The 58,512-nt window shown below is 41.1% G+C and overlaps 5 protein-coding genes across 6 annotated transcripts; 2 read left to right on the top strand and 3 right to left on the bottom strand.

The window, feature by feature from the left end:
- Positions 1 to 9,465: 9,465 nt before the first annotated feature.
- LOC144533166 (E3 ubiquitin-protein ligase pellino homolog 2) lies at positions 9,466 to 24,374 on the bottom strand. Its single transcript, XM_078274366.1, has 7 exons — positions 24,003 to 24,374; positions 15,472 to 15,601; positions 14,915 to 15,016; positions 14,193 to 14,390; positions 13,896 to 14,081; positions 13,599 to 13,804; positions 9,466 to 13,409 (listed from the first exon to the last, which is right to left on the bottom strand). The coding sequence occupies exons 1-7, from the start codon at positions 24,080 to 24,082 to the stop codon at positions 13,025 to 13,027; spliced, it is 1,287 nt and encodes a 428-aa protein (XP_078130492.1). The 5' UTR covers positions 24,083 to 24,374; the 3' UTR covers positions 9,466 to 13,024.
- A 12,182-nt stretch (positions 24,375 to 36,556) lies between these two features.
- Positions 36,557 to 39,093, bottom strand: arf6a (ADP-ribosylation factor 6a). The gene is made up of 2 exons (XM_078274454.1): positions 38,945 to 39,093; positions 36,557 to 38,813 (listed from the first exon to the last, which is right to left on the bottom strand). The coding sequence occupies exon 2, from the start codon at positions 38,288 to 38,290 to the stop codon at positions 37,763 to 37,765; it is 528 nt and encodes a 175-aa protein (XP_078130580.1). The 5' UTR covers positions 38,291 to 38,813; positions 38,945 to 39,093; the 3' UTR covers positions 36,557 to 37,762.
- Positions 39,094 to 41,224: 2,131 nt separating this feature from the next.
- Positions 41,225 to 51,595, top strand: prpf39 (PRP39 pre-mRNA processing factor 39 homolog (yeast)). Of its 2 annotated transcripts, none has more exons than XM_078274548.1 (15): positions 41,225 to 41,346; positions 42,648 to 43,094; positions 43,715 to 43,914; positions 44,038 to 44,163; positions 44,480 to 44,598; positions 44,769 to 44,936; positions 45,174 to 45,354; positions 45,771 to 45,878; positions 46,006 to 46,170; positions 46,606 to 46,732; positions 47,521 to 47,789; positions 48,272 to 48,456; positions 48,560 to 48,634; positions 48,855 to 48,966; positions 50,896 to 51,595. In XM_078274548.1, exons 1-15 carry the CDS (start codon positions 41,334 to 41,336, stop codon positions 50,983 to 50,985), a joined length of 2,385 nt encoding a protein of 794 aa, XP_078130674.1. In that variant the 5' UTR covers positions 41,225 to 41,333; the 3' UTR covers positions 50,986 to 51,595. The 2 variants fall into 2 exon arrangements, with proteins under 2 accessions (XP_078130674.1, XP_078130672.1); XM_078274546.1 differs by having other exon boundaries at positions 41,226 to 41,346; positions 48,560 to 48,643.
- A 551-nt stretch (positions 51,596 to 52,146) lies between these two features.
- Positions 52,147 to 54,188, top strand: faua (FAU ubiquitin like and ribosomal protein S30 fusion a). The gene is made up of 5 exons (XM_078274778.1): positions 52,147 to 52,238; positions 52,706 to 52,787; positions 52,954 to 53,098; positions 53,728 to 53,783; positions 53,955 to 54,188. The coding sequence occupies exons 2-5, from the start codon at positions 52,713 to 52,715 to the stop codon at positions 54,078 to 54,080; spliced, it is 402 nt and encodes a 133-aa protein (XP_078130904.1). The 5' UTR covers positions 52,147 to 52,238; positions 52,706 to 52,712; the 3' UTR covers positions 54,081 to 54,188.
- Positions 54,189 to 55,179: 991 nt separating this feature from the next.
- fkbp3 (FKBP prolyl isomerase 3) lies at positions 55,180 to 58,138 on the bottom strand. The gene is made up of 7 exons (XM_078274777.1): positions 57,983 to 58,138; positions 57,470 to 57,571; positions 57,216 to 57,317; positions 56,965 to 57,100; positions 56,613 to 56,680; positions 56,404 to 56,501; positions 55,180 to 55,520 (listed from the first exon to the last, which is right to left on the bottom strand). Exons 1-7 carry the CDS (start codon positions 58,136 to 58,138, stop codon positions 55,466 to 55,468), a joined length of 717 nt encoding a protein of 238 aa, XP_078130903.1. The 3' UTR covers positions 55,180 to 55,465.
- Positions 58,139 to 58,512: the final 374 nt, after the last annotated feature.

Raw genomic sequence — 58,512 nt, 5'->3', positions numbered from 1 at the left:
CTCCCAATCCGATTGGTCGATACGGCCAGCCATGTAAATGAAATGCAAAGCACAGAGACCCTGACTTCCCTTTGCCAATTTGTGGGGCCCTTTCTCTCCTCCTCCGCCGATGGCTTCCTTCTTTTATCAGTCTGTCTTCCTCTCAACGTGACGCCTTTCTTCCTCAGTATCACAGCCTGCCGCCTTCAACCTCTGATTCTTCCTCTCTCTCTCTGGAAGATAATGATTTGCCTTTTTTTCCTGCAAGAGCTGAACTCTGCACTTCTCTAATGTTCAGCTCGCAGGATTTAATCCACGTTTTTTTCTTTTTTTTCCCTGGGAAACTCCAGTGGTGATTTGCATGTGTGTTGCTCTATTGGTGTATGTGTGTGTGTGTGTGTGTGTGTGTGTGTGTGTGTGTGTGTGTGTGTGTGCGTGTGCAGAAGCATATGGGTCTCCTCACGCTCTTTGCATAACGCTGTAATTGAGGCCATTATAGCATGTTTTCTCGTTTCTTTAAATGCATTAGGGTAACCTGCACAGGTCTGGCTTAATAAACTTCTCTACACATTATTTGTTTATATCAAAAATACTCTTTCTTCATTTGCACATTTAATTTGATGTCCATGATGGAGACCCTCCTCCAGCCCCGCAGGAGGTGGAGGGTCTGTTGACACTAAACTCTTCCCAGGGGGTAGAGTACCAGTAATGGGGGCTCTGGCTGCGTAAAGCCCTGGCTGTGAGATTTAGGTTGCTGTTTATTTTATTTATTTATTTTTTATAGTCTAATCAGCTCCAGCAGTGTTTCATGTTTTTTTTTTCTTCTCTTTCTTAACAGGATGGGACGGGGGTGACAGGCTGATAGATGGGGCAGGACTGATGACAGTTTTAAGTGCAGACAAATGCCACAGTCTGTCCCAGATTAAAAAATGTCCACTACCACTGTAATCCTTGTAGTGCTGCCAAATTGGTATTCCCTCCGTTCCCTGAACGGAGCAGCACTGAATGAGCAGAGACTGGGACAGGAAGAGAATAAACAAGTGAATATGTAGGCCCGACCTCGCTGAACTCCCCGACCCTGATTTGTATGGTTGGAGTGGCCTGAATATCTCTCTAAATTCCTCTGCAGGAATACAGTTTATGCCAAGAGTTATAACTAGAAATTAGTTTCAGGAATGTGTTGTGTTGGTGCTCACAAAAGGAGAAAAAAAATTCATCAGACTCATACATTGTTGATCTATTTATTTATTCCTATATACATTATTTTAATGTTTTTATTGCATATTCTTCATGTTTTGTGCTTTGCAAGTTTTTACCTACTGACTGTTGGACCGCTGGTATGTGATGTGTGTGGTATACTGGGTTGCGTTGCCGAGTATGTGAACTGTACATGCGAACTGTGAACTGTGTGAATGTGAACTGTGTTATGTTGTTGGGTGTATGAACTATACACACACTGGTGTTCTGCACAAATGAAGATTCTAACGGATAAATAAAGTTCATTAAATGGAGAGCAGTGGATTCTGAAAACTAATAATTATAAGTAAGTAATAAATAAAGAGCAAAGATGAATAAGAGTAAATGATCAGATAGGTGCAAATGTAAGATAGGAACAAAGTGGAGAGCAGAGGGGAGATCGGGGAGAAGTGTTCCAGTGGTCAGCAGCTATTCTCTTAGACTGTTCATCATGCAAACACTGCCACCCGCAGGCTGCTCTTTCAAACACAACTGCTTCATAACGCACATTCACATGCACACAAAAAACACACACAGGTTCAAACACATACATGCACGGACAAAATCTCTATCAACATATATACAGAAATATATATATAAACAGAAAATATATATAAAAACAGAAAATATATATAAAAACAGAAAATATATATAAAAACAGAAAATTCTGTTTGTCTCTAAGGGAATCTCACTTCAGAAGTGTATCCCCAGACATGTTTGCCTGATTTTGGTGGCAACGGTTGCAATGACAAATGTAATTTAACATAAATTGTAATAACAAGCCAAAATAATCCACACATAATCCACACTGAATCTTCCCCCCAACTAGTTGAAGTTCTTATTGTAACATCCAGGACACATTAAGCCCTCACTGGATTGCCCCCTACCAACAGTGCCGGTTGTGTTTTAGTTACAATTAGCGCTAGACTGACAAATCAGCCAGACCAATATTAGCATGTTGCAGATATATTGGTATCAGTATATATATATGTTGGCCAATAATCTAACAAGAAATTGCAGTACAGAAATGCCAAACTAGGTTTGCTGTACTTTAAAAAAAAAAAAAAAAAACATTACAGACGTGTTTGTCCTTGGAGTAGTACATCAAATATGTATCCATTTTAAAATGTTACGAGATTATAGGCAGGTTATATACATCATCACAGTTTCTACATAAAGTCGAGCCGTATCTGTTGAAGTTACAGGACATTTTCACGGAAGACATTTTAAGATGTCTAAGTAAGAAATTCAGGTGTACATAATGAAAAAACAGTAATGACGGCTGACCTCCATATTACAGACTGGCTCACGGTAACAGCTTACTGGGACACCTAGAACAGAGCCGTCATTCGTTATTAGCAACACCTTTGCTTTTCCTACAATGACAAGTCAAAATATTTGTTATAAAAAAACAAATAAAAAAAAACAGCAATGTGTCTTTCCAGCAACAGTACTCTGGATAATCTGAAGAACTCACTGTGAATAGCTTTCGTTGACATCTCACAACCTGGGCACTTCAAACCCAAACTATTTGCATGGCTAGACGAGAAGTAAATGAGCAAATATGCTTTTTGAGGGAACCGGTCCTTTAACTAATGCCAATTCAACCTATGCTGTGTAGTGTACACCTGGATGTGTGTGTGTGTGTGTGTGTGTGTGTGTGTGTGTGTGTGTGTGTGTGTGTGTGTGTGTGTGTGTGTGTACGCAGGAATGCACCATGATGGGCAATGTGTGGGAAGCTCCTCTACAGCTTCCTGACAAGAGGGAGGAGGCCTACCATAACACACATCAGACACACACAAACACACACTCACACACCCTCCCCATCAGCCTTTCCTTCCTCGTTCCCCCATCAACCCTCTCTTCGTTTGCTCTCCCCTCCTCCTCCCCAAACAGTCCTGCCAAGCTGACAGTTTCAAGCTCCGTGGAAAATGAGTCTCGCTCACATTACAATCGCGCAGGACAGATTCCATTAGCACTATCTGAAATTGAGCACGGGGAGCAGAGCACGGGGAGCAGAGCACGGGGAGCAGAGCACGGGGAGCAGAGCACGGGAGGCAGCGGCGCGTGGCCTTATCAGAGGGAGAGGGTGAGTTCCGTCGACGTCACTAATCCACCGGGCGGGATTGAGCACGCACGCACGCATACACATACACACACACACACACACACACACACACACACACACACACACACACAGTGAAAGACAACTTGGGGAAGACACAAGATGCACACATACTCAGGAACAAACAGATAGATACCTACCAACACAAAATGAAATTAAAGGCTCCTAAACACACACATAAACAGATGCCACAACCTCAACTCTCACATTGTACAATGTAGTGAAAAGGACCAAAATTTGCATTAAGCTAAAGGACATGATGAAACTGGTGGAAAACAGGCGTGCTTTTGTGTGTGTGTGTGTGTGTGTGTGTGTGTGTGTGTGTGTGTGTGTGTGTGTGTGTGTGTGTGTGTGTGTGCGTGCGTGCATGCGTGCCTTCGTGCCTTCGTGAGTCTTTTCCTGAGGAGTGCTGGCAGGTCTGTTCAGTGCTGCTGCTGGTGGGATTTGTAACATGTCAGTCCATCGGTTTGAGATGAAACTGAGCCTCTCTCAAACTTGCTGTGTGATCTCTACAGTACCTCCCTGCTTGTGTGCACTCGGTCCCTCTCACTCTCTGCTCACACACACAAACATCCTTGCATGCATACAAACATATTGTACATGACATATAATATGTGCCCATATACACACACACACACACGTATGCTGCCCCCCCCCCCCACACACACACACACACACAGTGTCCTCATCCTCATAGTTATTAACCCTTGACACATAAATCCAAGGGTATTTGGGCGTGTGATATTAGCTGTGTGTGTGTGTGGGAGGGAGGATGGGGTTAATCTTTATGTAGTGGGGATCTTTCGCACAAGATCACTCAATTTAAATAGAGCGGGGACACTTTGATGTTTCCAGCCCTCCCTCCTTTTTTCCCGCTCTCCCTCTCTCTCTTTCACCCCTCTAATTTGCTTCATGTTGCCCCCCTCTGTGCCCCAGTGATAAGGTGTAATGAGAAATGTTTTCAAAATGGCTCTCACCTACCATGCGATGCTAATTGGGCGTGTGCTTGATACAGCCATTAGAGGAGAGTGTTCATCCCTGACTGTTGAACGGTGCTGAGGAGAGGGAAAAAGACAAGAGGAACACTTAGTTTTCCAACCACGAGTGGATAGCAAAGAGTAGAATAAAAGTGACACATGCTTGCATCAACCGAGCGCCACTGAAAGCCCCTGCCCCCTCAAAGACACAAAGTAATGAGAGGAAATACCATCTTCATTAGTTGTCATTTACAGGGAATTACGGCGATGCCTCCTCGGGCTGTTATTGGTCACGCTGAGAGCGAGCGGCGAGAGTCAGGGAGGAAAAGAAGGAACTTTGGGAAGATGTGGGAACAGAAGAGTGTTTGGCCTATATTCATTCAGCAGCAGAGCACTTCTCTCATCAAAATGGGGAACGTAAAAAAAAAAAAAGACACATTTCTCGGTTTCGAACAGCAAAACACAAAATAAATCAAACAGGAACAGAAATTGAAAGACAAAGTAGCGAGTAGAGTTTCAAACACAAAATATAAACAAACAGGAAGAGGAGCAAACATGAAATCAAAGCTCCAGACTTTAGACTTGATGAAATGGGAATCACAAACAACACAATAAAGGTGAGTCACATTAATTAGGATGAATGCAAAATATCTGCACTGTTCTGACGACATAACAGAGATCCAAACACGCCAAATCAACATGCGTATAGGATGACAGGCCTCATAACAGCTATTAGCAATGCTAGCTAGCTAGTTAAATACACATTTAAGCTAGCTATTCATTTGGTCTAATTAGTTCTTTGCGGTTCACTAGTTTCAGAAGCAAAACCTGCTAAAGTGTATTAGGAAAAACAATACAAAGTTATACTGAAATATTCATGCCGAAACACCAAAATATTCTTTTACTTACCGCAGTTCTTTAGTATCATTATTATAAAGAAAAAATGGCGAAAATTCCGTTCGGTTCAAACGTGAAGCAGGTGGGCGGGGCTTTCCACTGCGTCGTTTACTACGCACATTTTCACCAGCTTTTCCTCAATCTGTTGTAACAACTTTCAGTTATTTATATGGTCAAACTGTGTTATCATTTTGAATTCCTGCTGTCGAAATGTATGTCTCCAAGCAAATGTTTAAACTAAAAACTACATTTTAGTTATTGAAGGTTTTGTTTTACACATTTGAATTGCTTTGTCTGATGTAAAGCATTACACTGGAGCACAGGCCATTGCATTTAACTCGATTTTGATTATTTTAGGCTACATGTTATTTTGCATATTTTGCATGAACTTGTGATATCGCAAGACTCCAGCTGCCGTGCAACCAGACTGTATGCATGCTAGATAAGCATCCCCTCTCGTCCTTCCTCAAATCACCTACTGGATATAATCAATCTAATCTGTAAAAGAAATGTTAAAAAAAAATAATAACAGTTTACTCAAACCAAAAATACATTTCTCACTTATCTCTATTATCTAGCTTTGCAGATAGGGCCTACCAGCAGTTATTTTTCTTTGTCTTTTTTTTAAATATATATTTATACCACTTCAATACAATGGAATCTGTGGTGCTCACAACCAGGATGGTAAACAACATTTTTTAGAAATACTGACATCATGAGGTCAGCTCCACCCAATGCAAAAGAAAATTGACCAAACACCACAAAGAAAGTAACATTTTTATTTATTATTATTATTATTTATTATTATTATTATTATTATTATTATTATTATTTATTATTTAACAATTGTTAACTGTTAACAATTAGTAAAATTGTTAACATTTTGTAAACATTTTAGTAAAATTCCCCACATGAAGGCCTAATGTTGCCTTTACTACACTGTCAGGAATAGAATCCTGGTGGAGAAATACTGAATCCTTTAATTAATAACCTAAGCATATTCAAGTGTAAACATATATAGCCTAATTACTGGAATTTTTTACCGTTGAATGTAAAGTGAGGAAATTGCCTCAGCATCACCTCGTTCTACTAATGCTTTATAAGAAATTAAAGGTGAACTGTTGCAATGATTTATATATAAAACGAGAGGGATTTGGTGGTTGGAGTTGGAAACTGAAGTAGCATCCTCAGCAGTCAGGGAGTATATTCCTGAAGGCTTATGTGTGCTATATATGTATGACAGGTGTTGAAACAGATTCCCTCATCTGTCGTATCCACATCCAGTCACATCCAGCTTGGGCCTTCCCTTCCTTAACACTGAGGCGTGACGACAGCCTCCATGGCGGCAGAGTAGGAGACCACTTGGTGAGACACAAGAGTCTGGATTACCAACCTACTGCCACAACATCACCTCCCTAACAGGATAACACAGCACAATAAATGCCATAAAATAATCAAACTTATTACAACTCTTAACCCCTGTTTAATACATTCTGCTCAGCTTACGTGTGCTGGCATTCTCTGCTAGTCGAGCCACAAAAGAGAATAGTCTTATAAGACTGGAGAACACAGGACAGCAGCTTGTGATGCCTTAATATTGGCTTTAATTGGATTTGTAAATGATGTGGCTAAATTAACACTTTCTTTGGCTCGGTGACTTAGTGAAATGTGTAGAAGGAAAGAAAAAAGAAGTGAAAGTCTTAAAGTTAATTAATCGTCTGTGGCCTCAGCTTAATTAAAGTTTCCCAGTGTTTGTAGTTAATGGGTGATTGATGGAACAATGGCATGAACGCCCCCTGCTACCTCCAGAGTGAGTCTGTAGGGACGACGATTTCTGAGTCGTTGATTAACACTCACTCGCTCACACACACACACACACACACACACATGCACACGCGCGCACGCACACACACCAACTCAGATGCCTTCACATCACATCCTTACTTGTACAAGCTTATTCACTGTGTTTGTGCATGCACGCACACAGACATAAGGATGTAAACACACACATGTACGTACCCACACACAGTCCCCTTCAAACTTCCCATCCACAGATACCCATTACATCCCATTGGGGGTTTCACATTAATTAGCTAGGATCAAAACCTACAAATCCCTCCACCGAGAATTGAACTGTATTGCTAAACCCTGCCTTCATCATCTATGCTAGGTCCCATGACACACACACGCACACACGCACACACACACACACTCACTCACTCTCACACACGCACACACACGCACACACACGCACACACACACACACACACACACACACACACACACACATTGAGCATGGGCGAATATACCTGCAAGGGAGCCTCAGGGCAAGAAAGAGCTGCTGGGCCCCTATTTACCCCTATTCCTCCCCTCCCTGAGCAGTATGTACAGTATTTCCTATGATGGGATACTTCATGTCTATGGTAATCTGATTAAAAAACAAATAAATTTATGAACATGTAGAATTTAGGAACAATATAATCTTAAATTATATAGATATTACAGCTGGATTTTGTCTCTTCAAGACAGGGATTTAAGTTTAGGTCAGTTCCTCGCTTTACCTGGTTGGCAATTCAGCCTTGAAATCAAAACAGAATCACGCTTACAACATCAGGCACTTCCTTTAGCTCTTACTGTAAAATTCAACCGTCAAGTCTCCCCTGCATCCAACCATCATCATGTTCTCTCGTCTTTACTTAAAGCACAGTACAGATGAATTTTTGGCAGATATCAGTCACTATATTTACAATTGGAATATTTTGTCAGTGACATGTTCTTCTAGCCTAGAAATCTAGACGCACCCTAGCGGCAGCAAATGTAATTTGCAGCCAGGGGGGGTCTAGCAACTCTCCGTTGGCTTGCGAGCTGGAAAAACCAAACTCTGGTCAGGCCAATCACATTGTGTATAGAGTCGGTAGGCGGGCTTATGGCTGCTGCTGCTGCTGGGAACTGCTGTCTTCTGGAAGACTTGGAGTTTAGCTTTTCTTTGAGAAAAGAACAAAGAACGGCACTGAAATCATTCTTAAAAAATGAAGATGTGTTCGGAGTTTTGCCGACCGGATACGGCAAAAGTTTAATCCATCAACTAGCTCCGCTACCTTCTTCATTGCTCTGGTTGGTTGTAGCGCTATCTTATTGCGTGCAGAGGGAATTTGAAAGACAACCGTTTATCCCGCCCCTTGGATTGAGCTCCGTCAATGGTGAGTTCCCAGACCCAACATCTTGATGTGGGTCTGGCTTGTCAGACTAATGTTCTTCCCCATTAAAACATATATCTGAGTGAGAACCAGGCTAAAGTAACAAGGACATTTGCCCTCATTAAAGCCTCAAGGACATGCTGCAAAACAACTTTTTAACTGTTACTTAAGTTCCGTGCTTGAAATGTGAAGGCCTCCCAAAACAACCATATTGTTTACTAATTCCTAAACCTTTTTACACTGTGAAATATAAAATAAAATAATTCAAGTTTACCTTTTTTGAGTTCACTGAAAACCGGAAAAAGGTTTTAATTATTATAGCGTTTTCGCAAACTGTATAATAAACCAAATGTGTTAATGAGTAAGGATGTGTATCACTTATTACAACTTACTATATGAAAATTACAGAATATCTTAACATGTACCAGAATGTGTTCATACTATTTCTTCTATGGTTTCAGATTTTGGTTCTTTCTATCCCATGCTTTAGAAGAAGAAACTAAATGTATTGTGGCACTGAGATACCCATGAAATAGGCTTCATAATCTTTGGAGAGAAAAAAGGAAGCCTCTTCCCTATGGTTCAAGAGTGAAATAATTTCTGAACAAACTTCTGAATAACGCCTCTCTCAGCAGGTCTTCCGGAGGCTTTCAGCAGACATCCTGAATTCTTTTCAAAGAAACTTTTCAAATTGCTATTTTAAATCAAGCGTGTCCGTAATTTTGCAGACATTTGCAGCATCTTATCACATTTGCGTGGTGATGAACATGACTGCCAAAACTGCTCATTAAAACAGTTGATTATTTTAAAGAGGTGATGCAACTTAGAGCAACCTCATCATAGTATGTGTGTGTGTGTGTGTGTGTGTGTGTGTGTGTGTGTGTGTGCGCCCCCGGCTGTCAGCTTTAGAGCTGGTAGAGAGCGCCCTCTGCTGGTGGCAGCACATGTGAAGTGCCCCTCAATGAACTGTATTCTATGTAATAAACACATTATTGATCACACCCTAAAGACGAAATAATCCAAAGTTACAAAACAGCCACAAGAGCAAAGACAATTCAACTTTTTAACAGTTTATTGACATGTGTATAGCGATTGTCTGTGCAGCGGACGATTACAGAAGAATATGATATAAAATAATACAAAATAGCTGTACATAACACCGATGTATTAAAAGGAATGCATTATTAACTGTGAGGTTTTACGCTGTATATTACGTGTCAGCTACTCACTCACCTACAGTAAGATGAGTTCATAAGTTGAGGAGGTTGAGGTTTTGCCATCTGGAGTGAAGGTCAAGCATAAAAAAAAAAAAAAATTAGGGAACTGCTAATGATGTTACTGGCGGTCTCTAACAATCTAAAATACTGTATCTTCGCAGATATTAAAATCTAAAAAAAACAAAACAAGGGAGAGGAAATTGCATATGGACACCTATAACCCAAAGAGCTAAAATAAATATATCAGGTTAGAAACTAAAAGCCAATGAGGGTGCTGCAGCGGTTCTTCCATCCACATGCCAATGGTGTTACACTATTTGTTGTATATATTCAAAAGCAAGATTTGCAGGATTTGGCGTGCTTAGTAAAGGGCAACTGATCGAGACGTTTTCATTGCCGGTTTGTGCCTTGACCCCTTTTATTAAGACCCGTATGTGACTGATCCTAGACCTGTGGTGATCTACCCTACAGTATGCCCTCTACAATTTCGAGTTTACATTAGGTGATTACTTTCACATCTGGTTTATGTGTTTTGCAGTTGTGAAACGTTTTGACTGAAAGTGTCTTCTACCAGGCTTCCTTCAGGCCTCGCCAGCTGTGAATCTGAAATCACTAATCCTGAGCTACAGTAATGATCAACAATATGTCTATTAACCACCGCACCATAGGGAGTTTAAATCTTGTATTTGGACTTCAAACGGCATTTGAAAACCAGCAAAATGGCTTTCAATAGCTTTGAATGCTCCGTGATCATCGGTCTGAATACAAAATGAAAACAAGTGTCGATGTGGACAATCTTTCTGCAGTAAATTGGTTTGGTGGAAAATATTAGCATAGAAGTACAAAGTGGGATTCAATAGTCTCATTCACAAACGTCACGCATCTATCAAGTATGAGGATTTTTTATTTATTTATTTTTTTAGTCTCTCTCTGTCTCTCTCTCTCTCTCTCTCTCTATTTTTTTCTTTTTTCTTTTGGAGAGGTCTTCCAAAACAAAAAAAAAAAAAAAAACTGGAAACGCTGCAGTTTTAACAGCTGAAGACTCGGAAGACATCTTGGTCTGCGACAAACGCTCTCAGCACAAAAGTTTTTCGAGTATGTGTACGTGTAGTGTACATACTGTATGTGTACGTTCAGCACATGCAAGCTAACCACAATGTCCATGTGAGTGTGTATTATCAATTATACTGTACGTCTTCCACACTTGAGGCTATTTTGAAATTATCTGACTTTATCGAGCTAGTTCACCGAGCTACACCATAATATTCAGTTACAAAAATAGTATCACAATATAGACCATTCAATATGAGCACCAGGGAAGGCTAAACATAGCCTGAGTATTTGGCTACATTCATTGTCTGGGCAATGTTTTATTTCTTTTTTTTTTCTTCTTTTTTTTACGGTAGCAGTGTGTTAAGTGTGTGTTTGTTTGGACACAGTGTTGGCAATGTTGTCTCACTCACAAGCTCTCCTAGATCTACCACACGAGAATATTCGGAAACATACAGAACTTGTTTACACTGAGTAACAATTAGTTAACTTAAAACCAATTATCAGTTAGAAAAATAGTTGCTTTTTTAAACACAGAACATCTAAAAGAATTCCTCCCGCTTCCCCCAAATAAATCCCTCCCCATTTTCTAACAAAATAGTTTTCTTTGAAACAAAAACAAAAAAAGTTATCTTTTGAGGTTATGCAAGGTCAAACCTTTTTGACACTCCACCATACAAACATGGACCCTGTTTCACATGATTCAGTAACCAGAAGTGTGTTCAAATTAACACAACAGGAGCGACAAAACATGTCCTTTTATGACAGCTGATGTATTCCTCTGCAGCCTAAACGTGCTAATCTCTGTTAGCATGCTTAGGCTATTAATGCATCTAAAATGAGTATTTAAATAAAGGTTGTGTGTTTAATCACCGATTCAGTTGCTCATCTTTAAATTTTAGTGCTTTGGTTACATCACACACACACAGACACACACACACTCACACACAACACCACAATGAAATAAATCCTGATATTGAACACGCCTCTGGTTGAGCCCTTAACCTGGAAACCATTTCAGCCACGTTCAAAGCGACCGCCGACCTATCACTTGGCTAAACATAGCGATACATCTAGCTTATATATGGGAGTGCTATTATTGCTGCAGAGTTATATAGTGGATTTTACCCAGTTTCACTCCCAGCCCGTGCTTATCCTCGGTCTGCTTGATAATCAGCATGAGATCTGGCCTTAAGAGGTGAATTCTTTGTGGTGCGATCGTACAGGGTGTAGTGTTCCCTTCAGAGATAATCAGAGAGTCTGCAGGTTTTCATTCCAACCCAATACTACACAATGGGGTCTCATTTATGGGGTCTCTGTCTGCATAGATTTCACACTAAAAATGATGCATGAAGACAAAAGATGAAAACTGCATATACTCATTTTATGATGGTTCATAATTTCCCCTTCATGAATCGCTGGGAACCTGAAAAGCTAGATCGAAGCACACGCCTCTGATCTCACCTTGTAAAGCACATTTACCATAAGTAGTTAATATGGCCGGCTGAGAATACAGCTATGAATACAAATCAGCTGGTCAGTCAGGGAAGGAAGACAGGAAAGTGAGCGTGCAAATCTAGAAAGAGACTTGGTTTGAAATAAAGGCGAAGGTGGTTTTTGCAGAAGCTGAGACCAGGTGGGTTATGTTGTTTGATAAGTGGCGAGCATTTCACAACAATTACAGTAACAATGTTTTAGAAATTAAGAAGTGGTCGGATGTCAGGCCGAGAAGTGCAAGAGGCGGCGTTTCACCGAGTTAAGGACACGCAGGCGCTGCAGACGTGTAATACGCTGCGGAGGAACTGAGTAAAAAGGCTATTCCTTTTTTTGTGTGCAAAAAGCTACTTGTCATTTTATACATGGCTTCTGAAAGAGACAAATAAAAGGTGTTTAGATCGGTTTGTTTTCGGTAGACATCGTTTAAAATTTGTGGAAGGTTGAGTCATTTGATAATGGAGTAAAAATAATTGTTTAAAAAGGGTCAAGCAGCATCGTTTAAGCTCCTGTCTATATACAATTTTACTTGAAGGTTAGGTAATCAGTGAAAGTGTAGTGTTTGGTTGGAATGAAAAACAGCGCAATCTTGCCTGACAGAGGGTTAGAGTTTAGAGTAAATACTGTCCACATGACAGGGTTGATTATTCTGTTATGTTATTTTTGCACCTATTCACCAGATCTTATACCAATCAACAAGAACTGAAGGATAAAGAACGGGAAGGATTCAGCTTTGAGCTACATTCAGTAACAACGTTGGACAGTGACAGTGAACACTGACCAACGTCTGCAACATGAATGAAGCACAGGCGTCTTTCTGTTACTGTGATAGTGGTTGATGAGGAGTGGCGACTAGTCGATGGGGCCCTGGAAGATGAGCCGCGTCCAGCCGGGGGTGCTGAGGGCAGAGGAGCAGAAGGGGCACACAGGTCTGAAGGCGTGCGTCCCGTGAGGAAGCGGGGCCTCAGCCCAGTACCTGGCTGTCCTCTCTGAGCAGACGTGGCCGCACGGCACAAAAGCGTGAGTGGGAGCTCCAGCGTCCACGTACACAGCAGGCTCGCAGCCCAGCCACAGGGGCACGTAGGGACCCACGCTCCTGCACAGGGGACATTCTCGGCGGGTTGTGGAACCCTCGCCCTCTCCCGGCACCTCCACTCCCTCAGATCTCTGGCCCCAGTCGTGGCGTCCATGGACATGGCCACAAGCGAGGTAGACCCAAGGCTGACGCTCTTCAAGGCTGAAGAAAGACATCAGCAGAGTGTCAGTACTTCAACTCCTGGCGCTAAAAATTCATTTTTTAAACTAATGAACGCTGCCGTTGTAGAGGCAGTAATATGTTCTTTATAAGCAGGCTACTGGAGATGAAACGAGGTGAACATCCTGATAGAAAATGATGAGTATTTTTGAAACAGATTGTGGCTCCCACCTGTGGCTGCGCGGCAGGCTGGGGAAGGCCAGCGTGCTGAGGCCTACAGGACACTGGGGCCGGGACGCATTGAGCTCCTGGCGAAGTGCTTCCAGGTGACGCAGGGTGGGAGCACGCATGAGCCCCTCGCCTGTACGCCACAGCAGGGTGGCACCGCACAGGTCAACCAGGGAACCGTCACGTAGTGCGCTGCTCTCACCCTCGGCCTGCAGAGACACACACAGACACATTGCTTACAGTCAAACCAAAAACAAACCTCACGGTATTGTGGGCACGGTAACCAAACTGGTGACTCACCAGTTTGCCCCGGCTGGGTCCAGAGCGTGTCTCCCGCAGGGCGTAAACATCCCCACAGACAGAGATCTCCCTCCAAAGACCCTGCTTGGGGTCCTCTGGGAACCCCTCCGGGTGCATCACTAGCACCCCGTTGGTGGTCAGGCCGTCCATGTGCCCATCAGGGTTTTTCCATTTCGTTGCTTTCTCCTGTGGTGGCAAAGACATGAGATTAATGAGGTTCATAAGTATTTTTTTTATTTTTTTTTATTTTAATACTGATTCCAAAACTATATACTATACTATACTATATCTACTCACCCCTAAGAAGATATTTTTGGAAGAGTCAAAGCCAGCGGCGTAGATACGTGCAGTGTAAGGTGGGTTGCGTTCACACACCACTCTGCAGGCAAAACGTGAGATGGTGCTGGGAGCAATGGAGGGGTCCTCCCCCTCCTTCCCCCCTCCGGAGGTGTCTGTCACCACAAAGTCAATGGGACTTTCTGTGGAGCGTCCAATCTGCAGGGTACAGCATGGAGAGGTGGTCACTGGATACCATTTATCAAAACAAATGCCTTTCAAAGTGATATTCAAAAGTAATATTGCTATATATATATATATATATTGCTATATATATATTGCTATATATATATATATATATATATCTACACAGTTATTAATAGTTTTAGATTCACACTAGCTTAAATGTGGGGTTTGGGATTTTTCCACAACCTAAAGAATTTTGATTCCCCCATGATTGTGGCTTTTATTACCGTGGGTGAAAGCCACGTCATCATTTGTTGCAAATCAAAAACATCTGTGATGCTATTATTATAGAGCAGAACTTTGTGTATAAAAATAGACTTTCTTGGAGATTTTCAAGTCATAGTCACAATAGAACCAAAATAATCTACCTACTGTAGAAATTCCTTTGATGGCATTACATAACAGCATATTTTGATCCCAAATCTAGGATTATTTGCGTTTCTAACACGGGCCATTATTTAAAGCAGGATGTTTTCTTGATTTTCCTTGGCGGTTACCTGGAACATGTCGGTATTGTTGTCATGGCAGTACTCCACCACCACTGTCTGGTTACGGGACAGAGTAAAAGAGATGCTGTGCTGCCCCCTGCTGTGGACAGCCTGCAACAACAAGGGCCACAAGCAAAATGCGTTGATCTTCTGGAAAAGTCTTTCATTTACTTGATAGAAAATACGGCAGACTGAGTTACTCACAAATCCATAAGATGTACCCACATTAATAAGTGTAAAATAACAGTGTCATACTTTAATGTTACGTGTGATAGCAGCATGTGACGTTGGCCTGATAGTGATAAAAATCTTTATCTTCATTTTACTTCATCACCATTTTAAAGTCATCATACAATCATGCATCCGTATGTAGGCACACACACACACACACACACACACACACAGGATAAATAGCCCACGTACGTCATGTCGTCATGCTTAGTCATCCTTCTAGCTCATTTATGAAAGACAACAGGGAGTCACAGGAAGGAAACTAATGTTACACACTGATAAAACGTGCGTATACACACACACACACACACACACACACACACACACACACACACCTTGCTGTCCTGTGGTGTGTTGAGGATGTGCACAGCGCTGGGTTTGACACCGTTGGCCTTGGCCCTCCGATACAGAGCGAAGCGGCTCTTTCTACGCCCACGGTCTCCGCTTGGAAGAGAGCCATTGTACCTGGAAAAAAATGAATACAAAAAATGTGAACACGGACACAAGCACATCACGTTCAGCTAATCTAGATCAGACTAGAATACAACTCAGACTCAAAGACGACAAGCTTGCACATAGGGATGTAATGATTACCGGTTTAACGGTAAACCACTGTAAAAAAATGTTGATAACAATTACCGTTTTCATTTAAAATATCATTATTCATTACTGAAGTTGCCGTGTAGCTTACAGTAAAGTTGGAAATTCAGGGTGGGAAATTAACTTTTTTGCCCACCAGCCATGCCCAATTTTACCAGCCATTTATATTTTTTACCAGCCACTTTTTCCGGAATTCAAATTTATAAAAGAAAGTGCACTAGCATATTTTGAATTGCTTCAATACATAATTTTTTTTATTATTAATACATATTTTATTAATATAGGCAAATAAAAAGTGATGTGAAAAAAAGCCTGCGAGACCATGGTAAAATTGTATTTGGTTAGTTTGGTCATATTCTACAGTAATTGTAGGCCTACATGTTCAATGAACAAAAAACATATTGACTCATCTGTCACTATCAGTAACGTAGCATTATACAGTCCCTCCAGGATTTCGCGGCCTTTTTTGGAGAATGTTGCGGCCCAAAATGCCTGATTTCGCAGGAGCTTTTGTAAAAAATTGTGATAAAAGTTGCGATGTCTTTTGTATTTTTGTTGCAATGAAGTTGCGGGAGACAGTGAAATTAGCTTTTTTTGTATAGTTCTTTAAAAATAAAAAGGAAACTTGTTTTGGGGAGAATAAAACTACTCTGGGCTGAGATTTCCTAGTGACCTTACCAAAAAGGCTCAGGATGCTGCAAATGTTGGTATAATATGAAAATGGCTGGTGGATTTAAGACAAAAAATTATAATTTATTGAATCAATCAAATTTGAACATTTCTGTCAGTGGCTTGCTGATCTTTACTTTGTTAGTTAATTTCCTATCCTGGCCTGCGACACTTCATACACATTCATACGGTTTGATAAAGTAGCCTAGTTATTGGACTTTAACTTATCATTGCACTTACAATAACGATCGTAGCTGTCCTCAATTAGGTCATCGTGTAAGTCTCATCTCCATTTTTTCCTGCATCCACTGTGTGTGGGTGTTTGTGTGTGGGGATGTGTGGGTGTGGGTGTGGGGGTGTGTGGGTGTGTGTGGAACTGAGCAGCAGAGAGCCAACAGGATTAAAACAGCAGCAGCTTTCAGCGGCTGAAAAATCATTACAGCGTACATTGATGTTTAATACAGGTTGGCAGGACGGTCTGAAATGTTGTGCATGGTCTTTCGCTGTACTTTTTGTCAATGCGCCACTTGTTCGCAAAGTAGGCTACCTTCTCTTTTTCTTTACGTCGCCCTCAACAGTTTGTACATTCATAGCTAATGCCGACTCCGTGGCGGGCCTCTTAACACCGAGGATATGTCGCCACATGTTTTTAACCGATAATTTTCATTTGGTCTGTGCCTCAGCTCAGCTACATGGTGTCACGGACAATTGCTGAAAACTAGAGATGGTCCGATACCATTTTTTGCTTCCCGATACCGATTCCGATACCTGAACTTGCGTATCGGCCGATACCGAGTACCGATCCGATACTAGTGTGTCATATATTTTATTATGTTTTAAGAACTGTATACTACTATCCCTGTATGGATGTGATATGATTTCTATCTTTGTTGTCGGTCTGGCTCAGGTTAAACTCTTTGTGAAACATGAATGCCACAGAACTTTCTTTTATTATGCAGTTTGACAGTCAGTTATAATGGAAAAAGAACATAAATAAACTACTTTAACGTATTTTTTCTTTAGGGCTTTATTACGTGGTATCGGATCGGTGCATAAACTCCAGTACTTCCCGATACCGATACCAGCGTTTTAGGCAGTATCGGAGCCGATACCGATACTGTTACTAGCATAACTGATAGATATGCAGATTGTTTAATATTACTTGTGCAGCCACGTGTTGATATTCAGGTTGTGTTAGGGCAATTTGCCAGCAAGGTGCAATCACCAGTAAATAGACTAGCGCTGTGGAGCCACGTGCTTAGCTATTAAAGGTGTATTACACAGTTTACTCCGTTATGGATATGTGTGCTGTAATAGATGTGGCTTATTCTCAGTTTGTGTTACTGAGCAATATGTTAAATTTATGTTAATTATTACAGATAAATAAATAAATTAGTATTGTTTCTTGTTATATACTGGTAGCTATAACATTTAGTTTTGGTAAATAATGTTCATAGTGCTTATATTTCAGAGCCACATCCAACTTCACATGTAACGTCAAATACAACTTCATAGTTAACTTCACGTTGGAGTTAAGTCAGACATCTCTGGTTCAAGTTCTTACCGGACACCCTACAGCGGGCCAGTGTTTCAGTAGCCTGTTTTCAATCGTTTTTACAAGCCTATTGCCTATATTTTTGTGATATAATAAACACTGTTACACTTGTTGAATTTATTTCAGCTTGGGTAGGCCTATCAGTAGGCCTGCACGATTCGGGGCAAAATATGAATCACGATTTTTTAGCTTAGAATTGATATCACGATTTTCTGCCACGATTTTTTTCTCATGAAGTGTAATGTTTATAGCACACATGAACCATGACAAAACAAAACTAATTGGCAGTACCAAACATAGATAGATTAGACCTTCTTTTTTTTTGGCACCTATAGCACATTGCGCATCACCACAAGCCTGTAAACATAGAGGCTTCAATGAAGAGAAGGGAGAGCTTTGCAGCGCTTTTTATACAGTCCATGTTTAAAACTCACAGAAGAAAGTAGTAGCGTTTGTGATGCAGTCGGCTCGTAAAATTAAATGAGAGTCAAAGTCATAAAAAAAAAAATATATATATATATATATATATATATATTAAGTTATTTAAAAATTAAATCGTGGACAGGGTGAATCGAGATCGCGATTTTATAACGATTAATCGTGCAGGCCTACCTATCAGTGCTTTCTGAACATATTGAACACACTTACCAAATACCTTACCTTAAAAATAACGCGATAATACCGAAAACCGTGATAATTTTGGTCACTATAACCGTGAGGTTAAATTTTCATACCGTTACATCCCCTACTTGCACATTTCATTCAGTTCATTCCAGTTCATCTAGCTTCATTGAGAAAGCCTAATGATGGGAAGAACACTGTTATCTTGTTTGCATACTGTATTTATGATCTGTCATCACTTGTGGGAAAACTAAAGCTGTAACTAAAATGCCACCAGTGGTGCCAAGAGGTCTGAATAAATAACTGCAATTAGAGTGCAGGCTCCAATGATTTTGTGCATCTTTACGGCGGCATTTTCGCAGATTCTTTTGAAAACGCATCACACTCCGGATTCATATTAAACTGCTGAAACTCAATAAAAAGGACAACTAGCACTTGATCCCACTCACTCAGCTTGCACTCCATGCTCATACTTGCTGAAGCTTTGTTTTGCAGTGAAAAGCATGTTCAGCAGACAATACCATTAACCATATAGCCTTCAGTGAGTGCTCCAGTTAGTATGCTGAATACTACTTTGAAGGTTTGTGTTCATTAATAGAAACAGACATGAAAATTCAGATTCTTCTCACGAGAGTGGAAAATAACGTATTCTAGACCTTGACCGTTTTATAATTCAACAGCAACCTTTTAAATGATGTCAGTTTTAATGTTTTAATGAAAATGCGTGAGTCGTGATGTTGAAGCCTTTCTGGTGCTGATTAAAATTATGACTTTGTCTTCAATTTCTTTTGAAGCAGAGTGGAACATCATTCTCACAGCTTGAGTTCACAAAGAAGGTAGTATGCTGGTTTCAGGCTTTTAACTAATCAGCAGGGCATGGTCCTTATTAAAAACATAACTATTCAGGGGATGCCCAGCGGGCAGGAAGACTTTGAGGGACACTAACAGTCTTTACTGGCCTTCAGACTTGAGCAGATCGGAGGTCATCTGGTCTGGCTCTGTTCTGTGTCATAGTGGCCTCGCAGTGTGGGCTGGAGAACCCACGCTCTGCGTTGACAGTGTTTGTACAATCAAGCTGAAGCTTTGATTGTTTCATCAAGCAGTCTCTCATAAGAAAATTAATCAATGACAATTTTGAAAATTGAATAAGTAATTAATGCATAAAATGAAAATTCCAATACCCTGTTGGTCATAGCTTTTCAAATGCAAAATTGTCCTTGGATTTCTTCATCGCATATCATTACAAACTGAATACTGTACTTTGGGTTTTTCTGATGCTGGTCAGACTGCTGTTAACAGTTTTAAGACGCCACTTTTGGCTCTGGTGACTTGTAGTGGGCATTTGTTAATTGTGACATTTCATAGAGTATCTGATCCTCTGACAGCAGAATCAACAGAATAATGATAATGAAAATAATCCTTAGCTGCAGCACTACTAAAACAAAATAGCAGCAGAATTGTTCATCCGAACCAAAGCTGAAATAATCAGTCAATTAATCAATCAGCAGAAAGTGAATGAGTGTGACTCTGCAGAGCCGTGTGCTCTACTGAACTCAAGCGAACTGTCATCCGCTCTCTCTCCCCTTAGGGTGAGCAACTGGAACAGTGACAGGACGTCATCACTCGCGAAGTCATGGCAACCAAATAAACAACAGGGCGAGTACTACTTGTCACTCAATCTTAGGCAAAGTGACAAACAGTGACATGAAATCCGCACTCACTCGGGTCCCATGAAATATGACAGCTACAGTTTATTGGAAAACAGCATTGTGGACACTGAAGTTGATGAATTTACTGTTTATCAGACCCAGATGAGACAAGAAGCTAACGTTCTTGCAGCGAATGCTGCGGTGACGGTCCCTCTGTCTCTGACTCCCCGCTGCAGGAGACGCTGTATTAACGTTACTGTTTTTAAACCGTTTTCCAGGTTAGTGGGGGTGCATACCGCTCAAAACCAACATGAAAAATGTAGCTAGTAATGTTCACTCAGCGTTTTGTTGTTAAACTGTGTGTAAAATGAGCGGTGACGTTAAATCACCCTACGGTACCGTCTATTTGCTGGATGGTTTCAAGGTAACGGTCGGTAGCTAACATTAGCAGATACGCCCGTACTTTTTGACGTTCAACACCCCTCCCATTCATGAATGATTCCAGGACCAAAATGTATTTCCGTGGGTAACAACCCCGGAAAAACCTTCAAACAGGCCACATTTACTTGTAATAATCACAGAAGATGATTCAGTGCTACCTGCTTCCTCCATGGCCCTGCCTGTCAGTTTAAAGGAACACGCCAACTTATTGGGACTTCAGCTTATTCACCGTAACCCCCAGAGTTAAACAAGTCCATACATACCCTTCTCATCTCCGTGCGTGTTGTAACTCTGTCTGACACCCCCAGCGCTAGCTAAGCCTAGCACAGATCTTGGAGGTAACCGGTTCCAACTAGCCTACTGCTCCGAATAAGTGACAAAATAAGGCCAACATGTTCCTGTTTACATGTTGTGATTTGTATAGTCACAGTGTGTACAAATAACAAGGTCACTATGCTTTTACTATCTAGTAATTGTTGACTATATTACTCCAACTCTGAGCGAACTCCAGGCTAACTCTCTGCTCCTCACCACAGGGCTTCAGGTGCAAATCACTCCGCCCAAGTAGCAGAAGTAGCAGTGCTTCGCCTTTCTGAGAATATAGTTCCCAGTTTGTATACGGTTAGAAAACGGCTGTGTCTCATATGACCTTGTTATTTGTACACCCTGTGACTATACAAATCACAACATGTAAATAGGAACATGTTGGCGTTATTTTGTTACTTATTCGGAGCAGAAGGCTAGTTGGAACCTGTTACCTCCAGGATCTGTGCTAGGCTTAGCTAGCGCTGGCGGCGTCAGACAGAGTTACAACACGCACGGAGATGAGAAGGGTATGAATGGACTTGTCTAACTCTGGGGGTTACTGTGAATAAGCTAAAGTCCCACTAAGACGACGTGTTCCTTTAAACTGGACCTCGGCTGAATGATGTTTGTCCTTCATCCTTGCTGGAATCCTTGCTGCTCCCCTTAATTCACATTGTTTATGGCCATAATAATCAATCAGAAGGGCAAGGATCCAGTCTGCGCTGTGAGAAGTATTTACTCCGTCTACCCAGGAATTTACAATGTGAAGGTCTGGGTCAGGAAAAGAAGAAACATAAGGACAGGCTTCTGAGGGGTCTGGTTAAAAGGCAGAAGATATGAAATGGGACATAGGATAAGAGGGCACAGGAGAGTAAATCAGCTTATAGAAAGAGAAAAGGTAGTCAGTGCCTTGACAGAAAAAGACAGAAACAAAGTCAGAAGCTATCGTAGTGAAGACAGAAAACTTAAGCTAAATTAATGAATTGAAGCAAATGGCAGGGTGCAAGTAGACAAGAGGGAGAGAGGAGGCTGAGGGATAAGGCTAGGCAGAGGGGTCGAGGGTAAAGGCCAGTGAAAGAGCAGCTCCCCAAGGTAAGATTTGCCTGGGCAGTTCTGGCCTGCATCACGCATGTGCGCACATCATAAGGCACAATATGAAATATTCACTCCAAGCCACCAAGGAGGTCTGCCTGTGTGAAAGTCAGCACTCAGCAAAACATTGGGAGGCTGGCACGGAAGGGACTGGTAGAAAGATGGAGGAATGCGACAGAAACGGTGTTAAGAGGGGTTTCGGGTGAGATAAAAAGGTGTGCGAGAGATAACTGCAGAGAACATCAGGGTGTTTGCATAGTGATAACGGGAGTGTGTTATAAGTGAGTTGAGCTTTAGAGGGCTGCCGGACAGGGCAGCGCTGTACATGGTGTCCAGGCTAACTAAGGAAATGAGCGATGGCAGACAGCCACTGCAAAGATCACAAGACCTGCAGTAAAGAAGGCATCGACCACACAGGGCATGTGATCATCAAGGCTGACAGATGCAAAGTCAGACCACACTTGTACAAAACAGGCCAGGGGAAATATGATATCTGACAGGAAGCAGTAGAAGGAACAGCCTGTTCTGACACCGGGTGTCTGCTGTCAAAGTTACCTGCTGTATGTTTGGGGACGGACGAACTGGGTCTAAACCACAATACATCCCACTGATTTGGATATGGGATCACCTGTGTAATAATGTTAATATTGACATTAATAGTGTATCGTGTACCACTGTATGCTACATAACAAAATAACAACAATAACGGAAGCCTTGTTCAAAACCACAGAGATGATAATGATAATAGTCTGCAAGCTTGTGGCCATCACTCTGGCAACACAAAGTCAAACCAAACAATCACTGCAGTTTCAAATTGAGCTACTACAAATACATTTTCAACCCTTGATGAGGCACATTAAGCACTGTGGCGCACACCGCAGACTGTGCTTGTCTTTAAGTTCCTTACTCCTTATTCTGGTCTGAGGATGTAAAAGGACTGCTCTGTTCAAACAGTCAGATGACGACGAGGACAACTAATCAGTATTCTGATGCAGGCGGACTACAGCCTCCTCACTCTATGTTCAGCCGGAGGGGAAGAGCTAGGCCATTAGGTCAGTTATCTTTGGCATACACAGGAAGCTCTGCAGGGCAAGAGGGAGGCCTGTGTAAGCCTGGATATGACTGTGTGTGTGTGTGTGTGTGTGTGTGTGTGTGTGTGTGTGTGTGTGTGTGTGTGTTGTGGCATTTATGGTCTCTGCAGACCCTGCACAGAGCTGTAGGGGTGGAAATGCTGTGGAAGCTGGTGGCTGTCATCAGCACATCCTGCCTACTGTGTGCTGGTAATGTAAATAGGCTTTTCTCCTCCTCTTTCCTTGGCATGGGTGGTCATCTGGCTGCGACGTTTATTAATTAGTAATAAAAGAGACTTTATGACTTAATAATATGAGCAAGGTTTATGTATTTTTCAAACAATGATATCATCCTCAGTCCTACTTTTAGCAATCCCAGATCTAGCATAGTATGACATCATTGGGATTTTCAGCCTGAGCAATCCAGCGCTGCTTACGCCAACTACAACCATTGATGAAAAAGCGGCTACATCCGTAGTAGGAGCCTTATGTGCTAAGGCTACAGCAAATTTAGCACATTTTACACTCAAACGCACCATACATGATGTGGAAACAATACGGTTGCATAGTTTCAGAGACTGTGCTTTCATTTGTAACATAAAGTTAGTTTGTAACATTACTACACTGCTATAGACTGGTGTATACGACGGCAATATGCAATTAATGAGCTAAAATGTGTTACTATGACGGATTTACTATCCGAAAAACGATCAGTAAGAGGGTATCTTTTATAAGAGCAGTGGATTAAACCTGAACTCACACGTCATCTGTTGGTTTATTGTGCTGCATATTAAACGTTAATTATGCAGTTGGAGCGTTTCTCCGTCCTACACAATTTTACTATCGGGTTTTAAGAGACTTACCCCAAAATGACCAATTCGCCGTATTTTACCGGGTCTTTAACGGGCACATCATCATCTCCGTCTTTTTTCGGTGAATTCATCAGACTGGACTGCTCCAGAAGAAAAAAAACGCGTCCAATGGCAATAATGGTGAGATAAAACAATGCTAACACACTCGAAACTGAAGGGAAGTGATTTGGATTGTAGCCTATCAAAGTTTGGGCACAGTTGGGCAAAGTTTTTCCAGACTTCTCGTTGTTTGTTTTATTGTTTTAATCCCGTAAAGGCGCATCTTTTCGTGGCTTTAACGCTAGTGTGTAGCTAGTATCGCAACATTATCTGTTCAGTAGCATAGGATACAACAACGGCTAACGGCAAGGAGTGGGGCGTACCATATTTTGTAGGGGTGGTCGTTCAAAAATGTGTCTCAAAGTAGTTGACAAAATTACCTCTACCAGGAGAAATGCGTGCGTGTCGGCGGATTTAAAGGCCAAGAATACTGTACAGGCGATTAAAAGAATGAAATGCATGAATTATTAAATATACAAATGCACTTAAGCATGAACCCTCCTATGGAACATGAAATGGTTGCGGCCTTGGAGAGAAGCTGGCTCCCACTGATGATAAAAATGAGGCATTTCGAAATCCAGAGGAAGTGCTCACATCCCGTGGCATGTAAAGGCGTACTGGCACACTTAAAGTTAAAGGCCAAGCCATTTGATGTTATGTATGGAAATCATGTAGCTCTGATTTCGTGGGTCATTATGGAGTCTGACGTAATGAGATGCTTCGGGGGGTGTGGTGTAGCTAGGATGTGGGTCACCATTGCGCCCCAGACAAGACACCTTCTTTTCTTGTCTGCATTTCATGTGGGAGTTGGGAGACAGATACAGTACGGCTGGAGCCCACACTTCCATTCTCTCTCTCTCTCTCTCTCTCTCTCTCTCACTAACTCACTCACTCACTCTCACACACACACACACACACACACACACACACACACACACACACACACACACACACTGTCTGTGCACTTGGCCTACTCATAATACTGTGACCACATGAGGGCAGTGCACCTCAGTTGCAAAGTACAACTTTCCAGTCTATGAAGTTAGTAAACTGTAACTATTTACACTCATGTGTTTGTCTAAACATCTGTTATACCTGTGCACTGGACCATTACCACCCACTGCATTCCACTATGTGTGTATTTGTTGGGATAACTTAGGGATTCAAATGTTTAGAGTAATAAGAGTGAACAGGATGCATTTGGATCAGATACAGCTGTCTTGTCACATAGGCTACTAGGCACATTTTCCTCCAACAAGCTGGTTGCTGTTCATTGTTATTTGATGAGATAGAAAGCAAAACCTTTGCTGCAGGCTTTTTGGACAGAACGCAGAGCTGGGGTGTCAGTAACAGAATCTGTGTAGTCTCCACAGCGGCATGGCTGCCTTTATCTGGAACATTAGCCTCTTCATGATCTTGGCAGGCTGTAGACATGTAGTGGCTTGCACGCAGGGCACACAGGCGCCATACAGTATTCTGTATGTGATGACATTGGCCCTTAACTGCTATCGGGTATGCCGGTGTCATTAAAATATTTACCTGTGCAAATGTACAGATGTTACCTGAGTTATATGAAAACAAATTCGAAATGGAAATGGTCATGTCTTCCCTCACACATTGCCACAACTACAGAGAGACAGTTGATGACACTGGAAGCGTTGATGACTCATGAATGAGCTTCATTATAAACCAAACCGAACAACCACACCCTTAATCTTGACAGCCCACTTAAAAAAACTGTACAACCAACTGACTGGTGCTTACTCAACTTAAAAGGGTATAGAGTAGTATGCAAGCTTCACTGTGAATCAGAAGTTTAACCTCTCACATACTTTTCATCTGAGATAAAGTAGAAACTGGATGGACCAGATGTATGTGTGTGTGTGTGTGTGTGTGTGTGTGTGTGTGTGTGTGTGTGTGTGTGTGTGTGTGTGTGTGTGTGTGTGTGTGTGTACGTGCGTGCGTGCGTGCGTGTCTGTGTTCTAGTGAGTGTAAATTTCTGTCTTTCCCATTTTGGGATTAAGGTCCCACCCTCCTCACTCTCTCAATCTCTCTCTGCCTCTATCCTTCCCATTTTCTCTGTCACTTTCCTCTGCTTTCTGTTTTCTTTCTGGCTGTCCCTGTCTATGTTTGGCTGAATTTCCGCATTTAACCAGAAATGATGTTTGTCCTTCATCCTTGCTGGAATCCTTGCTGCTCCCCTTAATTCACATTGTTTATGGCCATAATAATCAATCAGAAGGGCAAGGATCCAGTCTGCGCTGTGGGAAGTATTTACTCCGTCTACCCAGGAATTTACAATGTGAAGAATGCTGTGAATGAATAGAATCCACTCTATATATTTCATGATTATGTGGTGATTTATTAATGTCCAGAAGAGAATTTCTCTTTTAGCTTTTCACTGAGATCATAGAACAGTGGGAGAGATTCATCAACCTGCTAAAGGATACTTAGCACAGTATACGGTGCTTGTCATTGCAGAGTTGACTTTGTGTCCACAAACTGTCTTTCTGTTCACAACATCACCCCACTGCCACAAATAGACAAGGAAACTGTTTATATATATATATATATATATATATATATATATATATAAACTGTTTTTCCATGATGTCATGAGTTCTGTCATCTAGACCCTCTAGCAGTTAAAGTGATAAAGAGAAGCAGATGTGATTAATAAAAAAAAAGGACATGGCCATTTTGATTGATAGCCACTTTATGATTCTCATGAGTTGATCACAATGCGAGGTCTTGCATGTCCTGCTACTGTAGCTTATATTATTTATATTCACAGTTCACAAAATATGCTATTGGTATAAAATGCTAAAAGTAGTTTACCTCAATAAATCAGCAGTACATAACAATTAAAAGAATTCCATTTATGGCAGCTTGATTTGGTGTTTATGTCACCAGCATGAATCAAAGGGATCTAACGAGCCAAATTGGAAAGGAATGTGTAGTCTACTTTGTACCACGGTGTGTAGTAGCAATGAACCATGTTGCATCACACAAGTTATCTAGAAACCATATTTGGTGAGCAAATCACGGATGAGATTGTATGCCTAATTGTGAACATGTGGAATGCATTACCTCTGCTATCATTATGCAGCTTTTTGGCAGGCTGCATTTCAAGTCAAGCAAAACATAGAGTAGCTACCGATCATTTTTAAGTGAATGCTCATGCAGAATGTACACAAATAAGGACCTTTCTGGAATAACTCGACACTCAAATGTTCTGAATAACAGTCAGATAACAGATATACACAAATGTCGCCACATGTTCACAAATGATAAATACATACATATATATATGTATTACATTTTTGTTATTACATTATACATGTAATAACAAAATACTGAACACATACTGGGAAATGAATAGAGACACAAGAGTAAATCAAATTATTAAAAAAAAACAGACATTTAGACAACTCTCTGTTCAAACAAGCAATATATATATTTGGGGGGTGGCAGTAGGGAGTTGGGTTGGGAACCAGAGGGTCGCTAGTTTAAGTCCCCGTGCGGACCGAAATACAGAGGTGGACTGGTAGCTGGAGAAGTGCCAGTTCACTTCCTGGGCACTGCCAAGGTGCCCTTGAGCAAGGCACTGAACCCCTGTTCAGCAGTCGCAGCCCACTCACTCTGACATCTCTCCATTAGTGCATGTAAAAGGACCTGAGCATGTGTGTGTATTTCAGGCCTGTGTGTAGTGTGTAATAACAACAGAGTGTAAATTGTAATTTCCCCATTGGGGATCAATAAAGAGTATAAATTATTAAATTATTATTATATTATATGCCTATAACTGCATGATCCCACTAATGCTTTGGTATTTTGGCTTTCACATACTGTAGGCCTACGCCATCAGACAGAGTTCATGATGAATGTGACTGCTGGATTGTTTCTATGAAATATATACCCTTAACGTCAGCGCATCAGTGACGTGAAGATCTGGATCTAGTTGACTCTGCTTTAAAAGATAGATATTTGAAGAATGGTAAGTAAGGGATGGGAGTCAAGCCTGTCAGGTTTAGACCGCTTAGATGTGCTTCAGCCATCTGCTGCTGAGTCTTTGTCAATGTTGCCATAGAGACAAGAGCAAACAAAGAAAAGGTATTTCTGTCATTTAGCAACCCTGTCTCCCCTAGTTGTAGTTGGACTGGTGAAGCAGAACCTAAGAATTCTGGATATAATACATACCAAATAGAGAAAAAAGATTTATTAAATCACTTTAATACAGAGAATAAAATAATTTCATGATATCATATGTAAACATCACTGTGTGCTTGTGTAAGTGCATGAGGCCATGTTTGTAACATAAAAGACAGTGTCCTACCTGTGAGTGCACACATGCCTGTATGTGTGTGTGTGTGTGTGTGTGTGTGTGTGTGTGTGTGTGTGTGTGTGTGTGTGTGTGTGTGTGTGTGTGTGTGTGTGTGTGAGACACCATACTCCCTCTACTTGAGGAGACGGCAGACTCCTACATAGAGCAGGCATGATACTGCAGATGGCTCAGCATATTACCATTCTCGGACACAACAGGCTCCGCTAGTGATTTTGGCTGCCTGCGATGAAGACTTAATTGCAGACACAAGCAGGTTTGTTGCAAAACACTGAAAATGAAGGCATTAAAAACTGCTTGTATATACTGTACACAACAGATTTAACAAACCACTGTACACAGTCACATCAAGTATATTGAGTAAATAGCTTTTATTTCAATAGTTTTTAAATATATGCTGATTTTGGGGCACTTTTTATGCTTTATTAAGATAGTGACAGAGAGGAAAGGGGAAGCCCTACAGCAGAGAGCCCTGGGCTGGTAAGGACTCAGCCTTAATTGCTTGATTGCACATAATGATATTGTTAGATTTAGCACATCACTGAGCAAGATAAGAAAAAATCACATGAGAAGCAGGGGATAAGAAAGTCATTCAATGACCTCACAGAAACAACATTTGAGCCAAATTGGTCAGATATGGACCAAATACATGTAAATCTGCTGCACGTGAAAGATTAACCAAATTTGTTGTCAGTTGGTTCGGCAGTACACTTTATGTATTCCAGTGTTTCATTTAAAATTAATTATTGATTAGGTTCCATCACAGTATACAAAAAGAACTGAATAAGAGAACCATCATTACAACTTAATTCAAGAAGTACTGTGGAACACTTACAACCTGTAATCTTTAGAGAAACAGGAAACATTGTACCAGCGTGGTACATATCACGAGGCCTCATATCAGCTTAAACATTGACTAGTGAGCTGAGACGTTCTCTGATTGCTCTGAGTCCCTTCACAAATCATTGAGCTCTATGGAGCACCTGCCAACAACCTGCCATACATGTACATGACCTGAGCACATAGGCTACATACACAGCTGCTCAGTGTGAGGGCCTTACAGGAAAGCAGATGGCTCCTCAGACGGGTCATTAATAGGAGCCAGTGGGAAGACTGTGTGTGGTGGGTTATTTTTGGATTTAGTGTTGTGTGTTATTTAGGGATGAAAGTTGTATTGGTGACTCTATTTCTGTGCTTGTGTAAGTGGGAGGTTGCCAACAGGCACCAGAGAGAGAGAGAGAGAGAGAGAGAATGAGAGAGAAAGCGATAATTGGCTCCCTGTTTAGTCTGACAATATTCCACAGCCGACATATTAATAATTACACAAGGTGTGAATGGCAGCCTTTGACCTGGGTTCAAAAGATGTCATTACCACAGCTTTTAAAGAATGTGTAAAGGCTTGATACTGTAATTCGGCAGTATATTTGCAATAATAAACAACCTAGGCTAAAATACTCTACCCTGCAACATACCACAAACACGGGAGGCCTAGCCCTCCCTAACCTTAAAGGGTACCACAGAGCCTTTCAGCTACGGGCCCTCAGAGTGTGGATGGACCCCTCATCTACAGTCCCATGGAGAGAAATAGAGCAAAACCTCACTGGAAGTCTAAGACTGCAAGACTTTGCTTATGCAAAAAAGTGTATGCTAGGCTATATGGCCCTATCACCAACACACTGACCAACTTTAAACAGGTGGAGGAGCACCTATGATACACCAATAAGTGGCATTTGAATACCCCAATATGGCACAATGCACACCTAATGTCTGGTAACAAACCCTTTACTTGTAACCAGTGGAGTGACCGAGGTATTTATACTTTAGACCAGCTATTCAATGATGAAGGTATGTTAAGTTTTGAAGACCTGAGAGCTAGCTTTGAGGTCCCTAGGACATTCTTCTTCCTTTATCTTTGCTTAAGATCATCCCTAAAATGTTATGGAGTGCCATGGGGGAACATTCTTGAGACACACCCAATCATTAAATGGCTCGTTGATTCTCCTGTGAGAGGATTAGTGTCCAAGATTTATGCTAAATTGATGCAAGTATCCGTAGGAGAACGCCCAATAGTAAAGAAATAGGAGTGAGAGCTGAGCCCTGAGGAGAACGTAATTAATTGGGAGACAGTTTGGGACATTTCCCATTGTTCCAAGAACCCAAATCACCAGTATATCCACTTCAACATATGCCATAGGACATATTGGACTCCTCAGAAGAGATATGTCTCTAAAGTCATTCCTACTCCCTATTGCACGTTCTGTCAACCTGAACAAACTGGAACTTTCCTACACATGGTCTGGGAGTGTGAACAGGTGCATGAGTTTTGGAATAAAACAACATCAATAATATCTGATGTGATAGGATGTCAAATTCCTACTGACCTGATTGTTTTGTTACTTAATGATGACTCTATATTACACTTGTTTGGGAGACAGAAGAAAATTTGGCTAGCTGGATCAACCGCAACCAAAAACATTATAGCTCAACGCTGGCTCCCCCCCCCCCCACTCGCTTTATATAAAACAGTGGTTGGCGTACTTCCTGGACATAGTTATGCTTGAGCTCTCTACAGCAAGGATTAACAAAGCCAAGTCATCGACTATAGACCTATAGAAAAACGCAGCAGCACAAGTATCAGTCCTAATGACCTCAACACCACAAGAATTAGAAGAGAGCGACTAGGCAAGGTGTGATTTTAGTTTTTTTTGTTTTCTTGTATTTTGGTTTGTTTTGTTTTCCCTTGAGACCGCAGAGGGTGGGGGGTGGGAGAGGGTTTTGGTTCTTGTTTGATTGTATTTGTTTGTTCTGTATGTTGTGTGTTCTAAAAATATAAAAAATAATAAAAAATTGATCATAAAAAAAAAGAATGTGTAAAGGCATACACACACTTCTTGTTTCTTTTATCTCCACTTGAGATGAACAGAAGGAAACTTAGAGTTAAACTAAGTATTGCGGCTGTAAGCAGTCCAACAAAGTGCTGCCGCGAGGGACTAAACACTGAGAGATGTTATATGTTATATGTGACGCGCTCGGGATTGTATTGCAATGATTTATTCCTCTTCTTCCACACGTAAAATACAACTAGCACTGCAGTTACCAAATGTAAAGTTACCTTGTGAGTAGAAATAATTGCGTTAGTGTGGCGTGCTGCGGTCAACAGAAAGTGTTCGCTCCCAGGTTCACCCCCTCTCTGTCAATGCCCAAAAAAACCCAGGTGAAGCAAACAAATATGTTATCACTTCCGCTCAAACCGTGATGAAAACGCCCACCACCTACAATATCAGTGCACAACACAATAATCAACAAACAACATAAATGAGACCATAAACAACATACAATAGGCGACTCCTACACTAAGATATAAATGATGTTCATTCCACTTGTTGGCCAAACTCATATTAAAAGCAGTCAAGGATTCTGCATCAAGACTGGATTATGTTTCCGTTCCATAGCAAGTCAGTCCAGGAAATTACAGTGCTGTTGAACAAACACATAATTTACTTCAACTATGTTCTGTTTTAGACCCAGACACATCCATATTACTTCTATCTACTATCCTGTTAATCTTTTTTTTTATTTATCTCAATGTGTCTATCTGTTGCTGTGGTGTGCCATGTGTCACACAGGAAGGTTGCAGTATATGTCACTTCCTGTAACAAATGAAAGCACAACCCATTTACCCATCAGTTTAGGTCTTTATCTATAGAGGAAGTCTTTCTGTAATTAGAAAATTCTGTTCTTTTATTTATTTCAGGCTAAAAGTAATCTTTTCACTGAAAGATTTGTCTTAGTGCTAAATTCCTGTTCCTGTTTTGTATGTATTGTTAATGTTTACAGACATTTTAGCCCACAAAATTCGTTATTGGTGTAAAAAAAAAAAAAAAGGATACTGATCACAACTGCATTAATTTAATTTAAAATGTGGTTTAAATACATTTTGAGCAAAACCTTCAGGCAAGCAAAGTGAAAATCTGTGTACCAGGCCTGATTGTATGTACATAAGGTCTTTCCACCTGCTTTTCTTTTACATTTTACAAGACAGTGAACAAATCATGTTCTGCTCTGAAGGATGTGAAAAAGCAATTAATTACATCTGTGAGCCTGAATCATTAGTGCACAAATCCCTCCCACTGCACAACTACTCTGCCAAATGCAAACACAGGCCTCAGGCTCCCTGTAATTATTAGCACATTGTCCAAGGCCGAGGGAAACGCAATGTGCGACAGATTCTGAGGAGCTTACAACTGCCTGGAAGCTGAATGTCACTCTGCATGCTGCTTTTACGACACTTTTTTAAAGGGCTCCATGACAACTGAAACATTGAGACTTTCTGAGCCCATCCACCCAGTCCTAAAGTCCCTTTGTGTGTGTCAGTAGTGGATGTTGTGATGTTGGGAAAACAAAAGCAATCCCAGGGCGAATCGTATTCTTGACGAGCTGAAGAAGAACTGGTTTGATAAAGATTAGGCAGAGGGGTGTGTTAGAGTGACTAGTTCGATCATGCATAGACGATTTTCTAACAAACTATTTAATGGAAGCTTTTCTTATAAAAATCCACTTAGATAAACACATGTCATGGCTGCAGTCTTTGTGTAATTTACACGCTACTCCCAAAACTGTTACTGATAAAACAGTTACTGATAAACATGAAGTTTCCAAAGACTTCAGATTATGATGATTTCTCTAATTAATCTTGTTACAACATTTAAAAAAATACACCTGATCCACTCTCCTGTCTGTCTGTTAAATATGAAGCTACAGCTAGCAACCTGTTAGCTTAGCTGGGCGCCTGGTTAGCTCACCTGGTAGAGAGGGCGCCCATATATAGAGGTTTACTCCTCGATGCAGCGGCCCTGTGCTGCATGTCATTCCCCTTCTCTCTCCCCTTTCAAGTCTAAGCTGTCCTATACAAATAAAGGCCTAAATAGCCAAAAAAAGAATAAAAAAAAAAAAAAGAAGACAGTTATCAGCTACAAAAAAAACCCAAAAATGTTAGCTTAGCTTAGCTTAGCTTAGCACAAAGACAGGAAGTGCTGACCTAGCCTGGCTCTGTCCAAAGATAAGAAAATTGCCAACCAGCGCCTCTGAAGCTCACTAATTAGCATATCTCTCTTTATAATAACAACATTTACAACTAGAAGAGCAGTCAGAGAAGGCAGACCTCTGCCAACATTCAAAACTGTAAAATATAACTGTTGTTAACATATACAGCTATAAGCTTCACTGTCGGCAGTCCATGCATTGCAATGATGTTTTCTAAATGTCGTCAAAATGTCTGTATCCATTCACTTTTCATTCCACAGATTCTGTACATATATACACCAGCCAATCGGACTAACACTTTAACACATAAACACATTTGTACAAACATGATGGGAGAAGGTTGAGGTTGAAACTCTCGCAGAGTGCTTCCCTTGGCCAATGACTCTTTAAGTAAAGAGAGCATACCATCTCTAAACTCCCCAGCTCTATGGAAACAACCGTGGGTAGAACAGAACGGCGATGATAAGAGTGTCTATTCAACTCGAGATCTCACTTTTAGTGTATGTGAGGTTGAAGTTACCAGAGACACAACCCATGCTTGTACTGCATTTAGCTCGTAGATTAAGATTTACAGTGGCATGACACGTCGTTAACAGCTGGTTTGGCACCGGGCAAACAGGTGAATATTTCTCTGAAAGCATGTCAGAGGTTTTTTTGTGTCATATTTCATAAAATACAACTGACTCTTTAATGATGAAATGTGCATTGTCTGTGACAGTTTCCTGGTTTGTTGAATGACAAACTGAAGTGAGATTAAAATCAAAGAGGAACGCCTGAGTAAACAAATGACAGAGGAACTGCCAATGAGCTCCATTTAAAAGTATTGTTTGAAACCACCCTCTTCAAAAGGCGTACAATAGTTTAGTCCACCCCCGCCCAGCAACATACAATGGCAGCGCTCGAGGCTAAAGCTGAATGTGAAAGAAAACGGAGCAGGTCTACTCAGGCTTTCATTCACATCCAACACTTCCGTAGTGAACTTTCACTGGGAGACTGATCACCGGAAACACATTTCAACTGAATCACAGCTGAGGTCCTGATTTGACTGATGATGACGAGGAGAAGGAACTGAAAGAACTGTCTTGTTGTATCAATGAGGTTGCAGGGGTAACTGTGAACAACTTCAGAGTGGATTAGTTTCAGCTACTTCTCTGCTAGCAGCTGACTCTCTGAGGCAGGTTTTTCTTGACAAAAATGCTGTTGAATTCGTAGATTCTTCCTGGTTAGAAGAGGAGAGATCAGAAAGGAAACTCTTGAAATCGTGTCCTTTAACTGAGGGCCACAGGTGAGTCGGACAGCATTTGACACCAGCCAATGTGTGCAGTGCATCTGCTGCTGAGTGCAGTGACAGCTGTACAAAAGGCCTCTGACATGTTTTGAGCAGCATGAACCACTGGCTCTGCGCTGACGTAATGTTATTTTAACAGATAATACAGTCCTTTGCTGAACCTCAGCTACAAACTGCTCTCCCTTTATTTATTTATATTTTATTATATTACATATTTCCTTTCCTGAGAAAAGAAAAAGTGTTTGTAGATTTTGGATTTCCGCATCCACAGTGGAAGTCATGAATGAAAAAATTGTACGCAAACAAGATCATACCTGACCCACCAGAGGCACGGCCCTCAACTGTTCAAATAAAGTGGCTTCATTACAAAAGTGCACTGTGAAAATGCACAACATTCCTGTAAGTGCAGCTTCTAATTCCCCGAAAAATATTACTGGAAAGTGAGCAATTTCAGGAGAGACTATGGACTGTGGCATTAGTGCGCCTATCTCAGTTCAACTGCCTGTCCCCGTCCTTCATGCTGGACACGTCACTTTAACGGTACTGCTTTCAACCGAGCAACAGGTCAAACTTCAAATCACCAGCAGCTACAGAACAAACACTGCGTGAGCAAACAGAGCAAATACAGAGATAGAAAGAGGAAGCATTCCTGCACAGGAATTCCTGGACTGTGACTCTCCTGAACATACAGTACTACAGTAACATATCAGGAAGAAGAAAAAATGTAATACCTTCAAACTGTAACATTATGAGGATATTTGAGAGTGCTACCTACTGACATAGCAAGTTCAGAAATAGACAAAACCTGCACTGGATTCAGTATTTCACCCGTTTATGTTTACAGTTCAACCTGACACTCAGTGTTACTGTCTTTGCTCACCGACAGGCGTGACAACTATTTTGTTTGTTTCTTAACTTCACACATGGTGTCATGACCCACAATTCACACAGGCCACTTTAGATGCATGAGGAGAAGTTGGCCTTCAGACACACAGCTCTTTTCCTTCCTTAGGAACACGTGAAATTCTGAGCAGCGATATACATATAGTAAGTGGTTAGAACAAAAAGGGAAAAAATTAATGGTTTCAAAATTGTGGCCTGATCTCAAGGCTGTCCCTTTAGCGACTCACGTACCAAGGGCAAAACACCAGGCTGGTAAAAAGACCTTTTCTCCAGGCTGTCACCCTAACCTCAGTAGTTACACAAGCATGAAGTAAGACACTGCTCTCATCAAGTTCTCAGTGACCCAGATTCACTCTCTTCTTGATGAACTCATTCTCACCTGGATGTAAGACTTTTATCATGAGGACAATATATATATATATATATATATATCTATGTTTGTGAGAAATGTGTCATTTCCTGCTCTTGAAACTTTTAACAGCACCCATGTTGAAATATAGAATATAGGCGTACTAAGTGTCGTCCTATACCCCATTTAAAAGTTTAAGCTTGTTGACTTTTACCCTCCCGTGGTTCAAGATTTGGACCAACTCCACATTACCTCTTAATTTGCTTCCCTTGTTTGCAAATGTCAAAAGGCTTCTGAGGAGTCGGCTCCTGGATCGAAAAAGTGATACTTTAAGACCTGGAGCAAAGCGCGTTTTACCTCACAATCACTACTCTGAAACTAGAGATCTCATCATTTATTCACAGCCAATGACTCACACATACAAGTGCAGAAAGCAAACAGGCCAAGGCTCCCCTCACTTCACAGTTTGTTTCAAGTCTCACTTCCTCCTTTATGAGCTTGACTTTTTCAGAAGTGAAATATTCCTTTTGCTACTCTTCTAACGGTCGCAGCTGCTTATTGAAAAGGCGTCACTTCCGTACTGATCTGGATATATTTTTTTATTATTTCATCAGCATAGCAAAAGAAAAGGGAACAAAAATAAAACAGAGCAGTCTCTATGAACTATAAACAGAGAGTTGGTGTGTGTCTGCAGGATCTTAATAGTACAGGTAGATGACGATGGGTGAAAAAAGAAAAAGAAAAGAAGAAGCACCTACATTGGAGATGGTGGGGGGTTGGGCATTTCGTAAACACTTGCTGGGGTCCAAAAGTCAGTCAGAAAATCTAAATGTGCACAGCCAGCTGGTTGGTAACCACCCTCTCTCTCCCAAAGTGCAAACTCAGCAGTTGACAATATCTTCTGCCGCAGTAACTGTCATGATTTTGGGGCACCTGCAACCTGGGTCCCTCCTAAGGCAGCTGAAACTACAAATACTCAACAGTAACGGAAGCTCTGGGAGAAACAAAAGAGGCAGTAATAAGACTGGTGGTAACGGATTCAGAACCTGAAACAACAAAAATATATATCCATATCACAGTGTGTGTGAATATCCAGCGTCCACATAGTGTCTTTCAAACAAACTGCCACAGTAGACATGATGGATGTGATCACTGCACAGGAAACAAGAATGAACACATTTCCTCAACCACCCAAGTACAATCAATTATAAAAACAGCTATTTTTTTTTCTTCCCCAAAGGTCCTAACACATCGATAATACACATTCTTACAAATTACAGAGGCAGTTTGAGTCATGAAATTGATATGCTGATGTAGGCAATGGTTTCTGGACTTTTCCATCCTTTGGATATGTAGCTGGGTCATGAGAATACTGAATGAGAGCTAAGCAGGGGGCAAAAGTATAAGTGTGTGTCCCCAAAGTCCCCTCATAGAAATTATACAAAAGGAGGAAAACAAAAGAAGGGCTCAAAAGTAAAGAGTATTGTATATTTAAACAGTACTGAATATACAGAATGTGAACCAAAGCAAACTACAAAAAAAAAAAAAAAAAAAGGAAAGCCAGCCAAAAAAATAAATTGTCTTTGTATAAATGAAATCTGGGGTTATATTGAAGTCATCATTATCAAAAAGAAAAAGAAAACAAAATAGAATTGCTACTCTCTTTGACATACACTCAGCAGAGAGGTCATGGTATTAATTGCTTCAGATTGCATTTTTTTTTTTTTTTTTAATTTTCAGCTACTTTTTTTTGTCTCCAAGTGTCCAGGCTGGTGAAGGGAGAACCATTAAGATTTGTAATTTGAGGTAAGCCAGGTCAGGCCCTCGTATAGTCCATCCCCTGATGTCGCACATGAGGGCTGAACGTACCAATTCCTATCTCTGATACGGGTCAGGCCTAGCTTCTCCTGGATCTCGTGGGGTTTCATGGCATCTGGGAGGTCCTGTTTGTTGGCGAAGATCAGGATGATGGCGTCCCTCATCTCCCGGTCATTGATGATTCGGTGGAGCTCCTGCTTCGCCTCATCGATCCTGTCCCTGTCAGCACAATCCACCACGAAAATCAGGCCCTGGGTGCCTGTGTAGTAATGTCTCCAAAGTGGCCTGATCTTGTCCTGTCCCCCCACATCCCACACGTTGAACTTCACATTCTTATAGGTGACGGTCTCCACGTTGAAGCCAACAGTGGGGATGGTGGTGACCGACTGGCCCAGCTTCAGCTTGTACAGGATGGTAGTTTTACCAGCAGCATCAAGTCCAAGCATCAATATTCTCATCTCCTTGTTGCCAAAGATCTTTGAGAGCATTTTCCCCATCTTGGTTGCTGTGCATAAATACTTTGTTAGAAGAAAAAAAAAAAACAAGACTTCTCTTATGAGAGAAACTAGAAGTGGTTTTCAATACAACCGAGAAGTTACAGTTTCAGTGTGTGCTGAAAGCCCTCCACGTGATGGCAGCGGTGGGCTGACACCAGTGTCGATATTCTAAAGGCGGCGACTTTCAAGTGTGTACCTTTGGATAGCAGACCAATACAATTAGCTGGACGGTGGTGATCTGACCTGAGCGGCTGAATTGGAGCATTCAATGGGAGCAGTATGTGTGTAGCCCTCGTAGAATTGGGCGGGGATATATTTTCATGATCCACTGCCCTCCGATGTAAGAAGAAAAAATGACATCCCCTTGTTTCAAACTCGCCGTTGAGCACAGACTTCCTTCAAAATCCACATTTCAAGTCTTTCTTCTCCGAATATTAAGCTCTCCGGTCCGTTTCTGCACCGGGACATCCAGAGGAAGCGCGTTCAAAAGGTCATTGATTCATCCGACTTTCTTCTCTTCCCCCTGTGACACAAGAGCGGTCCAGAGAAGGGAGGGGTGTTAGTACAGAGGACAACTTTGGATCCGAAAAAATATTGTCTATGCGGATAGAAAAGCTAAACAAATACAAAGAACACAGAGAGCGGCATACATACCTACGTCTGCGGCAATCATCCCCCAGTCCCCGGGCCGTTTCTCCCCTCTCTTGCCGCTCTATGGATCTCTTCCTCCCTCTCTCTCTCCAGCCGTTCAGTCACACAGCGGCGGCGGTGCTGTGTTACCGGAAAAGGTGCGGACCCAGATCAGCCGCCACTTCCTCTACACTGCTCTCTCTCACACACACACACACACACACACACACACACACACACACACACACACACACACACACACACACACACACACACACACACACACACACACACACACCTGCTGCATTCAGGAGCTCCTCATGAGCTCCGACTTTTAAAGACGCCAAAAACATTCCAATATGAGGGCATTGCATAGTGTTTTTTAATAACCTTTTCCACACTTTCATGCTCTGCTGTTTTATTTGATCTATTTTGGTTCACCGTATTATTTTATTATACTATTGTTGTGATTATGGTATATTATAATAGGCTACCGTCCATAAGTAGCATATGTTTATAATAAGCATATGTATTTATTACTATATTTTTTCCTGGTTGTTTTAATAGGTTACTGCTCTTTGGATTATTTCCTGTATGTGTTTGGTTTTGAGCTTAAAGCTCCTGAACATTTATTTTCTCAATCAGCTTCTTATATGATGGTATCCTACATGAACACACTATACACTAATAGTAAGTCACAGTCAGAACAGTTTTGGTAACTAACTACATTCGAGATTTTTTCTCTCTCAGTTCCTCTCACTGGTTTAAAGTCATTGTTTAGAAAAAGTGATGCACCATTCAGGATAGCAATATTTCAATCAAAATGACAGACAGTTGGTGGGTTGTTTAGTCACTGTCAATCCACTTGGATCAAACCACATTCTTTACAGTCTTGATTAAGTAGATTAGCTGTATTGTGTAATGTTAAATATGTTTTTATTATTACTTTCTTCATCATAATATTGAATGTAATGAATAAGATTCAAAGTTTTTTTTAGCTCTGACACGCCCTGGACTACACTTCAACATCACTGCAGCATGGAGAGAAGTTCAACCACAGCACAAACCAAGCTTGACTTCACTAATTCAGCATTTAAACGCCATTGTATTATTGCTTATACCTTCTTAATGTATAATAATGAAACTAGTAAACATCTAAAGGCTAAATACAAACCACTTGAAACAAATGCACTCTTCACTTAAATTGTGAGATTTCCGACAGTACATAAAGGCACCATACGCCATTTCGCATGCGCGCCTCAAAGCAACTGAACTGCAAACCGGTCCATTAGTTGACGCCATTTGATCTTTCATTATGTATTAAATCGCCTCTAATACTACGTCTGCCACTAGAATTAGATAGGCCTTTACATATGAAACAGATCTAAGGATTTAGTAAGCTTAATGATCTCAAGAGAGGGTTTACAGGTGGGTCTTTCCGACATGTCTGATCATTCACAACGATTAGTCAGTGACGTGGAGGTTGTGAGAGAGTAGGGCAGGGGGAACTACTCGTGTTGTCGAAAGCAAGCATAGGCCTAGGCCTACTTACACCTGCTTATTAAAACTTACTTGAAACACAATTAACATAGCCTACACTATGATTACTGAAGGTGTAGGCTATGTCATGCAGGGGTAGGATACAATGAGAGCAATTACTAAAACTATTAAATACTGATTTCGGTTAAGATGATAAATAATGATAAACAAACTAATCTCTGGCAGATAAACTATGGAATGGCAACTCTTGTTATGTATCATATGTACAATAAAGTTATATGGGCCAATAGGTCTCAGCTGATTTATTGGTATTGAGCTGTAATATAAACAACTTTAAAACTACAAGCAAATTATGTTAGTCTACATTAGTGATCTAAAAATATCGAGAAGATTGGTTTGAGAATATATTTACCAAATAACCAATGTAAAAACCATAGACTGTATGAGGTAAAAACTCACCACTATGATACTTTCAGTTCAGTGTAACTTCATTGTGGATGATATTACATCACTACATACTATCCAGTGCAAGCTTATGTTGTATTTATGGGTTACCTCAGTCTACAAATCCCTTACAATCATGTATCAACATTTAACTGCTACATTATATGCTAAATACATGTATTCTTTAGTTAACCAAGTGCATGTCCCTTTGTTTAATTTTTCTCTGTCTATGTAATGACATTGCACGTTGTATAAACTTGGTTGCAGAAATTGTAAAAAGGTGTTTCACCGTATTTACAGGCAATGTTTTCGCCACACGTAGGGGCGGGCGGTAAGCTGAGCATGCGCACACTTCCTTCTAGGTTCTTCTTCGAAGTTAAGTATGGTGGGCAAAGCGCGCCTGGTCCTTGTAGGTTAGATAAAGTGACTTCGAAAGCCGCACACAAGTTCATAAGGGTGACATAATTTCATGGAAGATACTGGTAAGATGCCAAAACGTACCTTTATTTATACAGTTGGTGTAATGTGACTAGAATTGTGACAACTCAGCGGTCAACTTACGCTAGCTACTAGTGGTAACGTTAGCTAGGGAAATTGCCAACGTTAGCCGGCTAACGTTAGCTAACGTGGAGAAGCTGCTCCGCTGGTACCGACTATTGCCTGGAGTTGGAGGCATATGCGTCACACGTTGTGGTTCTAATAGCTAGCTACGCGTACGGTGAACGAAATTGTAAGGTAATCAGTAATTATTGGGTAAACTTTGTTAATATGGCCCTGGTACGCTGTAAATTGTAGTTAACTAGCTAACTAAATGTTTAAATTGAGTTAACATGCAACGTTACTAAACGAGCGCTAATGTGAGGCTAACGTCAACCTAAGTGCTGTGATATTCAGGAAATGGGTAGCTAGCTAAGACTCTAGGCCCAACTTTTGATTGAACTTTGATCACCCTGGTTGCAACATGGCCTCAAACAGCAAACAAAGCTAAAGCTATTATCAATCCACTTCCACGGAACACGTAAATTAGTTAACGTTTATCATGTATTTAATGGGCTGTGCGGAGTGTTATTTAGCTAAGCCAATCACGTGGGTACATTATTTTTAGTAGCTAGCTAACATTCGGCTTTAAGCCAAAGCTGGCGTCTCTTTTAAAGTCACAACAAGGAAGTGTCCTATAGCACCAGCTCCTGCTTCTAAAGCAGGGTGACCTTTTTTGGTATAAATTTAGCTTACTTAGTTAGCTAGCATTACTTAAATCTGCCGTTCATTCTTTCAAGTTCACTGTGATGTCTTAAGTGTGCTTGTTCTGTTTGATCAACAGTCCAAAACGTAAAGATAGTTAGCTAGGTTACTCGTGTATTGCAAAGAAAATAAGAAACTCTTCACGTTGGGAAGCTGAAACGTGATATTTCGTATTTTTGCTTGGAAATGATTGAAACAAGTAACTGATTATCAAAATAGTTAGATACATTTTTGTGTTGACCAAAAAGACTAGATGTACTACACAAAGCTACACATTTCTTTTTAAAAGACTGATTTTAGATTAATCATAAAATGTGTCTTCTCTAAAACAAAACAAAAATCGAATTTAGTTGAAGAATTGACTATTTTAACCCAGCCCAAATCATTATGAAGTATAGTGGTAGTAAATCATCTGATGCCAAAATCATGATGAAAGTTGAGTTTTGTTTGGAAACTACATTTTTATGAGCCATGTTGGTTGTTAAAATGCTGACTTTTCAGAATAAAAAATATATTAATAATTCAACCTGCTTTTCAACAGGCCTGCAACTCTCAGACGACACCATTTCTGGAATGCTGGACACTGAGTCCCCTGCCATGGAGAGCAATGGGGATGCCTTTCTTCCTGACCTTCCTGTTTTAGGCCAAACTGCTGACTGGTCCCCAGACCAGGTTACTCCAGAACCACTCACCAATATCTTGCCTGACGACTCCGATGCGTCCCAGGATGCTCCTGGGGAACAGCAGTCACCAAACGAGCAGATGGATTCCACAGAGCTGGGATCTGTGGAGAAGGCTGTGGAGCAGTTTCAGATTGTCAGTGCTCAGCTCTTCCAAGAGCAGCCACCACCACCGCCGCCGCCACCACCACAGCCCGCAGACGAGGCAGAGCAGCCAGCGGAACACAAATCTGAGTCCGGAGAGTCTGAGCAAGACAACCAGGAGATGAGGGTAGAGCCAGAAGCTGCTGTGCAGGATGGCAGTCAAGGTAATCAAAATAGTTAGTGTTTAGTTGTTGCTATGTATCATATATAGATGTATAGATTTTCAACATAAGTGGGGAAATTGTGAGATTTAGGATGATTAGAGTTTACTAGAACTAGCACTAGCACTTTCATTGCGGAACTCGATTTGTCGTTTAGGATGGTCCAGCCACTGTGCAAAACGTTATCTGAAGACCAAACTGCCTTTAGAAAAAGCTGTCTGTTTGGAAGGCAGCATACCAGTTATTTAAACACGTCTATATGAAAAGCTAAAAAATGCGAAGTTTTATACTTCTAATCTCAACATGGACAAAATCATGAATGTACTTGTTTGCTTTTTTGATGACCTGGCCAAAGTAACAACACAATATCTAGCAAGTTTTGTTTCCATAATGACTCACTGTAAGATATTGATATTATTGCAATATGTAATCTACATTGACTCTAAATTTAAAATATTGTTGGAAGAAGTGAAAACTGATCCAAAACTTAAAAATAATTTTTTTTTTGACTTATTATTGTGTAATGTAAGAATGCCTTTTACAGTTTTGCCAGTCAAATTCACTTTGAGTGCATATTGAGACATTGTACTGTGACATTCTTTGATTTTTGTTAACTTGTCCAGATGGGACTGAGGCCCCACAGATGACAGAGGATAGCATGGAGCTGGAAGAACCACCCAAAGAGACAACAGAAGAGTTGACTGTTCCTACTGAGCCCGAGCCAGAGCTGCCCAGTGAGTTTGAAAAACTATTCAAAGGATGCGAGGAGAACCCAGAAGACTTCAATGGTTGGGTCTACCTGCTGCAGTATGTGGAGCAAGAGGTAAGAAAAACATGCAGATGTGCTGACACGTTATATTACGTGTATTACTAAAATTTAACAGAAGTATTATACTAAACAGAAAATAACATAATCAATCTTTCTGCTATTGCCTCTCCTTTGCAGAATGCCCTTCCAGCTGTGAGAAAGTCATTTGATATATTCTTCCTACGTTATCCCTACTGCTATGGCTACTGGAAGAAGTATGCTGATATTGAGAAAAAGCACGAGAACATACAGGTTGCAGAAGAGGTAAATATAAATATCTTTCGGACGCATATGTTGCTTTCTTGTATTTAGTTTTTTAGGTATTACTGTATGTGCTATTCTGTCTAGTCAAATATTTGGCTGGTCACCAGCTGGATTATTCTGGCATTGCCTCTTATGTATCCCATTGTTATATTAGCACAGTGACTTAAGACCATTTAATTGTGACTAAGTCTTGGTCCTTTTAGAGACCGCAAAGAGCAACTGTTAAACCAGAGGGGCAAAGAGAAACGCACTTCAATGACTGAAGTAAAATTATTCCAGCCATTGACAGGCTTGTTTGTCTTTGGTCTCTCCCAAGGTATACAGAAGAGGCTTGCAGGCCATCCCTCTCAGTGTGGATTTGTGGCTGCACTACCTGACCTTTATCAAAGAGAACTCTGACCTGAGTGACCCAGAGACCGAGGGACGCATTCGAGCGTAAGTAAAAGACTTGTGTTTTGTGACCCTTATTTATTGACAGCAGAAACTTGATGTGAAATCTCATCGTCCCTATTTTTGTGTGTTCATGATTGAATTTAACCAAATATGTGATAAGACGACAAATAGTTGCGCAAGATTCACAACCTTTCCTATTTTTTTCCTACTAGTGCCTATGAACATGCAGTGCTTGCAGCAGGCACGGACTTTCGCTCAGACCGTCTGTGGGAGTCCTTCATCAACTGGGAGACAGAGCAGGGGAAACTGGCTAACGTCAGCGCCATCTATGACCGCATCTTGGGCATCCCAACCCAGCTTTATTCCCAGCACTTCCAGAGGTAGGGGGGAAACGGAATACAACTTTGGTTGCAGTCATGTTATATCTTTCTTTCAGCTCCTTACCAGCTCGATACTCCAGAGACACAGGTTATCTGTAGTCGAAGAAAGACTTAAAATAAGCTTCTTTTTTTTTCTTTCTTTCAGGCCACTTTGACTAAAATAATACCTACATGTAACACTATTTTAGAACCTTTCTTTGAGTTGGATCTGACATACCCATTTTTTAATCTTTGCAGGTTCAAAGAGCACGTGCAGAACAACAACCCCAAACACTTCTTGTCAGAAGAGGAGTTTGTTCAGCTGAGGCTCGAGCTCTCAAAGGCCAGCCTATTGGCGATGATCAGCGAGGAAGAAGGCACAACGGTTGATCAGGAGGAGTTGCCACCTGGTACAGAGGATCTTACAGACCCTGCTAAGGTAAAAATCCGGTTTCCTCCTGCAGGGGAAACACATTTACAAAAGCACTGGTTGCAGGGGTTAGCAGGTGCTTGCCTTTTCTCCATTATTAGACGGAAAGCTTTGTTTAGGTTTGAAGAGGTGTCTTTATGTCAGCAGCCAAGCCAATGAATGCCAGGGGGGATTCAAGTTGGCATCCAGTCAGGGACTCGCCCTAAAACTAAAAGGATCAACTGAGGCCCAGAACCTGCACCCAGAGGCTGATATGCATGGTGCATACATGCCTCCCCCCTCCACAGGCTTCTTGGCTCTGGCAAGCTCATGGTGATGTAAATCCTTGGCTGCAGGACTAGCAGTTTTTACATCAAGTGGAGAATGTGATACGGTGAAGATTACATGACGGTGCTGACCATGGGTTTTTGTGTGTCTTTATGTAGAGAGTGACGGAGATCGAGAATATGCGCCACAAGGTGATCGAGGTTCGGCAGGAAGTGTTCAACCACAACGAACATGAAGTCAGCAAGCGCTGGACCTTTGAGGAAGGGGTATGTGTCTTGTTTCTCCACAACAATGTTAATTGTTGGAAATGTGTTTTTCTTTTTGTTCTTTGACACTGTAAAAAACATGTATTCATATCTGTCTTTTTTTTTTCTTTTCTTCTTTTTTTTTTAGATTAAGAGGCCATACTTCCATGTCAAAGCCTTAGAGAAGACCCAGCTGAACAACTGGAAGGAGTACCTGGACTTTGAAATCGAAAATGGGACTCCGGAGCGCGTGGTCGTTCTTTTTGAACGATGCCTCATCGCTTGTGCACTCTATGAGGAGTTCTGGACCAAGGTAATGTGACCTTTAGCCTCTCTCTCACTCCCGCTACCACCCCGCACTTCCCCACCAACGATGATAACACATCGACACAGTAAATCGTCCTTCACTCTCTTTGCGTGTAACGTTGATATGTGACTGTATCTGTTGTATTAGGGGATGGCCAGCTTGCCACACAAGATTTGACTGCAGCATTTGCCAACTACTACGTTGCATCTTCTTCGTCTCCCACTACCTTACAGAAACTTATCTAATTGGTTCCATGAAGGTGCTGATGGGTTTACACAGAAAATTTCTAAAAACGATCTTGTCAATGAAGAAATTCACTGTCTCTGACAACTGAAAATGTAGGTTTAAAATGTGTTGTCTCTTTTGCCTCTCTCCTCTGTTCTTTTTCTCTTTCCTTCCCTGCATTTCTTCCAACTTGCTCCTCTCTTTTTCACTCTGAAGTATGCAAAATATCTAGAGGGCTACAGCACTGACGGCGTGAGACATGTCTACAAGAAGGCGTGTACCATCCATTTGCCCAAGAAACCAGCCATCCACCTCCTGTGGGCTGCCTTTGAGGAGCAGCAAGGTGAGTGAACAGACAAATTATCCAGGAGATTTTGAGAAGTCTCTCTACGGGTATAAATATCTTACGTCCGATTGTGTGACTACTAGGGTTGGGTATCGTTTGGGTTTTTCCCGATACCGGTGCCAAAGCCATACTTTTAAAACTGTGCTGGTGCCTGAACCGGTACTTTTTAATAAAGTCAAAAAAAGAAGGGTACTAAACGACAGTCGGCGGCATTAAAGAACGGCTTGTTTATTGCTAAGGCCATATGGTCAAAATTAAAGATTTAATAATAATGTAATAACTAACTTATTTCACCAGTAAATTGCTGTTGAACGTTAAAAACAAAACAACCACCAGATGGGAAAAGGGTATTTTACATATAACTTTGAATGCACCACGAAGCTACCTGTTTTAAGTGAACACACCGTCTGTGTTGTTTAATTCCGACAGCGGCAGCTGCTGCGCTGCAGAGCAGACTGTTGCGTCCCGGTGTTGGAATCCTCTACAGTGAAATACAGTCACACTTTAAACTGTTTAATGTTAGCTGTCAGCATTTTAACAGTGTTTAATCCAGCTGCTAGCTAAAGGTAGGCTAACGTTACCTGCTGTCGAGTGTAGTGTAAAGTCAGGCACCGAAATTTTCGTTCTTATTCGGTCTCGTTACTGCCGTTTACGTCGGCACTTTGGTACCCAACCCTAGTGACTACACTGTGTACATAGTGATAACAGACTTTTAAATAATAAAATATAATATAATTTGCCTTGTGTTATGCCATGCTGACACTATTCTGTATTTCTTTGCCCAGGTAATGTAGAGGAGGCTCGTGGCATCCTGAAGTCCCTGGAGGCAGCAGTCCCAGGTCTGGCCATGGTGCGCCTTCGGAGGGTCAGTCTTGAGCGTCGCCATGGTAACTTGGAGGAAACGGAGGCCCTGTTAAGGGAGGCCATGGAGTCTGCGAAGAATGCCACTGAGACATCGTTCTATGCTGTGAAGCTGGCCAGGCAGATGATGAAGGTGCAGAGAAGTCTGAGCAAGGCCAGGAAGGTGCTGCTGGATGCTATTGAAAAAGACCAGGTACGAACTGGTTCCGTATGGGGGGGAGGGGGAAGCCATGTAGTAAAAGTAATTCATTTACATGCTTTTTTTCATTTACACACTTGTGGGTGACATAACCCTCTGTGGAGGCTAATAAAAGGTTCAACAGTGTCTACAGACCAACGCACTCTACCGAGATCATACAATTATCCTTTTTCTGACTTACAGTGTTAGTTTTATCCCTAAATGGAAAATCTGAGTGGTTGCTGAATGTTTGCATTTGTGTAAGTTGCAAGAATAGTTTATATTTAATTCTACAAGATAACAGGTATTATTACTAGATAACATTTCGAGACACTTTAACTGCGGACAAGTATGGAAAGTTAGGTTTCTCATTAAATAAGTTCTACTCAGAATGCAAAGAGAAACTTGAGTCTGCAATTAAGTGACTTGTACCTTTTCCACTAAGGCTGTATTGCACATGTTGTGAGATGCACACTAATATTTTTGTGGCTTTACAGACGAGTCCAAAACTCTATCTAAACCTGCTTGAGCTGGAATATAGTGGAGATGTAACGCAGAATGAGGCTGAGATCTTGGCTTGTTTTGACCGGGCCCTGAACAGCCAGATGCCCCTTGAATCCCGCCTCCTCTTCTGCCAGCGCAAGGTTGAGTTCCTCGAGGACTTTGGCAGTGACATCAATGTGTGAGTTTTCTTGTTACTTTGAGTAATGGCTAGTTTTTTTTTATTTAGTATTCCTTTGATCATGTTTAATATTAAGTAATTTTTATTCTTTAACATCTTTCAGGCTTGTGGCTGCATATGAGGAACATCAGAAACTACAGAAAGAAAGTGAACCCGCAAAGAGGAAGGCCGAGAACGGGTATGACAGGTGGATAATGGGAACAGGGCTTGGGTCACATCAACACATAAGTTTTTTTCATATAACTTTCCGATCAAGGATAAGATTAGTAGCAGTTCAACTGAAGTGTTCTGTGGTCAGTTATTCATTGTGTCACAGTGAATGACCCTAAACCCAGGGCTTAATTTCTCAGTTAACTACTTTACAAGGATCTTACTAACTTGAAACTATTTGTCTCCAGCTCTCAGGAACCTGACGCAAAGAGACAGCGTGTAGACGACGGTTCCCCGGATGCTGCAAACGCCGTGGCAGACACGCAGGCAAACAACTCTGCATACAACAACTGGTACCAGGTGGGTTTCTTATCTGAGCAGTCGATGGCACTGAAAAAGGTTTCCTTACTTTCGATTCATGTCACATTAAGCTAGGCTGTGAAGATATAGATTTTTTTCTTACTGTGGTGAAAAACCAACGCATCCCTGCGGTTTGGCTATTTAAAAAAATGTTCGAACAACATAGGCACAAGTGCTCAAGCCTAGAAATAATTAATAATAATTGGACACACACACAAGAAATCCCCCATATGTTTAATGGACTGTCCCTCACGTGTAGACTGCAAGCGTATCAGGTGCACTTTTCACTTGCACGGCTTACGCAACATAATGTGCTCTCATTTTAATCCATGCAGCTGTCTGTACTGGCTCCGTGCAGGCTCACGTCTCAGCTGTGTCTCACAGGAGTAACTTGAAGTGTTTATTTACGCTTCAAGTCTATTTTTTCAGTAATATCCAAGTTTGATAGCCTGACAAGCCAGACCCACATCAAGATGTTGGGTCTGGGAACTCACCATTGGCAGGGCTCAATTGGCAAAACTCCAAACACATCGTCCTTTTTTAAGAATGAAATTTCTCAAAGAAAAGCTTAACTCCAAGTCTTCCAGAGTCGCGGCCAAAGCAGATTCAAAAGAGCACTGTTCTTTTGAACTCTGCCGTCATTATGTTAAGCCCGCCCACTGACTCTATACACAATGTGATTGGCCAGGCTAGAGTTTGGCTTTTCCAGCTCGCAAGCCAACGGAGAGTTGCTAGACAACCTTAGCTGCAAATTACATTTGCAGCCGCTAGGGTGCGTCTAGATTTCTACCAGTTTGATGCCCCAATAAAAAAGCACTGAATAAATATATCATCTTCATTTTACAACCTAGTGCTGTCTTTTGACTGAGCCACAGAGCAGCACACTCATTTTAGGTTTGTAATCCCACCGACTCTCCATTCGCTTTTGCCCATCTAAGTAGTTGGCAAAAGTGTAGTCTAGAAATCTAGACGCACCCTAGCTGCAAATGTAATTTCAACTCTCTGTTGGCTTGCGAGCTGGAAAAAACCAAACTCTAGTCAGTCCAATCACATGGTGTATAGAGTCGGTGGGCGGGCTTAACATAATGACGGCAGAGTTACGACGGTTCCGCGTGAATTCCCTGCTACTTGAAAACAAAGAAGATGGCTGCTGCTGCGAACAGCGGTCTTTTGAATCGGCTTTGGCCACAACTCTGGAAGATTTGGAGTTAAGCTTTTCTTTGAGAAAAGAACGGCACCAAAGTCATTCTTCAAAAAGGAAGATGTGATTGGAGTTTTGCCGACCGGATACGGCAAAAGTTTAATCCATCAACTAGCTCCGCTACCTTCTTCATTGCTCTGGTTGGTTGTAGCGCTATCCTATTGCGTGCAGAGGGAATTTGAAAGACAACCGTTTATCCCGCCCCTCGGATTGAGCCCTGCCAATGGCGAGTTCCCAGACCCAACATCTTGATGTGGGTCTGGCTTGTCGGGCTAGCATCAGTGTTGATGGACAAATAAATCAGGAATTCTCACACATACCAATAAAACACACTGTACAGAAAGTTTGGCTGCTCAACGCTTTGAAATTTGTGGACGAGACGGACCCGTACAGAAAGTCACTTCAGGTGTCGCATAAATGCTGTTGTGACGCTTGTGGTCTAGACACTGGGTGATTTAGCAACTGAAGCCCTTGAACATAGGATGGAACACGGTCAATGACGATAGCTATGTTTTTATTGTGTTCATAACATTTCATATTACACACCAAATGCACTCCTGTTAAGTTTCTTCAGCAAAAACATGGAAGAAAAATAAATACGCAAATTGGCTCTACCCCAAGGTAAAATGGGCTAAACCAAAGTTAAACTCATGCTTTGTTTAAGCCTGTTGAAAATGTCAGGGATTATGGTAATTTGCTCAACTTTTTTCGCTTACCCTCCTTTTCAGCAACAATACGGCGGTTGGGGACAAAACTCCTGGGGACAGTACAACCAATACGCTCAGTATAACCAGTACTACCCTCCTCCCCCAACATGATGGACAAAATCCTGACGGGAAGATGGAGACTCGGATGAAAGCAACCTATCTGACCTGCCTACATCTCTGAACAGGGCTTCTCAACATGTTGTCATGGAGATTTCAATCCAACCACAGAAGCTGATTTGTTAAAGTGTGCTTATCGGTTAAAATTGGTAGTGGTTAGTTGGAATATAATACACTTGGCCCTCCGTGACAGTCATGTTGATCAGTCATGTTAATGTGTAAACACATTAATTTCCACATTCATCATCTCCATCACCGGCTGCTTTTTGGGGTTCTTTAATGCATGTTATTTGTGAAGGCAGATTTTTTTTTTCTTTTTTTTTCTTGTGCGATTAAAGCTTTTTAATTTTTAGATTGGATGACTTAGTTTGGTCTCTTTCTTTGTGTTTAAGATTTAAACTTGTACAGGAGGCTGTCATTGATGTACCTGAGTCATGTGTTTCTCTCTCCCAAACTAAAAGATTTTTAATATTTCATGGTTATGTTTCCATAAATCAAATGGAGAGTCCCTCCTTTTCTTTCATGGTTATGTTCCCATTAAGCAAATGAAGAGTTCCTCTTTTTTATTTTGACTTGATTTCCTAATAAAGATTGATATCCTGAAGTGTCTCTTGTTGATTTCATCATCCTTATAATTCTTTCAATGCAGCTCTCATGAGATATTTAGGAGCATATCATCACACAATCATGTATTTTAAGTACAGAAATATTTTCTTGCTCCGTTTCAGTACTAAGTGCACATTATCAGAACCTAATAGTCGATGTAACACGTTACCTCTATACAACAGTGACTTAATAAAATTAATGTTTGACTGCTGAGTAATGTGAAGAAATGAATCCATAGAAACTTAAAAAAATACATTAAAACATAAAAGCGCACAAATAAACCTAGGCCTGCTCAAGCCACAGCGCCTTTAGTTTGACAGAAGATTTAATGATTGGTCCTAACTTTCCAGAGGTGGGTGGAGTTTGTGCTACATGCGACACACGGAGTTTAATATATATATATATATATATATATATGAACAAATTGCACGTCACTGAGTGAAAGATGTAGAGTTGTTGCCAATTAAATCAACGTAAAAGCCAATCAAGTGATCTATCATTAACCGCATCACCTTCAACCTCCAAAGCGTGGTGGGCGTGGCCACTGCTTTCGACATGGTTACGTAAATCCGCACATGCGCAGTGTCGGCCCTTACACAGCCCTTTCTATGCCTAGCGTTGAACGACTAGCATCAAACGAGGTAAGGCCTGTGCAGTTTAAGTGAAAAACCCTAATTATGACAAACCCTGGATTGTTTTGGTATGCGAATATATGATCTATATCATCATTTATCTCAAGTGATTTGTGTATTTGAACAGTTACAACAAATTGCACGTGTTTTCAAGCGACTTTATGAAACGTGTGCCCCATGCGGCTAGTTAAGCTAGCATAGCATTAGCAAGTTACCGAGAGAGACTAGTCTGTTCCAGCTCCCAGCATGTTCAGCTTCTCGTCAGTATTTAAGTTGCCCGTTTTGTGACAGGGTATACCTTGTAAGTGTATTTCAACGTCAACATTAACTACGTAACAAGTAGACACTGGCACAACGTGGCGGACTTGGTGACCAATGTTTACTGCCACAAATAATACCAACGCCTCAAGCTGATTTCCGCAGTAGAAACACTGATAATGACTAAAGTCGCTTGGCTCTTTGGTGCTTTCTTCCAGCATCAAGATGCAGCTCTTCTTGCGTGCCCAGAACACTCACACCCTTGAGGTGACCGGACAGGAGACTGTTGGACAGATCAAGGTAAAAATATTACAAATTGATGAGAATACACCAGAGCACCTTATCTCGAAATAGTTGTATAACTTGACTGCATTGCTGTTTTCAGTGATCTATATGTACCCTTAGTAGTGATTTTTACATGGCTTTGGCTTGAATAAAAACGCCAATACTTTGGTTCGTCTCTCAGGCCCATGTCCAGGATCTAGAGGGTCTCCTGGTTGAGGATCAGGTGCTGTTGCTTGCTGGGAGCCCGCTGGAGGATGATGCCTCCCTGGCATCCTGTGGTGTCTCAGAGCACTGCACCCTGGAGGTAGCCGGCAGGCTGCTGGGAGGTCAGTACACAGAATAACTGTGTATTTTTGTGTTGTCTAGTCCTGTGTTCAAATAAACATTTGATCACTCATCCACCAAAGACACTGTGGGGATAGAAGTCAAAAGCCAGTGTTCCCTGTTGATCGTAAACATTTTTTTGAATAGGGATCGACAAATACCGTTTTTTCAAGGCTGATATGTTACCGATTATTAAACAAACGATAACAGCTATTTGGAACCAATACGCACATAAAGTGAATGCCCCAATAAATAAATCCCTAAATCAAAATTAAGAACTTTTGTTTAAAAAATACTTAGGCAATTGTTTAATAAATTAGAATCTTTCAACATAATACAGTAAAAGTGTCAGTCAGTGTTGTGGGTGAGCTGTAGCAGAGCCAAAGTATCGGTCTATGCCTAATTTTGAATGAGCAAGGGACAAATTTAGCTTTTTCTGGGTACGCTGCTGGTTGTATAAGACCAGTCATGATCCCCAAACCAGCAACGCTGTCGTACAAGCCATTATATTTAAGATCCTCATCATTCATGGACCCCAATGGGTACATTATTGTCTAAACAATTGCAGAAGCTGTATTTGTCTGGGAAATATCCCAATTCACACTTCCCCTGTTCCTTGTTTCCCCCTCAGGTAAGGTTCACGGCTCTCTGGCCCGTGCCGGAAAAGTGAGGGGACAGACACCCAAGGTAAGGAAGTTTTAAGCTTATTCCAGCACCTTGTGTTCCAGTAAAATATAAATGCCTTTACTTAACTTAAGAACTTGGATTGGCTTGTGTATTTTCTGTTTTGGATAAGCTAGTTTAAAATGCGTTCTGATCTTAGAGAAATAACAAATGTCTTTCTGTCATGTTGTCTAGGTTGACAAGCAGGAGAAGAAGAAAAAGAGGACTGGCCGTGCTAAGCGTCGCATCCAGTACAACAGGCGCTTTGTGAACGTGGTGCCCACCTTCGGAAAGAAGAAGGGACCCAACGCCAACTCCTAAGTGCTCCAATGCCCAAAAGGAGAAACCTAATCTCATCCCATCGGTTTTTACAAGTTTAAATGTTATCCTGCTGTACAGAATAATAAATTTGGCTTGGACAAAAGAGAACTTTGTGTGGTGTATCCTGCATTTAAAGTGGTGTCCTTGCTATTTCCAGGGTTTTGTGACAACAGGGTTTCCGCAGGGTCTTCAAGTCTAAAATTTCTAAATGTTCAGCCATTCAAAAGTCTATAATACTCTAAAGTATTGTTTTAGGTCTTAAATCATTTTAAACGGGTCTTAAATTTTCCTACGTCCATACAACTCTACCTTTATGTTCTTTTTTGTTCTTTTGCTAGTCCAAATATAATTTTGCTGTATTCCGACTACAAATGAGACCAACATGCAATTTATATTGCAGCCAATCAGCTTTTGTGTTTATTGGCACGAGTCTCTTTCAGATTGTACCATAGACAAACAGATTTATTTATTTTTGTTCTTCAGCTATGGGGAAGTGCTAGTTAAGGGATACTTGGCTTGGAAAAAAAACTGACTTTAGAGCTTAGTTTAGGTCTTAAATGTCATTCATAATGGTCTTAAGTCTCACGTTTGATTTGGTGAGTTCTTTTCCTGCGTATTTAAATTGGTGTCATCTGCTGTAAATATTTGACGCAGTCTAGGAAAATATTTGGGGGACAATTTTGTAACCACTGTCTTGTGTTAAAGTCAGGTCATTTACAAAACTTCAAGGGGTGGGCACTTTAAGGAATGGTAATTAGTGTGTTTTTAATGTGAAATAAACCCAGATTAAAGTATGTACAGTATCTTGTCAATGAGTAAATACTCATTGGTATTAGTGCATTTATATGTAACAGTGCTGTTGAGTTAGACAGAAATGGAAATCAATATAAATATATATATACACACGTATATTAAATCTGAAAGATCAGTGCACATGACTGTAGTTGTAGCTTTATACCAGAACAAAATCTACTTGATGTTGCACCTTAAACATTAAAAAAAATAGTTCTTTAACCAATGACATGCATGTGAATAATTAAACTTCACAATTTGGACATCAAACCTATATGAAACATAGAAATAATTCCGTACTACTTAGTCTCTGAAACAGGTTTATTTATCATATACATTGTACATGCAAAAGAACAAAAGAAAATGCAGAGAATAAGGTTTCAGGGTGTCTCATATGTACATTATTGACAAGCCATCACATTTTGGCCAAAATGCTGTAATAATTGGTCATCAATTCTTTTAACATGGTGATGAATGAGACAGAGTAGGAACACAATCCAAATGCCATTTTAACTTGAATCTTTACAGCAAGGCCATTGAGTATTTTTCCCTCTGCCCTTGAAATGCAATGCATGCTGGCCAGCAGTTGCTCGTTAATCCACAGCCACCACTTCAACCTCAAAGATCAGCTTTGCATTGGGAGGAATTCTGGTAGAGCTGGAGTTAAGGAATAGACAACTTTCAATACAAAATGAAAATGTTTTCATCAGATCAAATTACAGCCGCAGTACAGGAGAAACACGAAGTGTATCGACACTCCCAAAGGAGACTTGCTCCAAAAACAGTTACAGCTGCAAAATACAACACCTGATCACCTGTGTAGACAGAAGGGCTGGAAGCAAATATTCGACTGTTCGTTTGTTACTCGATTTTCGGATATTCCATTTTCAATACTATAGAATAGTACATAGAATAGAATCCTTAAAAAAATACTTCCATTAAATAAAGCGAAAGACGTATTGCAACAGAGTTTCCATTTCAGTGCGAGTCTCCTCACACACACACACACACACCTGGTGCGCAGCAGAGAGAGACCGTGACAAAAATGTGCATGAAGGCTAAAATTCACCGTGGTGATCTGTTGGAACAAAGCTATAAAGTTCTGCTAGGCTAATTTATACAGTGTGAACACTGCACACAGCGCTATGCGACCCATCTCCGCTGAGAACAGAGAAATGTCTGGCCGAGTCGAGTTATAACTGAGCAGACTGATGTGTGTACGCTTATACTGTAGCAGCCTGATGTCGTTTTCATGCGATTTATTGAAGGTAAACAGAACAGACGGTTGCGCACAATGTCACTGCGTTCGGCCACGGCACTGGCTGGTTGAGTACTGCCCGAGTCATGCCACCCCCGTGCCACTAAATATTCAAACATTAAATGTTGATTAGTACCAAAGCTTAAAAAAAAAAAAAAAAAAAGGGGATTGGGGACAGCCTTAGTAGGCAGGAAAATTGGAAACCCTACAACTAACGTGAACCTAGACATGACATGTACAGTGAAGCACAAAACCAGCCAAAGAAAAGGATACTTTGAGTCGGGGAGACCCTTCCTTCCGTAGGCCCACTCTGGTTCAATCTCCAATCGAGCAATTTCACCCTTGCTCATCGTCAGTAAGGCCTCATCCCACTGTGAAAGTAAAGGATTACTGATGATGGCATGTGGCTGAGAAGTGTCATATTCAGGAACTGACTGAAGCTTGGATGCAGAGCAAAAAAAAAAACCATCAGAATCACTTACTCCTCTGATGACTCTGCCCAGGCCAACTTTGAAGGTCAGTGGTTTAGTTTGCTTCTTCTTTCTCTCCGCTGCAGAGAGAGAGAACAGTGAAGGTTTAAACCTGAAGATGGAATCTTCTTCATCATAGGATACTGGTTTCATCTGTACCTAGAACCGCAAAGGACAAGTGTCATAGTTTAAAATGACAAGATTAGGAGATGAAAATAAATAAATACTGAAAGGCCTGTTTAAGATGGTTGCGCACGAGTCCAGGAATCTCAAGCATTTTGTTGCGTCCTTAGAAAAAAAAAAAAATTGACCAATTGACAATATTTTGGGTGGAGTGCCGCTGTAAGGTGCAGGTCTGTCATACTTTTGGGGACATTGGTGTCGAAGACAGTTCCATCCTCCAAGGTGCCAGTGTACCAGCAGCTCACATTTTCGCCTTTCTTTGGAAAGTTGGTTTTGTCACCTTTCTTCAGCACGGACTTGGTGTACTTTGGCGGACCCTGAGAAAAGCAATGCAGGAGCCGTTAATAGTAGTTTGTACAAAGTGCAAAGAAAAAAAAATGAAAAAAATGTTCTGAATGAAAATCTGCCAAATTCAACACCCTGGACCCGTACCTCATCCACAACCTCTGCCGGGACTTCTTTGGACTTTACTTCAATTTTCACTGCTTTAACCTGCTCGGTCACATCTTCAATTGGTTCTGTGCCTTTAAATTTCTGCAAATGACAAAGGAAGCATGAAACACACACACATCCATCCATCCATTCATTCATTGTTGAATGAGTTTGTAAGCCAACCCGGCCAGACATCAACCCCACAGATGCAGAGCCACTATGTACAACATCAAGTCTTTATTATCATCACTTACTTTGCTCTCAAAGAGCTGATTGTAGGCAATAATCAGTTGTTCTTTCTTTGCTGTTTTAGCAACGTTTTTTATGTTTCCCAGCAGCTTGTGCTCATTGAGGAACTGAAAGAGAAAATGCAATTACAAGGAGAAAGTAAGCAGACGACAACTTTGTTTTACCATCATGTGTGCTCCTAATCAAATCAAATCAATCAATGTGTTTCAGTCACGGCTAACTTATACAAAATCACGGTAAACATAAAATGTAACCGTTTCTGCTGCTGGTCAGATGAAATAATGAGCTATGGCATTTATCTCAACAGTGCAGAACTCTTTGGTTTAAATATGAGTGTACTGTTGTACATTCTGCCTTGCTAGATGCTAAAACACAACACGGCCTTCCTGATGTAGCTACGCTTAGCGTTAGCTAGCTAACGTTAACCACACAGCATGCTGCAGCTCAAAGTGAGCGTTAACATTTTAACCTACATATATTCAACTCAAATCACAAAGATACTAAAGCGATAAACATACCGAGTGTGCTGCATTGTCCTGAATGAACGTAATAATGTCTTTTTTGGGGAAATCATCACTTTTGAGCTGGTCATCGCTCCACTCTCGTGTTACTTCATCTGCCATTTTAGTAAGCGAACTGGTTAGAATTTGAAATTGACCCTTCTGCGCAGACATCATCCATCCATTCTCCTGCGTAGCTGCTTTTTCTTCTTCTTTGGTGTTTATTGCCGGTTGACAAACCAGCCTACGGTCCATTACCGCCACTAACTGGACTGGAGTGTGGAACAAGAGATGCAGAATTCTTTGAGCTAAATCAGTTTATTTAAAAAACGTAATCATGTCCAAGTATATCTTGCCTGCTGTGTTCCCTAAGAGACCTTACATTGAAAAGTCATGATGTGTTGTCTTTATTACTGATTGAAAAAGGGGTTTTCTATTGATATTGTATTTTCTACAATGAAGTAGCAATATGTTACAATGTGTGCATGTTCCAGTTGGGGAGCCTATTTTATATAATGTGTGGTTGAGACTTGTATGGCCTATTCTCA

Source organism: Sander vitreus, chromosome 18 (assembly GCF_031162955.1).
Source record: "Sander vitreus isolate 19-12246 chromosome 18, sanVit1, whole genome shotgun sequence".
NCBI lineage: Eukaryota > Metazoa > Chordata > Actinopteri > Perciformes > Percidae > Sander > Sander vitreus.
This window is presented reverse-complemented; position numbering and strand designations above follow the sequence as displayed.

Coding starts and splice junctions, on each gene's coding strand:
- LOC144533166 (XM_078274366.1), bottom strand. CDS start 24,082: ATGAATTCACCGAAAAAAGACGGAGATGATGATGTGCCCGTTAAAGAC. Junction 14,082..14,192: donor CCAAAAATATCTTCTTAGGG/GTGAGTAGATAT, acceptor TTGCCACCACAG/GAGAAAGCAACGAAATGGAA. Junction 13,410..13,598: donor AGCCTGCCGCGCAGCCACAG/GTGGGAGCCACA, acceptor GTCTTTCTTCAG/CCTTGAAGAGCGTCAGCCTT.
- arf6a (XM_078274454.1), bottom strand. CDS start 38,290: ATGGGGAAAATGCTCTCAAAGATCTTTGGCAACAAGGAGATGAGAATA.
- prpf39 (XM_078274546.1), top strand. Junction 44,599..44,768: donor ACCGAGGGACGCATTCGAGC/GTAAGTAAAAGA, acceptor TTTTCCTACTAG/TGCCTATGAACATGCAGTGC. Junction 46,171..46,605: donor ATGAGGAGTTCTGGACCAAG/GTAATGTGACCT, acceptor TTCACTCTGAAG/TATGCAAAATATCTAGAGGG.
- faua (XM_078274778.1), top strand. CDS start 52,713: ATGCAGCTCTTCTTGCGTGCCCAGAACACTCACACCCTTGAGGTGACC. Junction 53,099..53,727: donor AGCCGGCAGGCTGCTGGGAG/GTCAGTACACAG, acceptor TTTCCCCCTCAG/GTAAGGTTCACGGCTCTCTG. Junction 53,784..53,954: donor TGAGGGGACAGACACCCAAG/GTAAGGAAGTTT, acceptor CATGTTGTCTAG/GTTGACAAGCAGGAGAAGAA.
- fkbp3 (XM_078274777.1), bottom strand. CDS start 58,138: ATGTCTGCGCAGAAGGGTCAATTTCAAATTCTAACCAGTTCGCTTACT. Junction 57,101..57,215: donor CGGCAGAGGTTGTGGATGAG/GTACGGGTCCAG, acceptor TGCTTTTCTCAG/GGTCCGCCAAAGTACACCAA. Junction 56,502..56,612: donor TGGGCAGAGTCATCAGAGGA/GTAAGTGATTCT, acceptor TTACTTTCACAG/TGGGATGAGGCCTTACTGAC.